We start from the raw sequence: 68,601 nt of genomic DNA, 5'->3' as shown, positions 1-68,601 counted from the left end.
CCCCCCACATTCAAAATGAACATCACGCGTTCAGAGTAATTGGCCGCTGCGATAAATTAGTAAGCCACTCCGCTGAGCTACGATTTATAGCCAGGTCGATTCTCAGGCTAAGCCGACCTAGCGGAGGCCCAGTGCCGGTTCAGATAAATGTCATTGATGTTGACCGTGAGCGGTAATCGAACTCGGTTCGCCGGGTCAGAAGTGCAGCGCGCTAACCACGACACTACCGCTGCCCCACCCCTCCCCCACACTCCCCTCCTCGCCAATGCACCGATTATCCCCATCGCACCCGTGCCCCCCCCACTCCTCCTCCGTCGCCTGCTCCCTCTGTGTCTGGGTCAGCCCCGCGTGCAGGCCACGGCAATCATCTGGCCACATTATGCATGGATCATCCCCCTGGATTGACTCGCGCGCCCACCCCCCCGCCTCGCGCACTCTGACGGCACAAAGACGAAGATCCCCACCACCCATCCACCCATCCACCCCCAACCACCACGCGCAGCTTTGCACAGACTGCTCGGGCAAGAGCTCTGTTAGCGAGCGCCTATGAAAGCCAGGCACGGCGCAATACGACTGTGGCGAGATCATCACCACCACTACGCCAGGCCGTCTTTGTCTCCCCAAACACGGCACCAAGGCATTCATTTCAAGGATGCGCCGACTTTCGGCTATAGACCACCGCTGATGTGTGTGCCCGTCGCCGGGAAGCAGCACTCCCCCCCCCCCCTCTCTCCTCCCAGCCCCCCCCTCTCTTCCTTTCTAGCTACTCTCCATCCGGCAGCACTCCACTTCCTCTACCCCCCCTCTCCTCCCTGCCCCCCCCCTCTCTCACCTACATAACCTCGTATTTCGGGAGTCCTTCTACCCACGTCAGCAGTTTGTTTCTTGCTGTGGTTGTCCCACCTGATGACGGACGATTGTGTTGCGCCCGAAACGTCGTGATTTAATTTAATTTATTTTATACCTACGTGACTTTACCGAAAGAACCAAAGAGTTGGAATCCCTGCAGTCACGAAAACTTCAAATCTAGAGGGAAGCAAGTATTGTTTCGCCGGTTTCACAGCGAAGCACGCTAACCATTGCGCCACCACTCAGTTATCACTAAAGCCACGCGGAGGGAAACACGGGAAGGCTTCCCCCTCCAACTCCCCCTCCAACTCTCCCTCCAACTCTCCCCCCTAGCCGTGACCGCCTCTCGGCTCTCAGACGTGGATTTTAGAATTCCGAGTAGGCTGGCAAGCCAGGCAATCACGTGAGCACCGGTCTGTTTGTCCCACGGCGGTGTGATATTTCCACTTTCAGAACTGGAATGTCGGCACATTGCTTTTTGTTGTTGGCGTTTTCCCTTTTTGCCGATTTTATTCCAATTGTTCTTGCTGTGTGTGTCGTGTCACGGGACGCAGTTTCCCTTTCAGATCCCTTCGCGTTATTAGTGAACGGCCCACAGAAGTGGATCTCTACAGCGCTGCATCTGAGATCCCTTCTTCAAGCGCCCTCTGGTCCACACACAGTGGAGAGAGCGGCATTTTAGAGTAATAATATTGATTTATGCTGATGAAATCTGAAGAGCTATGAAGCTCTTTTTCTCTTCTCACCCGCTCCGCCGTATGACAGCGATCGACGTTCGTCGAATGAGAAGTCAAACCGATATTTCTACTTCTCAGAGATGCAATTTGCCGACTTAAAACAATTGACATTAAAACTTTTATTTTCATTTTACCAGGTAAGGCCCCACTGAGCTGTGTAGCTATTTCTTTTAGAAGCAACCTGGCAATCGCAAACGATAGCTCAACGAAGTGGCTCATCACATGGAAATGTATATCAGCCACAAATATCTAAAATTGTGTTTCTAAATGTGGAGGGAAAAAACGGAGAAAAATCCACGCGACCTACGTGGAGAGAGACACGCAAACTCCAACTATACAGCAGGCGTCAGGGCTCGGGATCGAACCCACGCTCTCCTGTGCGTACAATCATTGTTGACCTGTCTGAGACGAACACCGCCTGATCTCAGCAATTTGCGAACCCGATTGAACCGCGGGTGCGACTGAGACCCGCATTTGAATCTCAGGATCAGCCCCACGATCCCTGAGCTAAACGGCCACGGCCAAGATCTGCCGCACATTCGCGGTCTCAATGAAAATCCCATTACGCCGACAGGAGTCCATTAATTGAAGAGGACACCACGGCTCAGCCGGGTGGCGGACCGCGCGCAGCCTCTAACACATCGTGCGCGCGGCTTTGACTCCCAAGGATAGTTCGCACTCGGTGATGGGCGCACAAGAGCCGCGGCTCCCTTCCGCGTACTTGCGAACGTGCCCTTTGAAATTCAACAAACGCCAGCGTCCCAACCGAGACCTCGTGGTGTCCGTCATTGGATATGGACACGCTACGGGCAGCGACGCGCGGTGGGGTAAAGTGTGGGTACCGTCACCTCTTCCGAGACGTCTGGCCGGCGTGGGTCTCAAGCAAAACAAATCGAAATACCCACGGGGATCTGCGCGGGCGCGTTCGCCTTCGATTGGCTGTCGTCGCTCCATGCGTGGTTGGCTACGTACGGTGCGAAAGAAGTTCAGCATACAGACCCACGGGCCATCATCGTTACCCCCCCCCCCCCCTCCTAGCCGTGACGTGCGCCCTGCCCAAGCCCCACTCACTTTAGCCAGCAGTCAAATGCGACGACGTCTCTCGTCCACGCGCTCCCCTTCCCCCTGTTCACGCCGTGTGCGAGCACGCGCGTGCTCGTGCTTGCTCGTGTGCGTGGCGATCTTGAGCAACGCGCTGGCGCTCGGCGAACGAATCATTTTGGTGGAACCTTTTGAGAATGCCACCTCGCTGCGCACATCCAGGCTCCCATCGCACCACCCCCCCCCCCACCTCGTTCAGGCCGCCGCGCGTGCGTGCGCGTGCCCAGCTTCGGTAATCGACGACGCTTCGTGGCGTGGCCGGGGTCACGTGCCTGGGAGGAGTGCGTCGATTTCGCCTCCACTACCGGCGGGGCAGCAGCAGCTGCTGCGGCTGATGATGATGATAATGATGATGATGATTTACATTTGTAAGGCTGCGGTGCAATGATGGTTAGCAGCGCGCTGGACTTAACAATGCAGAGGTCGCCAGTTTGACCGATCTCCAGGCGCGGCAGTTGAAAACAATGGGGGAAGATTTTTAATTGTCACCACCCACACACCCCCACACCCCCACAGCCTCTGCCCACGCAACAGCAGCCAGTGTATGGGGGGTGCACCGAATGTAGCCGATCGTCAGATTGCGTGTGGTGAGGAAAAGTGTGGGCATCCCCGACTCTTCCAAGACGCCTGACCAGCGTGGAAGAGTAGGCCAAAAACACGCAACATGCAGAGCGGTTCTGCAGAGCTCTCTCTGAGCTGAGGCCATTTCGCCGGCAGTGGCGCTCGCAAGCAACTGCAGGGGCTGCGCCTTTCGCCAACCAGCTGAGAGTCCTCTGCGTGAGTGTTCGCTACGACGTGGTAAGTCACCCACCCCACTCACCCAGAACCAGAATGTTTCAATATCACAGAGCAGCGGATATGGGTCTCGGGTTGAAAAGGGTTTATTTGGCATTGTTGTTGAACCAATGGCAAAACTTGTTACTATTTGTTCCGATTAAAACTGAAAAATATACACGCTAACAACACGCTGGTGAGTGGAACACAGTTTGCGTGCTAAACATTCTGAGGCCTCTGGATTCAGACAGAGAGAGAAATAGAGACGGACAGAGAGAGAGAGAGAAAGACACAGACAGACAGATGGAGAGACAATGACGAGAGACAGGGCATGTTTATAAAGAGAAGCGAACAGACAAACAGATGGATGGATTAATGTATAAAGAGACAATAACAGAGAGACAGACGTATATATCGACAGATGGGACGGACAGAACGCCAGACGGATAGCAGCACACAGAGAGAGAGAGACAGGCACAGCTGATATGACAGAGAGACAAACGGACCGATGTATTGCAGACAGACAGATTTGACAAGACGGACATACACAGGCATGCAATGAGAGAGACTAGCTGATAAACAAATGGAAGACATCAGGATAGACACGTGAAACAGAGGCAGGACACACAGAGATGAAAAAAAATCTGAATATATAAGAGACACACACACGGAAAGCAACAGAGAGACAGAGAAACACAACCAACAGAGATAGGAGGATCTAAGAGCGCAAGAGAGAGAGTATATAATCATACTGTAGATATAATATTGATTAACACATAGCTCGTTATAATCCATGGGGACATGCTGACGTCAGAGTGACATAACTGATGAAGCATTGTACCTGGAAACCCACGCGACTAACACACAGCTCGGTGATGTCATCCAATTGGTACAATAAACGCCCAAGGTTTGTTATATTTGTGACATTATTTTACAAACACCCACACACGCAAAAATAACCCAAACAACTTGTATAAGTGACGCAACAAAATTTTGTTTCCGAATGTAGACGGTGAAGTTAACGCTGTCCGCTTTTTTTCGTTTTGCAAATAATTCACATTTTGTTTAAAGTGTTATCAACGAATTTATTATTTCGAGGTGTGTGGACACACAAATTCCAGTTGGCCCGCGAGCAGCAGCAGCAGCGGTCAAGCTCGGCTATGTTTTATTTTGGGGCTCGTGTTGTTAATAATGTAGGGCGCGGACGATGATGATGATGATGCGAGTTGAACAAACCGTATACAGCAATACACGCGCTCGTAGGGGTGCCGGATACACGCATGCATGCGTGTACAAATACACACACACACGTACACACACACACACGTACACACGCGCGCGCGTGCACGTGAATGCACACTCACGCGCGCGCGTGCGCCTACAAAGAGTCGATATCGCCACAAAGCCGTGCTGACTCGCAGCGCCGTGATTTTGTTTTCACAGTCGGTTAATAAATAAATACATTAAGTACGCAGGCAATTCATAAATACTGTACACGCGTGTTTAAATCAGTACGTTCATTTTGATTGAAAACTTTCACGAAAAACTGGCCTTTCAAAGAGGGCTTCATGACGTTATGAGAGTACAAATACCTCCCCCCTCCCCCATGTTTGTCTCTCCACGTAACACACAGAGGAGTACTCCAGGAGTATTTAATATTTGTTTACACGACTCGTTCAAGCCACACGGCCTTGTGCATGGCAGTACGCGACGTCAGCAGCAGCAGCAGCGGCACTGATTCATTCCAAGCAAACTCGCACTTCAACACCGGTTCATCAGCACGATTTACTGGTGAACTGCCACGTGTTTTGTTTTTATTATCGACAAGGACCCTATTGGCTGGCTAAGGCCGTTTGGCTAATGGGATGTGTAAAAAAATATATCTCGTTATCTTTGTTGGGACGGACAAATATGGGAAGGAGGCATTATTTGTTCGGCTGCTCATTCCTCCACGTGGACGCCAAATGTGTATCTTGTATTGCTCTTAGAGACTCAGCATTGTGAGACAATGAATTTTACCAAAACGACGCACACACAGCACACGCAAACAGCATATGACGGGCAACAGACGATTCGGTTCCGAGCGCTGTTGTTAGCAGTGCCGGATTATCCTCGTGGCAAAAGTAGCTACACGTGTTGCTACGGGCCCCGCACTTTCAAGGGCCCCGCGCTAAATGCTTTCAAGCCATCAATTCCGGTTCAGTGATTCTGCACTCGCTCTATTACTACAGTACTATAACGCCTTCAACTTTTATGAACGACTGGGCGTTTTAGGCTAGCGATTTGTCATATTATCTGGCTGTAGAGCAAATGAAAAAAATACAATAACTTTACTGTGCAAGTAAAACAGATGCGTGTTTTAATATTTGTCTTTTTTTTTTAATTCAGGGCCCCTTTATAACATGTGCTACAGGCCCCGCGCTCGCTTAATCCGGCACTGGTTGTTAGCGAAAACCCATCGAGGACAAAACGGCACTCGACGCGGGGTTGGGAGGGGGGCCGCTTGGCCATCACCACGACCGACCCGCCTTTGTCTCCCCGGCGCGCGTGATCTGTTCACACGACATCGATGTGTTTCGAAGAGCGGCGACGGCAGTGGCCGAGCCACGCGACGGCTTTTGCCAGTCGGGCTATGCGTCGGGTGGAGGAGGGTTTCATGACACACGATTTGGCGCACGCGGACGTCAACTGCGAATCGGCGTCACGCGTCGCGGTGAGCGATTGAAGCCCCCCGCCCCCCCTCCCACATTCGTCATAATTAACACGGCCTTCCAACAGGAGCGGTGGGACAGCGGTTGGCGCACTACCGACATGAACCAGCCGAGCCGAAGCAGCGACCACGGCTGCTGACATCAGCGGCGAGCGGTGACATTGCGACGTCGTCATGGGCCCTCGCCAGCCCTCACCCGTGCACATCCCCAACCCCCTTCGCCGACCCGTATTAACGTTTCGAGCAATGACCCTCGTTTAAAAAACAGACGTGTCAACCTTGACCACACTTCCCATCGCACTGCAGTGAGAGTAAGAGCTCGCCCAGTTGCCCCGCCAATCTTTATGCCCGCTCTTTAAAACTCTGAAGAAGAGCCATTGCCCGAAACGTCAGCACAACAATGTGTTTTTTTTTCTGTTCAAAGATAAAGTTAACGATGGGCGTGATTTTTATTTCGATATCCCAACAGATATCTGACCGAGTGTTGTACACTTTCAGTCAAATTGATCAACTCTGACCGTGCAAGTGCTTTGTATGGCATTTTCACTTTTTCCTCTCAACGTAAGACGTCAGTACAAATTCTACTTTTAAGCAACAATTTACCCACGGGAACCTCTCTGAGTCTCGTGACTCGTTCATCAAGAGGCTCCTGCGTTAGGATGTTTGGCCAGTTCCATATTTTTTTGTTTGTCACGAATATATATTTTTTTGCAAGTGGGCAGAAGAAACATCCCCCCCCCAAACCCCCTCCCCTCACCCCGCGCCCCGCCCCCCCCCCCCCCCCCCCCGGAGAAAACCCCCACGCGCTCGAGGCGGCTTAAACATCCAAATCGTTTCGACGCGAATCTTGTCGACATTCCCACTTGCTGTACTGCCTCCTAAAAACGCCACCTCGTTGCCACGCGCCCTCGACGGCCCTTCCACCTCTGCGTGATCCATACAAATCCACATTTCCCTCCCACGACGTCGATCGTCCGGATTGCACCAAAGGCTAAGCAGGACTTTGAGCCTGGCTAGTGCTTGTTCGGGCGACCAAAGGTTGCTATGGACGGCCGTGGGTGGGGGGGGGGGGTGGGGGATGGGATACATTGTGGGCAGCAGAGAGGCAGTGCAGCAATCGTCAACTGTTGTAGCGTTGCTCTGCTCCAAACGTCTTTGCGTCCCCCAGCTTCGCCAAGCCGACACTGACTGACCCGGCGTGGTGAAGTATGGTCAAACGTTCTCCCCGGCGACCGCACGGCGTCTGCACTCGCGGGCTGGCCCTCATCCAGCAGTGGATTTTTTACAAAATGGGCTACCGCATGTACACACGTTCCCCTTCCACGTACACATGCTCCCCTCCCGTGACGTTCATGCATATATTTGCGCAACATCCAAGCAACTATTTTGACACCGAGGTTCGGACTCTACCGAAACCTGACAACGCTCAAATGATGTGGCTTCATAACGGTGGTGGCAGGCGCTTGCAATGGTTTTTAAACATGCAGCGGTGACGTTTCATCGCCGGAGCTGTCCGTCGGGTCGGGTGCTGAGCTCCGGAAAATATTATTGTCGAGGCGCCGGGGGTGGGCGAGGGGGTTGGGAAAAGACAAAGGGGGGTGGTGGTGGTGGTGGTGGTGGGGGAGGAGAACCCCGATAAATATTTGTACCCCATAATAAATTAAGCCGTGGTCACGTGGCATGGTATGGCATATCGAGAGATAATCATATTTACACAACTCCGGTGTAGGAGAGCGGAAGCACCGCGTGCATTATATGGCAATATTTGTTATGGCAGTGTTGTAAAGGTTTTCTTTTTGTTTCATATCGCGTAAATATCAGACCCGGCTAAAATTGGGGAGGGGGGGGGGGTATTGGGGGCGGGGGCTCAATCCCTGCAGAACAGTGCAAAACGTGTTGCTTCGAAATACAAAGTGAGTCGAGAATAACACAACAACATCATCATCATCATCGTAAATAACAACAACAATAACATGAACGGCAATAATAAACAGACGCGATTAACGAAACGAGAGAGAGAGAGAAAGCCTCAATAAATTTGTAAGACGCTACCTCCGCAGCAGTGGCAGCGTGGTGGGTCGCGTTCACAGCGGGAGGTGCCCGTTGACTCTTGTGTCCCAGTGAGTGGTGTGAACGCAAAGTCCTCGCTTGGCACTCCGCGGTGGTCACACAGCAACGCGTCTTCGCCGTAACGCGGTGGCTCTTACATTCGGGAACACTTTTCGCACGACGTGGAACGCGCGCCGTTATGAAGCGAAACGCGCGCCCGTAATAACGAGGAACGCGCGCACTCTTATAACGAGAAACGCGCACTGCTATAACGCGAAACGCGCACCCGCTATAACGCGACACGCGCACTGTTATAACGCGAAACGCGCACCCGTTATAACGAGAAACGCGCACCCGTTATAACGCAACACGCGCACCCGTTATAACGCGACACGCGCACTATTATAACGCGAAACGCGCACCCGTTATAACGCGAAACGCGCGCCGGTTATAACGAGAAACGCGCACCCGTAATAACGCGACACGCGCACTGTTATAACGCGAAACGCGCACCCGTTATAACGCGACACGCGCACTGTTATAACGCGAAACGCGCACCCGTTATAACGCGAAACGCGCGTCCGTTATAACTCCAAACGCGCACTGTTATTACGCGAAACGCGCGACCCTTATAACGCGAATTGCGCGCCCGTTATAACGCCAAACACGTACTGTTATAACGCGAAACGCGCGCCGTTATAACGCAGTATTTGAGCGGTCGACGACGATCTACTTTCTTGAGTAGAGGTACAGTACGCGGAGTGATATGGTAACGTGGCGGTGCACCCTCAGTTATTTGTCCCGCCGTCTCACTCTGTGTCGTGCGTAGTGATACATCGTATCTCGACAAACTTTATGGCTACATTATTGATGGGGACATTGTTTTCGCTTAACGCGTTTTTCGCTTTTAACGTGGCACTTTTCAGGAACGCATCTACTACCGTGTTAAACGAGGACTTACTGTGTACAGGTACAGGACCTGCACGTTGCAAACATGTTAAAATGAAAAGCATCTTTACCCCCTCCTCACAGCTACCTGTCGGCTACCGTATTGCTAATTAAATACTTCTGAAGACAAACGCTCATTCAAACGCGTTGCAGAATCGTGCGTGGATGATTGTTTCAACTTATGATGTCATTTTTGTGATTTAAATAATTCAAGGCGAAGGCGCAGCCCTGCAAGTGCCTGCTCACGCCACTGCTGGCGGCAGTGGCCTCCACTAGTGGAAGAGAGATAGAGAGCTCTTAGCGGAGAACACCTGTAGAGGGCATTTTGGCCTACTCTTCCACGCTGGTCAGACATCTTGGGAGAGGTGGGAGTACCCACACTTTACCCCACCATTCGCGACCTGCTGACCGACTGAACCGCGCTGTTCCCGTTTCGACTGCAGCGCCGGGGTATGGGATCGAACCGGGCATAATCTCGGGATTGCGAGTCGAGCGCGCTAAGCGTTGCACCGCAGCGCCATCCCCTGCGCGTGTGTGGGGAGCTGCGGCACAGCGATTAGCACGCTGCGCGCTCAGACGCCCCGGCCACCCGAGTTCGATTCCCGCTCAGTGACGATTTATCTGAACCGGTCCTGGGCCTCCCCTAGCTCGAATCAGCCTCAAACGAGTACTTGGTGCGACGTGTAAAAGAGAAGTCTGTTAAGGTAATGCGGCAGCGGGCGGAGGGTTCTTTGTGTCTCTGATGCACTATAAGCGAATGCGCGGCTGTCAAGTGGTGCACGGTAATGGCAATGAGAGTCGCTGGCCGTGGCTGTGTCACTCCGGTTCGGCTGAAATGTGGGCGCCCGAAGGGGTCGCTCCTAATCGCCCAGACGCACGAGTCGATTTCACTTTGGGACAATGTCGACAGAATTGGCTGCTGGGGAATCAAACCCCGTAGCGATAAGCGGGGTACGTTAATTATGTTTTAATAATTAAAAAAACAATAATTTCATAGAACAGAGATTCAATTTCAGCCGGGCTGCGCTCCGGAAAATAGGAAAAAAAACTTTAAGCTAATAATGGCAAGGTACATTTCACTCACACAAAGACAAATATCCACCGCATAGCCCTAACAGACTTTTGGGGCACGTGCTATGAAGGCCGGCACGGCACACGCCGGGATGGGTGGCCAGCACCACGGCCGGCCGCCTTTGTCTTCCCGAGTGGCGACGTTTTACGCATCTCACCGGGTACTCATTTGAGGCGGAGTCGACCTGGGGAAGGCCCAGAACGGGTTCAGATAATCGCCGCACGCAATTCGCACGCTCGGAGATTGCCATTCGGGGGGTGATTACCTACCCGCTTGAAAATGCGGTCCACGTTCCACAGGCCCTCTCGGCGTGCGGCACGGGGCTATACGCGAGCACGGCGCGTGTGTATGGGACAGCCCTTATAAGGAAACGTGTTCAAGCCGTGCATTGTTGCTCTAATTGTTCATGTTAATTAGGAAGGGGGGAGGAGACGCAGAAGGGGAGGGGGGTGTTATATCCAATCTCCCACCCACTCAGCACCCCAGCCCACTCCCCGCTTCACAATTAACACACCGCTTGACTGCACCAGAACAGTACACACCTCCTTGTGCATCTCCTTCTTCCTCACCAAGCCCACTCGGCTGGCCATTCACCCGGCCACACCACGGACTCAGCCACTCAGCCCTCCAGCCTTCAGGTCTCGCCTCTTGCCCGTCGTCATCATCATCATCAACAACGCCACCTCGCTCCGACAAAATCTCGATCTCTCTAACTCCAGGGTATCCACGCCGAGAATGGAATTCACGAGTCCGTTTGAATCCGATTTGCACAGATTGGGCTGGGCTGGATAAATTTCTCCAGTCATCTCTTCGATCTAGTTATAGATTTAGAGATCATTTGGGGGGGAGGGGGGGGGGGTGTGTATCGCGTTTGCTGCTTGGTGTGAAGACCGACGTTCCGCTGTCCACGTGTTTTTCGGGAAGCTTCCGGCACGTGCAGCGAAACGTCGGCACATCGTGGCGAGCAAGCACGTGGTGCAACTCGGAAACACCGCGGAGAGAGGCGGAACGGCAACAACCGCGAAAAGAAAACGTATCAGTAATTTGTTCTCTTCCTGAATAAGGCAGTTTAATTTGCTTTCATATAGAGCGCAGGTTGTCGACTGGATCTTAAAAAAAAAAAATCTGAATCCATTGAAATCTTGAGTCGAACGGACCATGCGCAGATCGCGTGCCGCGCCACGAGGTCACGGCACGCACTGAACGACGTCACGGACTCGCTCCGCTGTGACGTCACTGTGACCTATCTGACGGTCGATAAACCACGCAGGGATTAACCAGGGGATGCCTCTCGGATTCGAACCGCGAAATCTCGGCAACAAGCGGCCAACGCGCGACCTCTGGAGCCAGGTCACACACACGCACACTCTTACAAAATAGATTACAATTATAAGGCCATGCAAATGAGTGTGTGTGTGTGCGCGTGGCAATTATTTTGAAACCGGTCCTGAGCCTTCCTCTAAGTTCGGCTCAGCCTTAAATGAGTACCTGGCGGCGTGTGTAAGCATCAGCGTGTTGGGAGACAAAGGCGGCCGGGCGTGGTGCAAGGCACCGCACTCCGTGTGACGACTCAGCTGGCCCCTAACATCGCTTGGCCTCGAGTCTATTAAACGGCTCCACCGGGCAGGGATCTTGGCCTTTTTGCGTTACTTTGTAAACAAATAAAACAAAAAATGCGCTACCCCGTCGTGAGTTTTGTTTCTTTTGCTTGAAAGTGTCAACAAATGGTAACGCGCGTGCGTTTACCAATGGAAGCAGACGGATGGGTTCCGCACGATGCTCGCTCTGCGTCGCTTCCGCGTGTCGTGGATTAGCTACAGTCTATATTGTAGACTGCATCTGGCTAGTGGGAGGGGGGGGGGGCGATGACATCGCATAGCAAGGAGTGACAATGCAACGAGCGCACTGCCAACCTGAGTTCGAGTCCCGGGCAGAGCTCCGGTCGGTGGTGAGTGACATCTGAACTCCCAACCCCCTCCACCATCACCACTCCCCCACCACCGCCACCAACCAACATGGTGAAGTATGGTCAAACACAACCCCCCATGACGAACACCAGCAGGATGGGCAGGAGGCCTTCACCCATCAGTGGCGTGACACATGGATGTACATTATCATAACAATGCATCGTTGTTGTCATTATTATAAGGCTTATTATTTGCGTTATTACATCACCTCGGCTCGCACGTACACGCATACACACAGACGCACCCCCTGTGTCCTTACATCATGCACATTGCATCACGCCGCGTTATTTAGAAAGAGCACCGGCCATCCGTGACACTCCTGGACACGCGTGAAGAAAAAGAAGAGCTTCAACAGCTCATCGTATTCCCTCCACTGTGAATACAACAAACAACAAACACAATCGGATGCTGAACACGACTTGCGAACGCCGACGGACTTTAACGTAATACTTGGTGGGCGCTTTATTTTAACAAAAATACTTTGACGGTGTGGAAACTACAAGGGCCCTCGCCCCCTAGCCCCGCCCCTACCTCCCCTAGCCCCTTCCCCCTACCTCCCTAGCCCCGCCCCTACCTCCCCTAGCCTCACCCCCTACCTCCCCTAGCCCCTCCCCCTACCTCCCTAGCCCCGCCCCTACCTCTCCTAGCCTCACCCCCTACCTCCGCTAGCCCCGCCCCCCGCCACCCACGATGCTCGTGGGACCAATTTTGACAGACTCTGGCTCAGAGAACGGCAGAAGGCGATGGGAGGAGGCGCGGGTCGAGAGTTCGTTTGGTCGGCGCGAGTCGCAGGCGACGTCAGGGCGGTGGAGTCGCGTGAGTGGCTCAAGCAGGCCGAGTGAACAACACCAGACAACACTTGCTGGTAAGGGGCCGTCCATAAATGACGTCACGCGGTTTTGGACGATTTTTGACCCCTCCCCCCCCTTCGTCACACGGCGTCACAAAAAGTCAGACCCCCCCTCAAATATGACGTCACAAAGCTCTGCCCCCCCCAAAAAATAAAACATGCTTCAAATCGCTTTAAACTATTGTCATTGTAGTGCGTATTTAATGTGGCGCTGCACTCGGATGTAGGAGAACACGTTTATCAAAAAGTCTATTTAATTAAGTAGAACGTGTTGTCTATATTTATTTAAAATTGCGCATTTTGATGTGACGTCACATTTCTTAACCCCCCCCCACCCTCGTCACACATCGTCACAAATGTCTCACCCCCCCCCCCCCAGGTGCGTGACGTCATTTATGGACGGCCCCTAATGAGAGCTCTGAATAAGTAAATAAATACGTAGAACGCATTGATGCCCTCACCCCCACCCCGCGCCCCCCTTTCGCATGCCCGAGTGGGTGGCCACAATACTTTTAACCGCGAGGAATCGATTCGCGTGCACGTGTCCACGATACTTTATCATTACCCTTGCCCTGTGTGCGCCTTTGCCTTTGTTTTTGTGTGTTTTGCCAAGGAGCGGTGGCGCAGCGGTCAGCGCGTTGCGTTACGAACTCCGAAACGTGAGTTCAATTCCCCGCTCACGGCCAACAACAGTGGCGAACATTTGAACCGGTCCTGGGCCTCCCCTAGGTTAACTCAGCCTTAAATGAGTATTTGGTGTGTAAACATCAGCACTGGGGGAGACAAAGGCGGCCGGGCGTGGTTGTTGGCCACCCACCCCATCGTGTGCCGTGCCGGCCTTCATAGGTGCTCGCTAACAGCACTTGCCCCAACAACCTGTTAATGCTATACGGGGGATCCTTGTGTGTCTTTGTGTGCCTTTTGTGTGTCTTTTGTGTGTCTTTGTGTGTCTTTGTGTGTCTTCGTGTAAGCGTGTTTCCTTTCAACACAATACCAGTCCACGTCATCTGTCCGCATTCGACACAAACTCACAGGCTGGCGACGTCATCTTTGTTTCTGAGCACGCTGTAAATTGGCACCCCACGTTACCTATACCCCCTCCCCCATCACCTATATACCCCCATTATCTATACCCCTATTACCTATACCCCCATTACCTATACCCCCTCCCCCATTACCTATACCCCCGTTAACTATACCCCCATTACCTATAACCCCTCCCACATTACCTATACCACCTCCCCTCCGTTCCCTATACCCCATGGCAATTGTGTAGATACGCACTTGCGTGACCAAAAGCTTGGCTTTTACACAGTGGAAAATCATCGCACGGGTTCACATACAAAATAGCGATCACGCGCCACTCAACAAATTCCCATTCGTGGCCACACCGCAACAACAACAACGATGAACAAACAAAACGAAATTGATTTCAATGTCCTTGATTCTCCCTCCCGATATTTCCGAGTGGTCGAATACCTGGATGCACATTGTGGGATCTCTGCCTCTTGTGTACCGAGTAAGGATCGCCACCTCTGATGTCATTCAACAAGACCAGAACCTGGACCTATCATTGGCAGAAGACGAATAATAATAATAATCTCGCTGTGCTGGAAGAGAGAAGAGCTACGTGTAATGACATTGTCTTGAGTGCTGCTGCTGCATTATTATTATGGTGGTGGTGTTGTTATCATTATTACTAACAACGCCACTAGCGCATGCCAGGATGTTTTATAGTTCCCCGGGGCAGACTTTTAGAGATTTACAGCCAGGACAAGCGGCCCTTTGGCAACATGAAGGGGGCCCATCCTGAAGGGAGTGGGCTGGGTGGCTACGCGAGACCAGGCGGAAACGCGACATTGTCCCTGCCGTGCGCGTCGCGCGTTCAGTTTGCGTCCCAACACACGAGGGGAGGGGGTGGAGGGGAGGGAGGGAGGGAGGGGTGGAGGGGAGGGAGGGGGGGATGGGAGGGAGGGGGAGGGAGGGGGAGGGAGGGAAGGGATTATCTTTGCCTTCGGAGAATCAACACGGGCTCAGCAGCTTCCATAGCGGGCAACAAGAAAAAAAACCTTTAAGTCACAATTGCTTCCGCTATCGGTGTGTCGCGTTATATTTTGTATCAAGAGGACGAATAAGCGACTCAACTAAGGCATGATGACGCACGTCACGTTTAGCCGGCAGCTGGAAAGGAAAATATAACACTGTAACAAATAAACTATTTGTTCCTGGGTACTAAGTGCTATTTGCTAATTGCTTATGCCTCAAAAGTACAGAAAATGGCTATTATTATTCCCCACAAACTTTGCTTTTGTGACCAGAACAGTGATATTTTGAAATGTAGCTATTTTCAATGAGAAAACGTGGTGTGCATTTGTGTAATTTTTTCATGTAATGTCCTGATCACAAAAGCAAAGTTTGTGGGGAATAATAGTACCCAGGAACAAAAATCGTGTTACTAGTGATATAATCTACGTCGGTGTGGGGCTCAGCTCGCTCGTGTGTGCGGGGCTATCTAAGCGGGTGGTAGCGCAGTGGTTAGCGCGCCGCGCTACGAATCCGGAGACCCTTGTTCGAGTCTCGTTCACGGTCAACGCCAGCGACGATTATCTGAACCGGTTCCTGAGCCTCCCGTAGGTTCCACTCAGTCTCAAATGAGTACCTGGGTGCGATGTGCAAGCATCGCCACGAGGAAGACAAACGCGGCCGAGCGTTGTGCTGGCAATCCCACCACCTCGTGAGCCGTGGCGACCTTCATAGGTGCTGCTACTCGCTAACAGCAAAACTTGCCCCAACAGTCTGTTAAGGCTTCTACGGGGAATCTTTGTCTGTAAGTATTAACAACGCAAGAGAGGGGTGAAGGAAGGAGCCACCTGCACATGGGATGTGGCGAGGGAGTGAGGGCACTCAATTGGTGGCGCTTGGCGACACCATACGAAGCAAAATGACGCAGGGCCTCAAGCGGCACACAAGGGAAGCCCGATTCATGGCAACGATCTGAATGCGTCAAAATAACCATATGGCGAGACCGAATACCAGCTCGAACGCTTTATATTGAAGAAAAAAAAGAAGACTCAATAAATAACAAGCTTATTGTTGCAACAACAACCAAGACCGCTTAAAATTATTGTCATTAGAGAGTTAATTAAGTCGTCAGGCAGCCGTGGTGCAGCTGTTGAGCTGTTGAGGTTGCTCATCGTGTGGCAATGAATGAACGGAGGCATGGGTTGGGGACCATGAATGAACGGAGGCATGGGTTGGGGACCATCGCTTAGGAGACGAGTTGGGTTCTGAGACAGACAGAGAGAGAGCGAACTCTTGTCGGCTGCATTGCCTCTAGCGACGCGAAGACACGTGGGTTGGTGGTGGTGGTGGTGGCGATGTTGCCAACCATCTCTGCCTCGGAAGCGAAAACATTTTTTGGGGGGGTGGGGGGGGTGCGGGAGATCGGGAGGGCGAAGGGGGGGGTCCATATAAACCCTGTGTTAGTATCGACAAATATAGGCGCAACAGACGCTAGTTCACAGATATACAGCGCAACAAAGATACTTGTAGAATGGCATGCCCAACACAAAAACAAACGAACGAAAAACAAACCCCAAACTATATCATACCCAAACGGGTTGAACATTAACAACAAGTATATTAGCGGCATACTCTTTTTTTTCTTCTGATATGCATTTGTGAAAGGGTATTTACACATTATCATACGATAGAGCATGCTAGGAGACGGACAGCTCGTTACGTGTACGCGTTATATTAAACGGGGGAACTGTGACTTAACCACAGGCATTCGGATGAATTACAAGTGCATTTCTTTTTTTTTAATTTCATAATGAATATACCTGGTCTACACGTCAGCTGTTCTTCGGTGTTAATAAGGACCAGGCCATTCGTTTTCATCATCATCACATTGGGTCGAGACGCCTTTCGCATGCTGCTTATATTTGAACCCTTCACACTGGAGCTACCACTTCTATATCGGCATACAAAGTAAACGCCTCCCCTTTATTTGCGGGGACCGAATGCTTATTAATTGAAGTACAGCCAGCGATAATAATGATCGTAACAATAATTCATAACAACAACAACAATAATAACATAGCAATTGCTGTAAACTTTAAATGTGGCGGTTATACAACTTGTAATAAATACTGCATTCAGAGCTGGTGACTGTAAAAAGCGTGTAGGTTTCATTTTTTTCAATTATCTGATTATAATTTTTTTGTCATTTCATATTTTTTTGTTTAATTTTAGTTTTTTTTCCCCCGTAAGGTTTTTTAAGAAAGTAAACATCACAATTATTGCCCTTAAGTATGTACAAATGTTTATCTTTATTTTGTTTCTCTCTTTCATCTGTAGTTAATTCTATTTCACTGTGCGTGGGTGCACTCGATTATCGAGAATATGGTGACCAATCGATCAATGAATTAATCGTAGGAAACGGTTAAAATGTGGGGATGAATACCTGCTGATGCGTTTGGAAGAAGGGTGGTGTTTTTTTTGCCACCCAAATAATCGGAACTCTTCCCTCTCAAGGATAGTTCAAATTATAGGATTAGAATTAAAGTATCAGGCTGCCTACTTTTTGTTTGTTTTGCCAGCCAACCAACAGCCGAGGAAGACTTAACGCTCGAAATCATGAATACGCTTTGCAACAAAAACAAAACGTGGTTGCTAAATAACTCCACGAAAGATGCTTAATCACCTAAATCAAACATAGAGTCATATTCACGCATATGTATATTAAAACAAACAAACAATACGGATATTATATTAGAGGCATTCCACGCGCGACTCAAATACGTTTTGGCTTTACGAAACGTAATCGATGTTATGTTCTTGTAAATGTTAAGTAAATAAATACACGAAATAAATAAGTAGCATTCGACAAGGAAATAAACGCCGGTGCAAAATGTAACATAAAGTGCAGTCTATGGAGAGTTACCCTATTCATAGCGTCTATTGTAAAAAAACCAACAGACGCTTAACACGCACTCATTTACATAGTATCTGTATTGCTCATTAACACGGCTTGCCATTTATAAAAGAGGGTGGGGGGGAGTAGAGGGAGGAGGGGAGAGGGGGTGCTCAAATTGCCCCCTTAAAAGAGATCATTTTTGTGAGGCTTGGGGGTTAGGGGTGAAATGATTCTGTGGATAAGAGGAACACACAGAGAGAGAAAGAGAGACATTAACAGACAGACACAAATGTTGAAATACAGACAGAGGTGAGACGGTGGCAGTGACAGAGAGACTGACAACAGCATGGCTGAGAGACAGACAGGCGGACAATAGGGACAGAGAAGCTCACGTGGAGAGATTGGGGGAGGGGGGGGTTGTGGTGAGGTTGTTTGTGATGCAGGGATAGACACACGCCACGGATATTCCTGTTGTCAACACACGTACAATATACAGCGGCACGAGCAGTGATGGACGTATAGGTTACGCGATGCTGAGCATTCCCTGGATGAGACTGACTGGCGCTGGGAACGTTGGTCAGTCAGACTCTTTCACACAAGTACACGCGCAGAAGTATTGGGGGGAGAGAGGGGGGGTGTGGGAGGGGTGGTGGGGGAGAGTTCCGTTTCATAAAAAAACGTGGCCTTGAGTCAAGACCGGGGGTTTACGAGTTGAACCCGAGTATAAAATATCCGCGAATCCAGAGAAGTATACCAGTCTCCTTTGAAAACAAAACGGGCAGTGGTGGAACCTTGCTCGTTACCCAACACGGGCAGCCCGATAGGTGGAGTTGTTTGACTTCGTAAATTCATAATACTTGGACTTTTTGCAAGTTGATAAAAAAAAAACAGGAATGCGAAATTAAAACGACGAACTCTCCGTCTCGCTATCTCACTCACGCACGCACACAACCAAAAAATGTTTTGGTTCCATTGGAAGACCTGTGTCATTTGATTCGATTACTCAAAACAATAAGGAAGAACACTCTTTTGGAAGATAATGATTGAAATATAAACTGCATATCTGTTTTCCTTCTGTCACCACCGCCACCACCATCATCACCATCATGCTGCTGCTGCTGCTGCTGCTGTCAACATAACTTCCCACCGGGTGTCGCTCCTTGCTTGTCATTCACTCCCATCTCCATCATCGCTCCATCATCTCTCACAGCAGCAGCAACGGCGGCGACGATGGTAGCTGCTGCGGCTGCGGCTGCCGCTGGTGTAGCGGTGCGGTGTCGTCTCTCTCTCTCTCAGCTGTCATCCTCGCTGTTCCCCCCGGCTTTGAAGCACGCCGACTCGTAGTGCTTATTCAGGTAGGACTTGAGCGCGAACGTCTTGCTGCAGCGCTTGCACTGGAAGTGCTTGAACGCCGAGTGGGTCTGCATGTGCGCGCGCAGGTTGGAACGGTCCGCGAACGCCTTCCCGCAGTGCGCGCAGCCGAAGGGCTTCTCGCCCGTGTGCGAGCGCATGTGGCCCTGCAGCAGCCAGGGCCTGCTGAACGCCTTGCTGCACACGTTGCACTTGTGCTTGAGGTCGTGCGTGAGCACGTGCATGGCGAGCGCGGGCATCGACACGTACACCTTGTTGCACGTGGGGCACTTCTTGGCCATCTTGCTCTCGAGGCTGCGGTGCGTCTGCTTGTGCCGGCTCAGGTTGGACGAGGTGGCGTACGTCTTGCCGCACTCGCCGCACGTGTGTCTCAGCTGCGTGCCGCCGCCCGGCTCCTTGTTGGCTCCCGTCGGTGGGCCGCTGCTCCTCGCACCGCCGACTCCGGCTCCGACTCCTCCTCCTCCGACGACTCCTCTCACGCCGTCTCCACCTCTTCCGTCGCCGCCACCACCGCCACCGCCGCCGTCTCCTCCTCCTCCTCCTCCTGCTCTGCCGTCGCAGGCGGCGACGTTGCACTTGCTGCGTCTGGAGCGGCCGTCCGTGATGAAGAAGGCGTCCATGGCATAGCCGTCACTCGCCGCGGTGTCGGCGTCGAGGAGAGACGTCGCTGCGTCCGAGCGAGGACTGTCCGGCTGCTCCGCCTCGCCGCTGCTGAAGTCGTCGCTGTTGGCGGTCGAGTAGGCCGACTCGGGGGACGCGATCTTGACCCCGTCCAGCGCCTCTCCCCCGTACATGCTGGGCGCGATGAAGTCGCTGATGTAGCCTAGGTGGTGATGGCGGTGGTGGTGGTGGTGGTGATGATGGTGGTAACGGCACCGGAGGAGGAGGAGAGAGAGATTGAATGAAAGAGATGGGTCGAGACAGAGGGAGATGGAACGACAGAGAGAGAGAGATGGAATGAAAGATAGTGAGATGGAACGAGAGAGATGGGACGAGAGAGAGATGGAATGAGAGAGGGAGATGGAATGACAGATAGTGAGATGGAACGAGAGAGAGGGAGATGGAATGACAGATAGTGAGATGGAACGAGAGATAGAGAGATGGGACGAGAGAGAGATGGAACGAGAGAGAGAGATGAAATGAGAGATAGAGAGATGGGACGAGAGAGCGATGGAACGAGAGAGAGAGAAATGTAACGAGAGATAGTGAGACGGAACGAGAGAGAGGGAGATGGAATGAAAGATAGTGAGATGGAACGAGAGAGATGGGACGAGAGACAAATGGAACGAGAGAGAGAAATGGAACGAGAGAGAGATAAATGGAACGAGAGAGAGAGAAATGGAACGAGAGAGAGAGAAATGGAACGAGAGAGAGATGGAACGAGAGAGAGGGAGATGGAACGAGAGAGAGAGATAGATGGAACGAGAGAGAGGGCGATGGAACAAGAGAGATTGAATGAAAGATAGTGAGATGGAACGAGAAAGAAATGGGACGAGAGAGAGATGGGACGAGAGAGAGAGATGGAACGAGAGAGAGAGAGATGGAACGAGAGAGAGAGATGGAACGAGAGAGAGGGAGATGGAACGAGAGAGATTAAATGAAAGATAGTGAGATGGAACGAGAGAGAGATGGGACGAAAGAGAGATGGAATGAGAGAGAGAGAGAGAGATGGGACGAGAGAGAGAAGGAATGAAAGATAGTGAGATGGAACGAGAGAGAGATGAAATGAGAGAGGGAGATGGAGCGAGAGATATCAAGATGGAACGAGAGAGAGAAATGGAACGAGAGAGAGAGCGTAAAAGATGTCAAAACGTGTTCGCTGCACGTGGGTTGCTCTGCCTCCGCACATTTAATAATGCATGGCCCTTCCTCGCTGAAGCGCTGCGTGTCCATTAGAGTTGGACACGCAGAAGTACATGGCGATACATTTTTGTCTTTATGATCTTATTTATACACAGCGAGTACTTAGACTCGCGAGTGAGTAGCTTAGCCTTTGTCGACGGAATTTTGCAATAGTATTAGTATACAGATAGCAAAACCGTAGCATTCTATGCGAGGAAGACCGGCAGCAATTGTTGTAAATACCTGCATTTGGTTCATGAACGCACAAAGACAAAGCTCCCCCTTATAGCCATAAGCCTACTTTTGGGGCAAGTGCTGTTAGCGAGCACCTAGCTAAAGACCGGAACGGCACACGATGGGGAGGGTGATGGGTGACAGCGTCACGCATCCACGGCCGCCTTTGTCTCTCTAAGTGTCGGTGTTTACGCGTCAGTGCACTCGTTCCGCGCAAGGCTTCGGGACAAGGCCGATAAGAGAACTGGCCACCCAAGTTATCCTCAGCCTGAAATCAAGCCAGGATCGCCGGCTACACAGTTGGTTAATACAACCACCAATAATGTAACAACAACAGGACAACAACAACAGTACAACAACAGCACAACAACAACAAACAGCAACAAGAGTAGCTGCGTCGTAGTAAAGCAAATGTTGCTACAAAGACGTCCCGTACACGATTTGTAAACACAAACAACAACAATAATACTGCATCTTCTGGGTTCTATCGGTAAAGACCTCCAGTCCGAGCTCGTCGCTCTCCGTGGTGCTCATCCCTCACGCCAACATCATGCTGATCCCCCAGTCACATGCTAATTTATATGTAAACTCCTTTGTCAAGGCGCTCTGTTCCTCCCACACAGTTTAAAAGACGCTGTCAAGCTTGGCAGGGTTCACTCAAGCGCTGTCTTCCGGACAGTCCTGTTTCTTCACCTGAGGAAGGCTACTTGTGTTGTGGCCGAAACGTCGTGAGAATTTTATTCTGTTATTATTATTTTTATTATTTTATCTCCATTCTACGTGACTTTACCGAAAGAACCCAGAAGATGAATCCCTGCAGTCACGAAAGCTTTAACTCGAAAAATAATACTGCAGCAGCAACAATACATTTTATGATTAATAACTCACATATACAGTATACGTACATGGGACACACAGACACAGAGACGGGAGTTGAAGGTTATGTATGCACACACACAGATTAGGTATGCACACACACAGAGGAACACAATTGGAAAACACAAACAACAACGCAACGACGTTGATATGAACTTATATACGCACGGTAGATACGCAGTAGACAAAGAAACATTTCCCATTTCGCCTCTCCCAGACTTCCGAGGGAAAGGTTTGTTAGTGAGTACCTATGAAGGCACACGAGACGGTGTGAGTGGCCAGCACCGCCTTTGTCTCCCCAGTGCTGATGTTTACACACCGCACTGGGCAGGATACTCGTTTAAGGCCGAGTCGAGACAGGCGAGAGGCCCAGAACCGGTTCAGGTATTCGTGACCTATGTGACCTATGTGACCTATGTGACCTATGTGTCCTATGTGACCTATGTGACCTATGTGGCCTATGTGTCCTATGTGACCCATGTGACCTATGTGACCTATGTAGGCCTTGAGCGGGAATCGAACTCGGGTCTCTGCTGGGTTGGTAGCGCAGTGCAGCGCTGACCCGCGCGCACACACGCACGTGTACACACACACACACGTGTACACACACATATGTGTACACACACGTACACACACACGTGTACACACACACACGTGTACACACACACGTGTACACACACACACGTGCACACACACACGTGTACACACACACACGTGTACACACACACGTGTACACACACACACGTGTACACACACACACGTGTACACACATGTGTGCACACACACACACACACGTGTACACACACACACGTGTACACACACACGTGTACACACACACGTGTGCACACACACGTGTACACACACACGTGTACACACACACGTGTACACACATGTGTGCACACACACACACACGTGTACACACACACGTGTACACACACACACACGTGTACACACACACGTGTACACACACACACGTACACGCGAGCTCGTGCTCACGTGCACACAACTCGATTTGGAGATGATGCAATAATATAGACACAAGCGCACACACACACAACACAACAAAGATACTCCGTATAGCCTTATCAGACTATTGCGGCAAGTGCTGTTAGCGAGCACCTATGAAGGCCGGCACCGGCACACGAGAGGATGTTTGGAAAGCGCAACGCCCGGCCGCCTTTGTCTCCCCAGTGGCGACATTTACACACCACATTAGGCACTCATTTGAGGCTGAGTCTACCTAGACTCAAATTTAGTTAATCACTGTCACTTATGTTGGCCATGAGCGGCAATTAAACTCGGGTCGCCGGGTTCGTAGCCCAGCGCGCTAACCGCTCCCCCAACAGACACACGCACACGAGGGCACGGGCACAACGATGTTACGTAAGCGGGTGTCTACAGCCACAAACTGCCCGCGCCGTGAGCCTGGCACGTCAATGCGCATTTCATCCGCGCAAGGCCCGAGACAGCGGCCAAGTGCACAAAGAGACCCGGCGGTTCGTGGCGTTCTTTCGGCCGCGAGGGGCATGCGGGCAGATTCGCGCCGATCGGACGAGTAATTGGCCAAACAAGCCGTGTGCGATTGTACGCACAGCGCCACGCACCCGCTCACTCGCTACGCTCACTCGTACATCGACAAAGATTCTCCCCGTATGGCCCTTAACAACACGCCGTTGGCGCAAGTGGTGTGAGTGAGCGCGCTCTAAGAAGGCCGGCACGGCCAGCCCACACGAGGGGAGTGGGTGGCCCGCACCGCCTTCGTCTCCCCAATGCTGATGTATACACACCGCCCTAGGTAATCATTTGAGGCTGGGTCAACCTAGGGGAGGCCCAGGACCGGTTCAGACAATCGCCGGATAATTGTCACCGTGAACGGGAATCAAACTCGGGTGGCCGGGTTGGTTGCGCTGCACGCTAAACCACCTCGCCGCACACGCGCCGCATGCAGTACACATGTTGCACATGCAGTACACATGTTGCACATGCAGTACGCATGTTGCACATGCAGTACGCATGTTGCACATGCAGTACGCATGTTGCACATGCAGTACGCATGTGCAACATGTTGACATCGGGAACCCGGCGACTCCCAAGGGGAATGGCCAAACATTGTGGAGCAGCAGCCTCCTGTTCGAAGGGCCTTAAAGATTCTTATGGATTCACGAAAGAGGAATCGCATGATTGTGATATTGGAATACGTTAACATCGACAGCTCCTTTGTCTATCCACTGCTGCATGAAGGCTTCCCGCACACCGCGTCACAAACGGGGGGGGTGGGTGGTGGTTTGACCATACTTCACCAAGCTGGTCAGTGCGGGTTGGTTTTAAATGAAGGGGGGCGGGCGGGTTTAGGTATCACTCACCATCTAATGTTAATCCACGCACGGCCGCCTTTGTCTTCCCAGCACTCGTGTTTACACATCTCACGAGACACTCAATTTCGGCCTAAGTGACCTTCGCCAGGCTCAGTACCGGTTCAGAGAATCACCACTGATATTAGCCGCGGCTAGGAATCTAGCTCAGATTGGTGGGTGGAGTGGTTGAAGGTGGGGGGGGGGGTGGGTCGTAGCGCAGTGTGTTAACCACTGCGCCACCACTCCATCAGACTGCCGTAACAATACACGCGCGCACACGGCGAACAGCTAATAACGCTGCTGCGACCTCTACACAAAAACACAGTGGGTCTCTGACAATTACCCACATGTAGCTTGCGTTGTGTCGCGGCCCCAGCAGTAAGGGGGGGGGGGGGGTACGGCGCTTGCACTCACCATTGTGCGTAACACGGACGCTGATGCTGGTCCCTGTGTCGGAGAACGAGCGGGAGTGGATGTAGGGCGCATCGAGGCTGCTGTCGGACACTATGGCACTGGAGAAAGACGACAGGAAATCGTCCGTTTTCACCTTTTTCACGAGGAAAGAGCGCGGCATTGTGACTCGACGCCCCGTGCTGTGTCTCTTGCCGCCTGTGCTGTCTCTCCGCTGTTGCTGTCTGTCTATCTGTTGCTGTCTGTCTGCTCTCGCGTTACGTGTATGTTACCCCGTGCTGCTGTGCTGACGAGGCAAGGTTGCGTGATAGGCACAGCCACCAGGGCGTGCAGAGCGGACAGCGACACGGGCTGTGTTCAGCACCACGGACAGCGACACGGGCTGTGTTCAGCACCACGGACAGCGACACGACTGCGTTCAGCACCACGGTGAGCGTTCTTCCCCCTCCTCCTCTGGGCGACCCTGTGTGTGTGGATGGACGTGTGTGTATGTTCCGATTTCCTCTCCCGCTCTATCTCTCTTTCTCTCTCCCTCTATTTCCCTCTCCCCTCTCTCTCCCCCACTCTCTCTCTCTCCCTCTCTGCGGTCCTTCGTCTGTTACTGTGCCGGGGATGATGTCAGCGGCAGAGCCTATATACCCGCCTTGCCATCAGGTGGTAGGCTCGGAATGGAAATGCTTAACTCTAATCCATCAAATGTCCCATGGGAGCGTGCGATCTTCCAGCCGGGGAGGCTATAGAGGGAGTGTGTGCGGCGGCAGTGGTGGTGGGGGGGTGGAGGAGGAGGAGAAGGGGGGGGGAGAGAGGATGGGGAGGGTGCCTTGTGGTGGTGGTAGAGTGAGAGAGGAGGAGGGAGTGTTGGGGAGGGGGGCAGAAGGTGGTGGAGGGGGGGGGTGTAGAGTGGGGCGGGGGCGCTTTTGATGTGTGGCTGACTGGCTGGCTGGAGTGAGTGGGGAGGCATTGCTTGGTGGGTGTATGTGACGTCGCTCCAATGGCGATGATGTGGGGGGCGGTGGATGTAGCGGGGGGGGGGGGGGGAGGTGGAAGTCTCTCTGCAGAGCCATTCATTGTGCATGCTGCTGCTGCTGCGCGCTAGTGGCGGCGCTCATTGCCCTGTTTTGTAGGAGGCTCTCGTAGCGCCACGCAAGCCGCTATGCGGTGTTTACACAAATGCAGCGCTCCGCTAACCTGATCGATAGACTCACGACTACAATATAACTGAACCCGGCCTCGGGGCTATGGACGTTAAAAGCGTTGGCTTATCCCACCACCACCACCACCTTCGCTCGTTCACTCGTCTGGCGTTCCGTGCGTGGCGTGTCGCTCGCTTCATATTTTTTTTTATTTGACACCTCCACCGCCTCCGTCGTCGCGTGGCTCTGGAGAGCCGCGCGCTTCGCCTGCCGCCGCGCATCCATCGTGAACGCGCCGCGCGTGTTCCGGTGGATGCGAAGCACAACGGAACACACACACGCACACACGCACACACACACGTGCACACACGCACGCACACACGCACACACACACATGCACACGCACACACGCACACACACGCACATACACACACGCACACACACACACACACGCACACACACACGCACACACACACACACGCACACACACACACACACGCACACACACACACACACGCACACACACACACGCACACACACACACACGCACACACACACACACACGCACACACACACACGTGTTGTTGTTGTTGTTTTCTTTCACTACCCCTTTCCGCGCCGTATCCATCAGGGCAGAGAGTCTCTCGCACGGCCCTCGAAGCCTCGCGTCTCGCCGGCTACGTCATCGCTCCTGTCCGAGTCGCCGTGACACGAAGGCGTCGGCGTCGTTCCCCCCCCCCCCCCCCCCACATGGCCTTTGTTAGCCGCGGGAAAGACCTTGAATTGAGTTGGACATTAGTGGCATTTTATATACGCGGGGTTATGGACCAATAAACGGAGAGCGGAGTATCCGAGGGAGGAGGAGTGAATCTGCGTACGTAATAACCACTGCCATCATCATCCTATCCAAGGACGTACAAAAAAATTAGAATATTGAGAGGATAAGCACAATTTTGGTCATTAGCGCCGTCATTCTCTATCTGGGCAATATTGATTCACGTTATAGTCGTGGGGGGTTTTTTCTCTCTTTTTTTTTTCTCTCTCACACACACACACACACAATGTCCTTCACTTGACCACTGGGACGCTCATCCCCAGGAGGAACATTCGGGGGCTTGGTAATTACACACGCAGTCTATCTACTACTACACAGCACGCACGCACACGCGCACACACGCACACACACGCTGAGGTTTATCCATCTGTACTGCGGCAGCCACCACCACGCGCTGCTATTGGGATATATACGGGGGGGGGGGGGTGGGTGCCAGCAGCTACGCGTGAATGGCCGTGATTATTGTGTCTGTGTACTCCATTCTTCATCGCGACAGCAAAAATAGTGATGGGATGAATATGATCTGAGCCACTTAACGGAATGGGGGTTGTGCCACGCGTGGAGGGCTTCGGCGCAGCGGGGCGCGTCATGGAGCCGTCGCGCGTGCAGGTGAGGGGCGCCGCAGACGCACGTCGCCCACAGCTGTTGCCGCTGCTGATGGTGCTGCTGATGGTGCTGCTGATGGTGCTGCTGATGGTGCTGCTGATGGTGCTGCTGATGGTGCTGGTGTGATGCTGCTGATGGTGCTGCTGATGGTGCTGCTGATGGTGCTGCTGCTGGTGCTGGTGTGATGCTGATGGTGCTGCTGATGGTGCTGCTGATGGTGCTGGTGTGATGTTGCTGATGGTGCTGGTGCTGCTGATGGTGCTGCTGATGGTGCTGCTGATGGTGCTGCTGATGGTGCTGGTGTGATGCTGCTGATGGTGCTGGTGCTGCTGATGGCGCTGATGGTGCTGCTGCTGATGGTGCTGCTGCTGGTGCTGGTGTGATGCTGCTGATGGTGCTGCTGATGGCGCTGATGGTGCTGCTGATGGTGCTGCTGCTGGTGCTGGTGTGATGCTGCTGATGGTGCTGGTGCTGCTGATGGCGCTGATGGTGCTGCTGCTGCTGGTGCTGGTGTGATGCTGCTGATGGTGCTGGTGCTGCTGATGGCGCTGATGGTGCTGCTGATGGTGCTGCTGCTGGTGCTGGTGTGATGCTGCTGATGGTGCTGCTGATGGCGTTGATGGTGCTGCTGATGGTGCTGCTGCTGGTGCTGGTGTGATGCTGCTGATGGTGCTGGTGCTGCTGATGGCGCTGATGGTGCTGCTGATGGTGCTGCTGCTGATGCTGCTGATGGTGCTGGTGTGATGCTGATGGTGCTGGTGCTGCTGATGGCGCTGATGGTGCTGCTGATAGTGCTGCTGCTGCTGGTGCTGGTGTGATGCTGCTGATGGTGCTGATGGTGTTGTTGGTGCTGCTGCTGGTGCTGCTGGTGCTGCTGGTGCTGGTGCTGATGGTGTTGTTGGTGCTGCTGGTGCTGCTGCTGGTGCTTCTGGTGCTGATGATGGTGCTGATGATGGTGCTGCTGGAGCTTTAACTCGGACGGACAAAAGATAAATCGCACCAGCTAAAGAATTCATTGCGCAAGAGTTACGTCGGCCACCTCTTCCTTGCAAAGGCAAAATACCGGAAGAATCCCGCGAAGTCCTGGGGCTCCACGAGTCACGACACGTTCTCGTTTAAGTCCATAGGCCGATTGGGATATGGGGAACAAAGTCATCAAATAGGAGCACTTGCGTAATTAAGCGAACTCTGCACTGGTTTTGACTTTCTAGGTCTCGTCAGTAGAGTCAGGCTTGTTAATGAAGAAACTCCGCTCGATTATCGGATGTCATTGGCAACAGCACTCCGTATGAAGAAACTGTGAGTTTCCGGTTCAGCGCAAAACAGCAATACCGTTTGTGTACAGAGACAAAGATACCCCGTATAACCACCATATGCAGTTGGCGCAAGTGCTATTAGCGAGTGCCTATGAAAGCTGGCACGGCGCACTAGACGAAAGGATGATGTTGCTAGGACCACACGCACCCGGCCGCCTCTTGTCTCCGCGGTGCGAATGTTTCGACGCATATCGCACCGAGCACTCATTTAAGGCTGAGTCGACCTAGGAGGGGAGGACAGGGGACCAAGCAGGTTGTGACGTCGCCACGTGGCGCTGTGGTGAACGCATTCGACTTCCGATCTGAGCACGTGAGTTCTAATCCCAAGTTGAGTGGTCGACTCCGCTACTTAGAAGATCGCTCCTTGATGTTGTTCGCCAGCCTGTTGCCCTTGCAGCAACCGCACAGAGACAGAGATATAGACTTAGTAGACTGTTGCAGCAAGTGATGTTAGCCAACACCTATGAAGGCCGTTAGGGCACACGAGGGGGTGGGTGACCACCATCGCGCACGACCGCCTTTGTCTCCCGAGTGACGATGTTTACACACTTTACCAGGTGCTCATTTTAGGCCGCGTCGACCTCGGGGAGGCCCGGGACCGGTTGAGATATTCGCCACCGATGTTGACCGTGAGAGGGAATCAATCTCGGGTCACCCACCCACACACCCACGCACACACACCCAGACACACAACCACACACCCAGACACACACCCACACAACCAGACGCACACCCAAGCACACACACCCACACACCCAGACACACACCCACACACCCAGACACACACCCACGCACACACACCCAGACACACACCCAGACAAACACCCACACACCCACCCACACACCCAGACACACACCCACACACCCAGACACACAACCACACACCCACACAACCAAACGCACACCCACACACCCAGACACACACCCACACACCCAGACACACACCCACGCACACACACCCAGACACACACCCACACACCCAGACACACACCCACACACCCAGACACACACCCACACAACCAGACGCACACCTACGCACACACACCCACACGCCCAGACACACACCCACACACCCAGACACACACCCACGCACACACACCCACACACACACACACCCAGACACACACCCACACACCCAGACACACACCCACACAACCAGACGCACACCTACGCACACACACCCACACGCCCAGACACACACCCACACACACACCCACACACCCACACACCCACACACCCAGACACACACCCACACACACACCCAGACACACACCCACACACCCAGACACACACCCACACACCCACACACACACCCAGACACACACCCACACACCCACACACACACCCAGACACACACACCCAGACACACACCCACACACACACCCAGACACACACCCACACACCCAGACACACACCCACACACCCAGACACACACCCACACACCAACACACACACGCCAAGGCAGACACACACCCACACACCCAGACACACACCCACACCCCAGACACCCACACCCAGACACACACCCAGACACACACCTACACACACACCCAGACACACACCCAGACACCCACACCCAGATACACACACACACCCAGACACACACCCACACACCCAGACACAAACCCACACACCCAGACACAGACACACACCTACACACACACCCAGACACACACCCAGACACCCACACACACACCGAGACACACACCCACACACACACCCAGACACACACCTACACACACCCAGACACACACCCACACACCCAGACACACACCCACACACCCAGACACCCACACCCAGACACACACCCAGACACACACCTACACACACACCCAGACACACACCCAGACACCCACACACACACCCAGACACACACCCACACACACACCCACACACCCAGACACACACCCACACACCCAGACACACCCCCAGACACACACCCACACACCCAGAAACACACCCACACACCCACACACCCACACACCCAGACACACACCCACACACCCAGACACCCACACCCAGACACACACCCAGACACACACCTACACACACACCCAGACACATACCCAGACACCCACACACACACCCAGACACACACCCACACACACACCCAGACACACACCCACACACACACCCAGACACACACCTACACACACCCAGACACACACCCACACATCCAGACACACACCCACACACCCAGACACCCACACACAGACACACACCCAGACACACACCCAGACACACACCTACAACAACAACAACCGCCATTCGCCACTAAGTGGCGGTGACGTCACCACGACGCTTGTGCCAGGCTATGTGCACCCTGAGGCCACGTGAAGTGTCGAACGCCCGCTGGCAGGAGGTCACGGGGCAGACCCAGGTGCCACGGGTCGACTGACTGAGATGACTGGCTGATGCACCACCTGTGCCCCCTACTGTGCCAACCTGCTGTGCTTTAGCCACCCGGCGCTCCGCTCGCTGTTGTGAGCGTCGCTCCTCCGCCCTCCGTTGTTGTTGGAGGCCGACTGCCTCCAACTGCCCAGTAGCATCCTTCACGAGCCTCCTCCACAGAGGCCGATCTTGACACCGCTGGTACCAGTCATCGGCAAGTCCACTCAGCTCCACGTCCTCCTGTACCACATCACTCCATCTCTTCTCTAGCCCGTGCCGCGCCCGCTTAGCCCCCTCAATCCGGCCAAACAAAAGCTGTTTCGGCATGCGGTGGCTGGGCATGCGGGCTACATGACCCAGCCATCGCAGCCTTGCCTGCCGGAGGAGCTCACCGATGGGACCCTGCCCAGATCTTTCAAGGATTTGTGAGCTCCTCACACAATCCAGTCTGGTTAAACCCAGGATGGATCGTAGGCAGGCCAGCCTAAATGTTTCTAACCGGCGAAGATGTTCCATTAGGGGGGTCCACGTTTCGCAAGCGTAGAGAAGGGAGGGAATGACCGTGGCCGAGAAGACCTGAAGCTTAGTGCGGAGCGACAGACCAGGTAGCTTCCACACAGCGTTACGCAACCGATGAAAAGATATTGCCGCTCGACTGATTCGGAGTGAGACCTCTGCTGTTAAACTGGAGCCAGTCATAAGCACACTGCCCAGGTATGGGAAACTCTCCACTCTCTCCACAACTGCCCCATCACCGATTGGGAGTTGTGGGGGTGGAGTGTCCGATGGTACAAAATACCCAGGCAGGTGCTTAGTTTTGGTGGGGCTGATGGTAAGGCCCCACCTCTTAGTGGCACGCTCCAGTCTCAGCAGCAGCGTCTCCAACTCCTCCTCTGACTGAGCAGCTATTACCAAGTCATCAGCATACATAACGTGGTTGAGCAATAGGGAGCCATCCCTTGACCGCACCCGGGCATCGATTAGCCTCCCATTATATCTGTACCATATGGAGATTCCCCCGGTACAGCTATTGAAGGCTTCACGAACTACGTGGTCAAAATAGATGTTAAATAATGTGGGAGCCAGAGGACATCCCTGTCGCACCCCAAGGTGTACAGGGAATGGCTCTGACTCCCGGCCACGTAGTTTTACCCGGGCCCGCTCACCATCATGAAGGTCCTTAATGATCGTGAGCAGAGGGTCAGGTACTCCAAAAGCACGAAGAACGACCCAGAGCCCAGGCCTACTGATGGTATCATAGGCCTTGACCAGGTCAATAAAGCAGAGATGTAGGTCTTGTTGGAATTCCCTACACCTCTGCTGTAGCAGACGGACAGAAAATATGGCATCTGTGCAGGACCGCCCTTTCCTGAAACCTACACACACACCCAAACACACACCCAGACACCCACACACACACCCAGACACCCACACACACACCCAGACACACACCCACACACACACCCAGACACACACCTACACACACCCAGACACACACCCACACACAGACACACACCCAGACACACACCTACACACCCACACACAGACACACACCCAGACACACACACACACACTGTGTACGCGCTGCTTCCTACGGCACTGAGCATGCTTTCATCCCTGCGCACAATGCACCGCATGCACTCTGTTAAGCAGCAGCAACGGCAGCAGCAACAACAGCCGCAGCAGCAACAACAGCAGCCGCAGCAACAGCAGCAGCAACAGCAGCAGTAGCAGCAGCAACAGCAGCAGCAGTAACAGCAGCCGCAGCAGCAACAGCAGCAGCAACAGCAGCAGTAGCAGCAGCAACAGCAGCAACAGCAACAGCAGCAGTAACAGCAGCCGCAGCAGCAGCAACAGCAGCAGCAACAACAGCAGTAGCAGCAGCAGCAACAGCAGCAGGTCCGCAGTGATTCATAATCCGTGGCTCTTCACCGAGTTGTGTCATTGTGATGTAAATACGTCAGCGGCTGCGGCAACACACACACACATAGTGTGTTACACACACACACATAGTGTGTTTGTGTCACACACACAGTGTGTGTGTTACACAATGTTATGTAACCCGACCTGCGGGCCCGTTGCGTCCGGGTTACACAACGCCTTTTGTTGGATTATTCTTGGTGCGCTCTGCTAAATATATAGCGCAAGCGAACAATTTACCGGATGCGGTGGAACAGATGTACGCGTGTGTTTGTGTGTGTGCGTGCGTGCGTGTATCTGTGTGTGCTTGTGTGTGCATGCGTGTGTGTATGTGGGGAGCGATGTGTAGCGGTTAGCACGCTGCGCTATGAACCTGGCGACCCGGGTTCGATTCCCGCTCACGGCCAATACCAGTGACGATTATCTGAACCGGTCCCGGGCCTCCCCTAGGTCGACTCAGCCTCAAATGAGTACCTGGTGCGGTGTGTAAACATTGCCACTAGGGAGACAAAGGCGGTCGGGCGTGCTGCTGGCCACCCACCCCTTCGTGTACCGTTCCGGCCTTCATAGGTGCTCGCTAACAGCACTTGCCCCTACAGGCTGTTAAGGCTATATGGGGGATCTTTTTTGTGTGTATGTGCGTGCGTGTGTCTGTGTGTGCGTGTGTCTGTGTGTGCGTGTGTCTGTGTGTGCGTGTGTCTGTGTGTGCGTGTGTGTATGTGCGTGCGTGTGTCTGTGTGTGCGTGTGTGTGTCTGTGCGTGCGAGCGGTGGCCCAGTGGTTAGCGCGCTGTGCTACGAAACCCCGGCGGACCGTGAGTTCGATTTCCGCTCACGGTAATCGAACTCACACCGGTGACGATTATCTGAACCGGTACCTGGGCCTCACTTTGGTCGACTCAACCTCAAATGAGTACCTGGTGCCATGTGTAAACATCGTCATTAGGGAGACAAAGGCGGTCGGGCGTGGTGCTGGCCACCCATCCCCTCGTATACGGTGCCGGCCGTCATTTGTTCACGCTAACAGCACTTGCCCCAACAGTCTGTCAAGGCTACACGGGGGTCTTTGTCTTTCTTTGCGTGCGAGCAGAAGCTGATTGCGATTCCTGAACACCGCCACCAGCACAAGTGACGATCATCTGCACCGGCCCTAGGCCTCCCCTGGTGCAGTGTGTAAACATCGCCACGAGGAAGACAAAGGCGGTCGGGAGTGGTTCTGGCCTCTCACCCCCCCCCCCCATCTCGCGTGCCTTTGTAGCTTGGTGCTGCTGCTGTGTGAATCGTCGTGCCAGGTGGCGACGGTTCCGGGAGGGCTTTCATCCAGCAGTGGATTTGACCATGGCCGATGCTGCCTATGATGATGAAGATGATGCTGAGAATGGAACGTTTATTGGGAGTTTCAATGAACTGTAACTCACAACTCGCAATCGTGATAGTAATGCCAGTGTCCTTTAATCGGAATGCCCGTTACCAGCCAATGTTCACGACCCTCACGCTCTCTGTGAGCCGCGTCTTTTGTCCAAGACATTGAGCTATGTCCATGATATCTACTCAAGAACTGTTGCATTCGATACTGACTCACAGTTGTATCCAACCAGTGGCGTCGTCGTCGCTACGTCATCAGCTCAGGTGGTGTGGCAATCGGTCAGGTGCCGCCCCCCCCACCCCCCAATATTTGATTCCTCTCGCACGGTGGCACTTATAGGCTTATTATTATTATTTTACATTGCGTCTCTTCTTGCCTAATCGCATCGCTATACACGATTGTTGTTATTTTACACTGCTGGTGAATACATCATCGCGTCGTGGTTGTCAAGGGGGGCGCCAGCTCATAGCTTTGGCCACCAGGGAGAAGGGGGTGGGGGGGGGGGCAAGGCACCCCCTGCCTGCCCCCCACGCTCGTTACGCCACCACTGCATCCCACCGTTCAAATCGCTTCTGGGAAAACTTAAGCCGCTGCCTTCCGCAGGACACCTCCTAGAATGTCCCCGGTCACAGCCACACTCACGGCAGAGCCTCTTTGTTTTCTCATTACAAGTCCACGAAATATAATCCTACCCTCCTCCCCCAGTGATTCTTATTTATGTTACCGTACTTACACCCCCCCACCACCACCCCCGCTATATCCGTAATGCCTCTCTGTTTCTCAGCCAGCGTCTGTCTACGAACCTCTTCAACAATAACACTGCCCTCCTAACAAGGGGCGGTGGCCGCTGGTGGTGTTTGTGGTGGTGATGTGTGTGGTGGTGGTGTGTGTGGTGGTGTGTGTGGTAGCGTGTGTGTGGTGGTGTGTGGTGGTGTGTGTGGTAGTGTTTGTGTGGTGGTGTGTGGTGGTGTGTGTGTGTGTGGTTGTGTGGTAGTGTGTGTGGTGGTGTGTGTGGTAGTGTGTGTGGTAGTGTGTGTGGTGGTGATGTGTGTGGTGGTGATGTGTGTGGTGGTGTGTGTGGTGGTGTGTGTGTGGTGGTGTGTGTGTGTGTGTGTGGTGGTGTGTGTGGTGTGTATGGTGGTGTGTGGTGTGTGTGATGTTTGTGTGGTAGTGTGTGTGGTGGTGGTGTGTGTGGTGGTGTGTGGTGGTGATGTGTGTGTGTGGTGTGTGTGTGTGGTAGTGTGTGTGGTGGTGTGTGTGGTGGTGTGTGGTGGTGTGTGTGGGGGTGTTGGGGGGGGGGGTGATACAAACGTCGCAAGGCTGCAGCGGTGCGCGTATCTCCGAAGCAAAGCGGAGTATGGGTCGAGTCTGCGGGGACTGCCCTCAACGCGGGCGCATCGGTCACCCTTCCGCACTGCCTCTCAGCCTTCACCAACCCGCACTCACCAGCGTGGTGAAGTATGGTCAGTTAACTTCCACCCCCACCCTCAACCCCACCGGCATGGCCTGCAAGGCGTGGGTAAGGGCCCTCATCCAGCAGTGGATTGACGAGACACGCGGCTTGTACACGGGCTCGCTATGGGTACGCACGCCACGCGATCTGCAGTTGCTGTCCAGTAAACGAAGCTAAACAAATGTGTGAGACTGCGTTGGCACAAACAACAACAACAGCAACAACTCAACCAACACATTCCGTCAACAACACTGCCGACGTTTCGGGGTAATGGCCCTTCTGCACGGCAGTGCCACGTCTGCACTTTAACGCTGTGTCGAGAGATAATTATTGCCCTATTACTAAATACTCACCCGCCCACAGAACAGCGCAATGACAAAGACCACCCCCCCCCCGCCCCGTATGGCCTTTAACAGACTGTTTGGTGCTGTTCGCGAGCACCCTATGAAGGCCGGGAGGGCACACGACGGGGGTTTCGTGGCAGGCACCACGCCAAAGACAAAGCTTACCCGTATAGCCTTTGAACAAATTGTTGGGGGCAAGGGCTGTTAGCGAGCACCCTATGAAGGGTGCACGCGGTGGGTCGCACAAAAAAAAGACAAAGCTCACCCGCGTAGCCTTTTAACAGACGGTCGGGGCACGTGTTGTTAGCGAGCACCCTTTAACAGGGGGATCGCACACACACCCCCCCCCCCCATCCTACATACACACCCCACACTGACACACACACAGAGGGAGGACCACAATCCAATTCACTGTCGCACAATGCCCGGTGGTAGCATTAGCATAAGCCAATTATGTGGGGGCGAGCACCGCTTGCTCGTATATCTGCCACTGGCCAAACTCTTCGTCGCCCACTTCAATCGAGTGCCATTGAGAGACGCGGAGTGGGGGATCGAGTGCGGAGCGAGCAAGACAATGGACCCCCCCCCCTCTCTCAGAGGTCGATGCAATCTCGCGCATCCGTTTCAAACGGCGCAGAGCGGGGGGGGGGGCTGTGTTGGCTGTGTCGGGTGGTGGTGGGTTTAACGACACATTAATAATAATTGGGGTTTTCCCCGTTTTTCTGGCAACAAAACTGAAACCGTTTTAACAAGGAATCATGTGTGCATTAACCACAATACTTGTGGTCAAAATGCAAATAAAAAACACACTCTGATAATACACACATGATGCCTTGTAAAAAGGTTTCAGTTTTGTTGCCAGAAAAAAGGGGGAAAACCCTTTTATTATATTGTGGTACTGACAAAGGAGGTCTAATGAGACACATTAATATTTACGCGATATAACACACCGCCTCCCCAACCCCCCCCCCCCCCTTGTATTGTGGATGATATTGGTCGCGAAAAGCCTTCGTGTTGAGCTGACCCTCCTTGTTTTGCACAGGCACGTCGGGCAGCGGAACCTGCATTGGTGCGAGCGAGCGTTGGATCTGCCGCCGTGAGTCACCGAATGTCCGATCTCGTCCGTGTCCAGGGTCGAGGAGTCCCTCTGGAGCAGCTGTGGGTTCTCAACCGGGGGGTCACGCGGACCCCTGCGGTGACGTGGCAATGTCCCAGCGGGCTTGCGCTAAGCGATTTCGAAAAAGTGTGACATTATATCGTACACGAGATCCGTCAATCAGCCAACATAAGACAACGACGATGACAGCTAAATATCCACGTGGTAACCCAGCAAGATATAAAAGACCGCTCTAAACGCGTTAATAGTAAACAACGTCGCTCACCACGAATTACCGGCGAACACGAGCAAATGACGGCCCGCGTGAAGAGCGTCTGTTGTGTGTTTTCTTATTCGCTTGCGGTTACTTAGCTGGTTAGGATACCTCACAAAGTGGACAATTGGTTAAACTAGTGACGGTCATTATGCAGCACATTTATTTCTCTGGATCATGTTGGGTTAACAAGGGGGGGTGGGTGGGAGAACTATAGTAGTATCCAAACAAAGAGTTGATAACCACTGCTCTATCTTGATTTGAAGCTTTCGTGACTGCAGGAATCCATGCTCTTTGGTTCTTTCGGTAAAGTCACGTGGGTAGCAGACATCGCAACTGTCGCGATTTTCACCTGAAGACGGCCGCTTGTGTTGCGTTCGAAACGTCGTGATCTATATTATGTTTATTTCGACCTACGTAACTTTACCGAAAGAACCAAAGAGGATCCACGGCTCTAATGGAGCCGATGCTGTTCGCAACAACAAAAAAAGACGCACTTCTCGGAAGGCGTGCCCCGTGGAGAGACAAAGACGGGAAGGAGGAATGTTGGCCGATGTTGTCGTATTGTTATTTTGAGACTCTCCGTAACAACGCTCAATGATCAGGCCCAGGTGGCGGTTCAGGGGGGTTGTGGTTTTTAGTTTTGAGCTTGTAAACGCGATACAGAATTAGTGAATTAGTGAAGCCCTCCCCACTCATTGACAACAGCTTTGTCCATCCTCTCCACAGCTGGGACATCCGATTATTATTATCACCAGTAATCGATTACTCTCCAGATTATCGGTTGGATATACTCGATTGATCGGATAACACGATGTTTTAGAGGTGTGCCGCTGGACTTGAGGTGCTGGGCGGGACTCATATGGAGATGTCCTGCCTTCGTGAGACAGGATATGGAGGTAGCTGCCAAATTTTAAGAGACATTTTTTTTTATCGATCAGCGGATTGCAATTGTGAGTGAATTAATCGATGCTAATCGACTGCTCGTCCCAGCTATTAAACCGTATTTCGGCACTGCAATAGAGACATCATCGTCCTCATCGGCCACGATCAATCCACTGCTGGATGAATCCGTAAACCGTTGCCATCGCGGTCCTCCGATGCAACAATCCACGCAGCACCTCGCGTGGAATAAGTCGCAGGTCACGGTGTACCGAGACGACATTGACCAGCGAGGTGAAGTATGGTCAAATATCCCCCAGACAACCCGCACGGCGTTGGGAGGCCCTCATCCAGTTCCACGCCCGGCCGCCTTTGTCTCTCCAGTGCTGATGTTTAATACACACCGCACCAGGCACTCATTTAAGGTGCAGTCGACCTAGGGGAGGCCCAGGACCGGTTTAGATAATCGTCACTGGTGTTGGCCGTGAGCAGGAATTGAATCCGGGTCGCCGGCTTCGTAAAGCAGCGTGCTAACCACTGCGCCACCGCTCCTCCCCCCCACACACAAACACACACACGCAGAATCACACAAACACACGCAGAATCACACACACACACGCAGAAACACACAAACACACACACACGCAGAATCACACAAACACGCAGAAACACACACAAACACACACACGCAGAATCACACAAACACACACGCAGAAACACACAAACACGCAGAAACACACACAAACACACACACGCAGAATCACACAAACACACACGCGCAAAAAACACACAAACATGCAGAAACACACACACACGCAGAATCACACAAACGCACACGCAGAAGCACACAAACACACACACATGCAGAAACACACACACGTAGAAACACACACACACAAACACACACACACGGAGGCCACCACAGGCAATATAAATACACAACGCGCTGCACGCTTCAAAGCCCTAAACAGCGATAGGAATTCATAAAACGGATTTTAATGAAGCCAGACACCAAGGCCTACAATTCTTCCTTCCACGGCAGCTTTGCTGCATTACAGGTGCCAGGCTCTTTGCCGCGATAAGCTTCCGATAGGGTCAGCGGCGAGCAATTATTACAGGGGGTGCGTGTACGCGCGTGTTTCTGTTCGCGTGTGTGTCTGTCTGTGTCTGTGCGCGCGCACGCGTGTGTGTTTATCTTCATTGGCCTGGCCAGGGGTGATAGAGGAGAGATATATTCTGAGCAAAAGAGTCGCACAATGTTGATTAATGTAGCTAACAGCGGAGGGGGAAAAAATAAAATCAATCAGCGGCGTTCCACCCGCGGCATAGTCGAATGCTTCAGACGGCGCGGGCAAACTTCATGATAAAGTTGCTTGGGCGATATCGCGTCTACGCAAATGTGTCGTAAACACACCTACACCCGACACTTACAATTTTTGTGTCCGACGTTTCGCTGGTGATGTTGTGGGTGTGCTCTCCGACACACACTCGGTGGTGCTGAAGTTGTAACTAATCGGCACGTTTCGATCACGTGACCAAACCTTACACATCGTCTGTGTCGGGTGGAGGTGGGGTCACGACACATTGACGTGAAGGCAATCTAACCCACAAGAAAAAAAAACCCCGTTATCATGATTAATAATAATGATCGCCAAAACAGCGTGCATTTTCTTAGCGGTAGTCAACATATTGCAAACCGAAAGAACCAAAGAGTATGGATTCCTGCGGTCACGAAAGCTTCAAATCAAGCTACAACCTCACTTATCCGACAGTCGCATATCCGCCCCGACCACTCAACCGCCCGCACCCCGTGGTGCCTGTGGCTCCAGGATGGGAAGAAGCGGCGGGTGGGGGTGAAAGTCACCGTGGGGGGCCGTGGGGTGGCCGCGCCGGTGGGGGGGGGGGGGCTATGATTGAGTTGTGCCGTGTTAGAACTTAGTTTATACGCACGATCTACGGCTTCTTTTCGGCGACAGGAGCTATTGATCCGCTTGAGTTAAGAGTTTACCGAGGGGCTCGTCTGGATACGCGCATGTAGAAGGTGCTACCCGATCGCCTCCCCTCGCCGCCACTGTCCGCGTGGTCCAGTGGGGTCAATCGAGCGATGCTTTCGACGGACACCGCCGTTGTGGTAGGGGAATGCCTTCATCCAGCAGTGGATTGACCGAGGCTGCGTGAATTATTATTGACGTTATTTAAGCCCATCTCCTCTGCCACCAGACGTAAGATCAATGTCATATATTTGCCGTATAAATCGATTAATGTCCTTTATTTAACCAGGTGAAAGTCCGTCGAGATTCATTATTTTGCATTAGAGACCTACACGGACTATAGATTCGCATGGATTATTACCGTCATTATTTACAATGACGAAGTAATATCGAGATTTTAAGTATATTAACATCGCATGATCGTGAGAAGTGGCGGTGGCTTGCTGAGGCCTTCATCCAGCAGTGGATTGACGCTGGCTGATGCTGTGACGAGGAGGATGGTGATGGATGGACACCCAGCTGTAACAATGGACTGGGATTGAAGGCACGCGCACGTGCACGCGCACGTGTGAGTGGAGTGAGCAGTGGGGAGCGGTGGGGTCACGGTTAGCCCCACGCTGCGTTCCGGCTACTCGGGTTCGATTCCCTCTCACGGCCAACACCAGTGACGATTATATAAACCGGTCCTGGGCCTCCCCTAGGTCGACTCAGCCTCAAATGAGTACCTGGTGCGGTGTGTAACATCGCCACCGGGGAGACAAAGGCGGCCGGGCGTGGTTCTGGCCACCGACCCCCTCGTGCGACGTTCCGGCCTTCTTAGGTGCTCGCTAACAGCACTTGCCCCGACAGTTTATCAAGGCTACGCGGGGGATCTTTGTCTTTGTAGAGTGAGGAGTGGCAGTGTTAGTGGTTAGCGCGCGCTGCGCTACGAACCCAGCCCACCCGAGTTCGAGTCCCTCTCGTGCCCAATCTCAGCCCGTGGACTTTCCCTACATCGAGTCGGCGATGAACGAGCACTCGGCGCGTTGTGTGAACGTCAGCGCTGAGAAAATAAAATATAAAAAAAAGAACCCAACGAAGGCGGTCGGGCGCGGTGTTGCCCACCCACCCACCACCCATCGGCGCTCTCAGAGCCGCACTTGCTCCGACCGACGGTCCCGTTGAGGTCGCGCGGGAGGTCTTCGCCTTTGGAGTGGTGTGGCGGCTGGGCGAGCAGCTGTATGGAAATGACGGGCGGCGATCGCGCTGCGGCGCGCCGATAAAGTCGCGTGTCGGGATTCGAGGCGGCACCGGCGCCGATAATTGGGTTGCCGCGTTGCTCGCTCTCGTCCGCGATACGCGCCCATCCTCGTGCGCGCGCAAGGCAATGACAAAGATTCCCGTTCCCCCGTATAGCCTCGGCGGAACGTTGGGGCAAGTGCCGTGAGCGAGCAGCGCGTTGTGAAGGGGGGGGGAGGGGGGGGGCTGTGTGTGGCCAACGCCACGCCCGGCCGCCCTCGTCTCCGCACCTGCGATTAGTACGGTGCGAAAGAAGTTCAACATACATTATGAAAGAAGTTAAACATACATTCATGTTGACACACGGCACCAGATACTAATTTGTGAGGCTGAGTCGACCTAGGGGAGACCCAGTACCGGTTCAAATATTTGTCGTGAAAAAGAGCTTCCTAGCTCATCAGATTCTCCCCCTCCCCTCCAGTCTGAATAGAGATTCTGATTGTGGAAAGGGCGAGTGCAGTTCAGGTGTTATAGGCTGCGGCGGCGCGGCTCTGTGTTGCGTTACGTGGCAGTGCGGCCCTAATCGATCGTTGGACTGTACTGTGCTAACGCGACTATGCTCCCCGCCTCCATCAACTCGCGCTGACCATCGGTGGTGAAGTATGGTCAAATAACGCCCTTCATCCAGCGGTGGATCGATGATGATAAAATAAAAAAACAAACACCTGTCCGTGTAGGCATACGTTATGACCCTGGTAATGAAAGGACAAGTCCATCCCGTTCGTCAATCACACTGCCCGATGACGGCCTCCCCACGCCTTGCGTGACCGCGGCAGATCGACCGACCATACTTCACCACGCTGGTCAGTGCGAGACGCGGACGCTGCCGCACTGCCCTCTGCTGCCCACGGCACCCACCGCACCCTGCTGTCGCTCGGCGAAGGGAGAGACGCGACGACGTTTGAACCGGTCCCGGGGCCTCTCCCCTAGGTCGGTTCGGCCATAAAACGGGTACCCGATGCGACGTCGTGCGATCTGATCGACGGCGCGGGGAGACGAAGGCGGTCGGACGCGGCGCGTGGACCGGACCGCACTCCTCACGTTGCTTTGCCAAACCGTCTCATCGCCTCTCGCGGTGTGACGGCAGCGAGACGTTCAGGAGGTCGAGGCCAATGTCGAGGGTCTGCTGGTGGCCACGACGAGAGGGCTTTAGCGGACAGAGAGAGAGAGAGAGTTCGTGTCGTGTCCGCTCTTCCTCCTCCGTTGAAGGAGCACAGATCACCACAGTGGGTTCACTACAGGGTCCATCGTTTGGGTTGCGTGACCACAGTCGCCCAACTCTGGCTTGTCTCTAATACATCTCTACGTATCTCGACGAGGTCTCATCTCTGGATCTCTATGAGTGTGTATCTCTATGCGTCTCTATGCGGTGACTATGTGGGTCCATAGTTTGGGTTGGGTGGTCATAGTCGCCCAACTCTGGCTTGTCTCTAATATATCTCTACGTATCTCGACGAGGTCTCATCTCTAGATCTCTATGAGTGTGTATCTCTATGCGTCTCCATGCGGTGACTATGTGGGTCCATAGTTTGGGTTGGGTGGCCACAGTCGCCGTACTGCGGCTCGCGTCTTTCGTGTCCCGTTCACGCAGGGGATGTGCGCAAGCGGCCTGTTGTTGATGCTCTGATGCGGGTTCGTGGTTCCACCACCGGTGTCCTCGAGGGGGGAAACGTCCGCGCCAGGAGGCGTGCAAAGAAGACTCGGGTCTCCAATGAGTTGTCACATTCTGGACGCACGACTCGTTCCACTCCCGTTCGCCGGACTTATTGACAGACGCTATCGCAGCACTTTGCCGAAATAGTTTATACCTGGGGGGTGGGGAGAGCTGGGATCTTTGCCTTTGTTATGATACCTCTCTCTCTCTCGTTCCATCTCACTCTCTCTCGTTCCATTTCTCTCTCTCTCGTTCAATCTCTCTCTCTCGTTCCATCTCACTATCTCTCGTTCCATTTCTCTCTCTCTCGTTCTATCTCTCTCTCGTCCCATCTCTCTCGTTCCATCTCTCTCGTCCCATCTCTCTCGTTCCATCTCTCTCGTTCAATCTCACTATCGTTCATTCCATCTCCCTCTCTCTCGTTCCATCTCTCGTCCCATCTCTCTATCTCTTGTTCCAACTCTCTCTCTCTCGCTAAAGGCCTCTAGCTCAATGCATACAAATGCCGGGCGATTTGGTCACAGACGATTGCAGTAAATTAATAGCGCATTGTGGTTTTGTGTAACATGCGATAGATGATCGGCAGTGTTGCGCGCGCGCGCGTGTCTGTGTGTTATATGCACTCAGTTTCGTAGTTTGCATTGCTCCGAGTCGGAGCGAGATAAATAATTAAGGAAGGAGGACGAGAGGGGGGGGGGGGAGAAGTGTTATTCGCCCCCAGCAATAAAATACAATTCTAAACAAATTATCTTGTGCATGGTGGTGGTGGTGGTGATGATGCTGTGTTAACAGTGGTGCACAATCACAATTAACAACAACAACGACGACGACCTCAACACATTAGTCAGCTCCACCTCTGTGGCATTACAATTAATACTATATATGTGTTTATGTGCATTGTGTTTAAGGCCGGGCTATGGGCGGGCAAGGGCACAGCCGAGCCACTCTGCACCCAGGCCATGGGAGAGAGATGCACCCACGGTAAATGTGTTTGCACTTTAATCGCTCGCTCTAACGACTCCATACGTTTAAGAACGTGGAATGTAAAACAAAAGAAGACGTGAATAGCACGTATACACTCAACAGGTGAAATAACGACGTAATGTTTAAATCTATGTGCCATTAAGAAGGAACCGCTTGCCCGAAGCATAGCCTGTTAGACACATTGTTGTTGTTGTTGTTGTCTTCCTGTTAAGGCCACAGTGTTGTTGACCGTCGTGCTGAGTGTGCGTTGTGGCGTGTGTGTCCGCGGCGCGTGGAGGTGACACGTCTGGAGTGTGAGAATCATCTCCCAGCCGCCCTAGGTGTACAGATTCTGAGAACCCTAGGTATAGTCTATATACATTATAGGTATATAGATTTTCTATATAGCCTAGGTAGTGTACACATATACAGATTCCGTGTGCCCTAGGTATATACATTTTATATACCCTAGATTGTGTATACCCTACGTGTACACAGACACAGATTCTACTACCACTGGCTCGGATTTCACGGTCGTGGTGTGCAGCTCTCTGTGTTAGGTTCGTGGCACGTGCGTTCTTAGACGCGATGTCCGACGTTTCGCTCCACGTACCGGGGACCATCCTCTCAGTTCACCTCCAGTGGTTCCGTTGAATAGGGGAGGGCGAAACGTCGGACATCACGCAGAAAGATTCTTTGGGCTCCAACGTAAGCGCAGTCATCCGCTCTGCAATTGCATCTCTCCAAATTCCCCCCTCAGAAAGCAAACAATGAAACGCAATGACGTTTCAGCATTAAAGCAGGCGCGACGCGCACGTCCGTGTGGCACCGACGAAGCAGTGGACCGTCAGGGTCGACTCGAGCGCTCCAGGCGGAACGTCATGATGAGCCCATGCCCACGAGCGACAATTGAAGGCCGCATCTGCTCAAAGTCTCCGAGACGGATGATTGAGCGGCGGTCCTGATAGAGACAAATGAATCGAACGGAGCGACACCACCACCACCACCACCCCACCCTACTCCATCCCACCCCCTTCGCCAGCCTGATGCCTCTCACTCTCTTACGCAAAGACAAAGATCCCTCGCCCCCTCTCTCATTATAGCCCTTGACATGGTTGTTGTTGTTGTTGGGGAGGGGGGTTAGCGAGCACCTCGCTCAAGGCCTCCACGGCACGTGAGAAAGGTGGGTGGTCAACTCCACGCCCGGCCGCCTTTGTCTCCCCCCAGTGCTGATGTTCAGTACGCACCGCACCCAGCTGCTGTTGGAGGCTGATTCGACACGGGTGGAGGTCCTGGATCGGTTCAGATTTAATTATTCAACTGACGTTGGCCGCGAGCGGGAATCGAACTCGGGTTGGCTTGGTTCGCAGCACAGGGCGATAATGACCGCTCTCCACGACCCCTCCTCATAGCTACGCCAGTTTCACACGTAGCAGGTTGTCGCCACCATTATAATACATGATATCGTTTGTTTTGGGTTAGATCGCGTAAATATATAAATGTGTCGATAAACCCGCCACCACCCGACACAGCCAATTAGTAAGGTTTGTCACGTGAACAGAACGTGCCAATTCGTTACTGACGTGGTCAGTGGTGTTGGCGAGCACGGGCACATAGACACACGGACACACGGACACACGGACACATAGACACATAGACACACGGACACATAGACACACGGACACATAGACACACGGACACATAGACACACGGACACATACACACATAGACACACGGACACATAGACACACGGACACATAGACACATAGACACACGGACACATAGACACACGGACACATAGACACACGGACACACGGACACATAGACACACGGACACATAGAAACATAGATACACGGACACATAGACACACGGACACACGGACACATAGATACATAGACACACGGACACATAGACACACGGACACATAGACACATAGACACATAGACACACGGACACAGAAAAACATAGACACACGGATACATAGACACATAGACACACGGACACATAGACACACGGACACATAGACACACGAACACACGGACACAGAGAAACATAGAAACATAGAAGCATAGACACATAGACACACGGACACATAGACACATAGACACATAGACACACGGACACATAGACACACGGACACATAGACACATAGACACACGGACACACGGACACACGGACACATAGACACATAGATACATAGACACATAGACACACGGACACATAGACACATAGACACACGGACACATAGACACAGACACACGGACACATAGACACATAGACACATAGATACACGGACACATAGACACATAGACAAACAGACACATAGACACATAGACACATAGACACACGGACACATAGACACATAGACACACGGACACATAGACACACGGACACATAGACACATAGACACACGGACACATAGACACATAGACACATAGACACACGGACACAGAAAAACATAGACACACGGATACATAGACACATAGACACACGGACACATAGACACACGGACACATAGACACACGAACACACGGACACAGAGAAACATAGAAACATAGAAGCATAGACACATAGACACACGGACACATAGACACATAGACACATAGACTCACGGACACATAGACACACGGACACATAGACACATAGACACACGGACACATAGACACATAGATACATAGACACACGGACACATAGACTCACGGACACATAGACACATAGACACATAGACACACGGACACATAGACACATAGACACATAAACACACGGACACACGGACACATAGACACACGGACACATAGACACACGGACACATAGACACATAGACACATAGACACATAGACACATAGACACATAGACACACGGACACATAGACACACGGACACGTAGACACATAGACACACGGACACATAGACACATAGACACACGGACACATAGACACACGGACACACGGACACATAGACACATAGACACACGGACATATAGACACACGGACACATAGACACATAGACACATAGACACACGGACACACGGACACATAGACACACGGATACATAGACACACGGACACATAGACACATAAACACACGGACACATAGACACATAGACACATAGACACACGGACACATAGACACACGGACACATAGACACATAGACACATAGACACACGGACACACGGACACAGAGAAACATAGACACACGGACACATAGACACACGGGCACACGGACACATAGACACATAGACACACGGACACACGGACACATAGACACATAAACACACGGACACACGGACACATAGACACATAGATACATAGACACACGGACACATAGACACATAGACACACGGACACATAGACACATAGACACACGGACACATAGACACATAGACACATAGATACACGGACACATAGACACATAGACACACGGACACATAGACACATAGACACATATATACACGGACACATAGACACATGGACACATAGACACATAGACACACGGACACATAGACACATAGACACACGGACACATAGACACACGGACACATAGACACATAGACACACGGACACATAGACACACGGACACATAGACACATAGACACACGGACACATAGACACACGGCCACATAGACACATAGACACATAGACACACGGACACACGGACACACGGACACATAGACACATAGATACATAGACACATAGACACACGGACACATAGACACATAGACACACGGACACATAGACACAGACACACGGACACATAGACACATAGACACATAGATACACGGACACATAGACACATAGACAAACAGACACATAGACACATAGACACATAGACACACTGACACATAGACACATAGACACACGGACACATAGACACACGGACACATAGACACATAGACACACGGACACATAGACACATAGACACACGGACACACAGACACATAGACACATAGACACACGGACACATAGACACATAGACACATAGACACATAGACACACGGACACATAGACACATAGACACATAGACACATAGACACACGGACACATAGACACATAGATACATGGACACACGGACACACGGACACATACACACGGACACATAGACACATATACACATAGACACATAGACACACGGACACACGGACACACGGACACACACGGGCCTCTTGCCGGGGCAGCTTGAGTTCGGTCCCCTCTCCAGCTGCCCCATCGCTCGGAGCGGGCGTCATTTGGGGTGGGGTCTGCTTTATTAACCACGCACACAACAATCAAACGACCCTAATATTAAACACAAAAAGGCAACCGCTTTCTTGGGGACCATTTTTCAACGCCTCCCAGCCCCCCAGACTCTCCACCCCCCCCCCCCCCCCCCCGTCACCACCACCATCATCACCACTACCACCACCATCACGATCACCACCACCACCACGGCACAGCCAACCACCAAACCACCGCCGCCGCTCGCCACCCCCCTCCCTTCCCTCCCTCCAGTGGGCTGCGCGCCGTGATAATCCCATGCCCCTAATGTGTTCTCCATAGACGGGACGCAGCTGGGAACAGCGACGCGTTAGCTCGCGAGCTAATTAAAGCGGCTACGCCCAGTCACGACCCGCACATGTGGCACGCACCGCGATGGACATTTAAACTTCCTGACTCGTGATGATGAAGTAGTGCCCCTCTCCGACTCTCTCTCTCTCTCACTCTGTTGTATACATATAATAAATTATATAGTGGTGGTGGTGGTGGTGATGATGATGCTGCTGCTGTTGCGTTTCGAGTGAAACGTCTCCCGGACAACTGCGAAACTACTGGACATCTAAGATATAAGAATAGGTTTTACCCTTTTAACTGGCACAAAAACTGACACCTTTATTCAAGGCATCATGTTTGCAATAACCACAACACAAGCAGTCAAAATGCTGGACATCTGTGAAAAAGAGCTTTATAGCTCATCAGATTTCTCCAGTATAAGTAAATATTTTAATTCTGAAATTGCGCACGTGCATCACTCGATCGCCCTGTGCTCCCCCCTCCCCCTATCTCTATGCGATGTGAAGAAGGCCGATTTACCCGAAACGTCGCTTACAAAAGATGCTTTTCTTTTAAGGCCACGACGGAGCGCCAGCCTGGGACATGGACGGATCAAATCAGCTCGTGGATTACTGTCATTATAACAATCGTAATGATAATCAGCGTAATTATAACCATCGTAATTATAACCATGGTAATTCTAACCATGGTAATTCTAACCATGATAAGATCGCATGAGGTGGCTGCGGGCTCGGGGAGGCTTTCATCATCCAGCAGTGGATTGACCGTGACCGATGATCGGCGGTGGGGGATGGGGGGGTGTTTGATGCCCACCTCTGCGTTTTCTGCAGGTAGTTTGTGTGGCTTTAATGTAAAGCGCTATCGATTTATAGGAGCGTGTGGACATCCACTGTGTCTGGGCAGGCAGCCTGCCGTCTATTACTGTGCCCGTCAGCCCTGTCCGCCTGTCCGTCAAACTAGACACGGATAAAGAGACCCCGTATAGCCTTTAGAGACCGTTGGAGCAAGTGCTGTTAGCGAGCAGCACCTATCGAGGCCGGAATGGCACACGAGGGGGTGAGTGGCCAACACCGCGCCCGGTCGCCTTTGTATCCCTAGTGGAGATGTTTACACACCGGACCCAGGTACTCATTTGAGGCTGAGTCGACCTAGGTGAGACCCAGAAGCGGGTTAGATGATCGTCACTGGTGGTGTTGGCGTGAGTGTGAATCGAACCCGGATATTTTTTTACGGATTTTTTTCTCTCCAGGAGACGGGGATCTCTAAACTGTTATAGTATAGCTACATCAAATGAATACACACACACGCATGCAAAACACTAGTTCATACACTTTTCAAAATGTGGATTTGAATAAAAATGTATTGAAAGCATTTGAGTGGCGCACAGCCAACGCTTAATATTGGACATTCAGATGCTTTAACCAATGTACAATTTATTAATATATTTTTTGTAAATTGAAGAATAAAATATTTACACTCATAAACCTTAAGCGTCCGATGACTATAGAATTCTCAGAGGCGTTTTTATTTATTTACTCGCCGATGTGGTATTCTTCTTGTTCGAGATTATGTCCGACGTTTCGCTCCACGTGCAGGGAGCCCTATTCATGAACAGGATATATTCACGGTACACTATACGAAGAAGACACGGCTCCATACCCTCCCTCCCTCAGGTAGTGTCCTACGCAGACTGTTGGGGAGAGTGCTGTTAGCGAGCGCCTATTACGATCGACACGGCGCGCACGAGGACTTCGTGTGGCTCGGACGAGCTCTCTGCCCAATCAACCCACCCGATGTGCGCCAGCCTTAATAGGTGCTCGCTAACATCGCTTGCCCCCAACAGCCCGCGATGTAGGCTACATGGACGGTGTTTGCCAACACGAACACCCGGGTAGATTGTTGGCATGCACGCTGATGTCACACGTGACCATAGCCGCAACATCACCGAGCTCGCCCGGCACGAGTTCCCCAGTAACATGCCAAACGTTGAGGCCAACCAACGTTTGGCATGTGGGTTCGAATCGTTGGCCCAACGTTAGCTCCACCTTTGCTGGGTCGTCCAGTCCGGCGACCTTGGTTCGATATCCGGCCACGGCAAAACGCCACTGCGGAGTGGCGGCGTTTTCTTGAAGCTGTCCTGCTCCTTGCCACACACACACACACAAAAACACATATAGGCTCCCCTTCACCAACCCGCACTGACCAGCGTGGTGAAGTATGATCGAACAACCGTGGGGACAGGTTGGGGCAGGGGGGTGGGGGGCTTGATGGAACAGTGGATTGACAAAGAACCGAGCAATTGTGTTCATTTATTTCCCGTGAATGTGGAACAAGTGCGTGGAAGGAGGCGCTTGGGAGGCAGGTCTGGACGACCATGGGATTGTTTATTTTTTTATTCTCTTCTCCCTCTAGGAGACAGGGATCCATCAACTGTTTGTGCTATGATTACCGCTACCACTACATCTGCATTGTTTAGCGAGGCGTGAATTGAAGGCGTGTGAGAAGGGGTCTGGTTGAATGGCGTAGGGGAGACGCGCCCTTGGGAAGGCAGACACGGGGCCGGCGGGTTAACAGATGTTCCTGAGCTGATAAAATTGAACTTGCGACGGCGTCGCAACGGCGCGGACAAAAGAGCAGCGATTGTAAGCAGGGGTCGATAGAAATCCGCGGAATCGAAGCTGCGGCGCAAAAAAATAAAAATAAAAGAGCAACGCTTGCAAGCGACCAAGCAGGTGTCGAGAGAGAAATCAGCGGAAGCTCCCGATGCAAAAGGGTGACCCCAAAGGGGCCTTCTAGACATTGTTGATAGAAATCCGCGGAAGCTCAGGCGCACAAAGAGCAAACCTCCGTTCGCACTCAGCAGGTTTGATTCTAACGGCTTCAGCGGCAGGACCACCACCGCAGAGATGGAGTGATAAAATCGGCTCTTGTGCAGGTGCTAGGTGGATTGTTATATCGCAGAACAGTGAGAGATGGAAGCGGCCGGGGGAGCCTTCGTCCAGCAGTGGAATGATCTTGGCTGAGGCATCTGCTGCTGGTGATAAAGCAGGGTTGACGAAAATCTGCGGAAGCTCCGGAACAAAAGAGCCGACGTCTGTGAGCACTGAGCGGGGTCGCTAGAAATCTGCGTGAGCTCCGGCACAAAAGGGCAACGTTTGCTGGCAATATGCACAGTCAAGTACTCACCCGGACAACGTAGGCTAAACTATCTCCGCCGGAACTTCCGCGGATTTCTACCGAATTTGCTTATACACGCGTGGGTAATGTATACATACAGCCCCTGTGGCAATCCACTGCTTGATGAGAGCCTCTCCGTGTCTTGCGGATCGTGGTGGGATCGTGGTTGGGGTGGGGGTGGTTGTTTAGCCATACTTCACGACGCTGGTCAGTGCAGGTTTGTGAAGGTGGGAGAACGTAGAAGGACGACATCGGACGTTGCTGAACAGCCCGCAGCCTGCATCACGTGTTGTTTGGGCGTCGCGGTGACGAGATGTTAACTACCTCGCCTGATGTACAGGAGGTCTTGGGTTCAATCTGGACCCTGGCGCTTGCTGCTGTATATTTGGAGTGTGCGTGTTCTCCCCGTGGTCGCGTGGAATTTTTATCTGGGTCCTCCGGTTGTAACCTCCACATTGAGCAACGCGCTTGTAGACTATTTGGCTGTTAAAAATGATCCACGCGACGAGCCACTTCTTTGAGCTACGATTTGTGATAGCCGGATTGCTTCTAAAAAAAGAGTTTAATAGCTCAGTGGGCCTTACCTGGTCAAATAAAACAGTTTAGTGTACGGTGGTCACCATACTTGACCAAAGTCCAGGCTCAAGCCTGCTTAACTTTCTCAGATTGGAGGAGATGGGTGGCATTCCGGGTGACTCATTGCTCCAAGCAACGCCACCGTATGGGGGTAGGGCGTCCATGAAAGTGTATTTGACCTACTCTTCCACGTTGGCCAGATGCCTTGGAATAGGTGGGAGTGCCCACATTTTACCCCACACCGCACGTGACTTCCCAGGCATAGATGTAACTGTGGTGGCACCCGTTTGTGCTGCCTGGTGGACGGAGGCAAGGTGGGAGGGGGAGAGGAGGACTTAAGAAACGTGCACTTTGCTGCACATGCCGCGCCTGGAGATCGAATCGAACCGGTGACCTCTGCCTGACGAGTCCTGTGCGCTTAACCGTTTACACCCACGGCAGCGATGAATCAAAATTATTTGTTGGAGAGGTTGAAGGGAATTGGCTAAAAGGAAGTTGTAACTGATCTTTATTGAGCTTAATTATAAGGAACATTGAGTACGCCAGGGAATTTTATTGGTCAATTATAAACACCACCCAGCGGTGGCTTAAGTGTGTGGAGTGTGTTGAAGTGTGCGTGCTATGCGGGCGGGAATGGGACAAAGACAAAGACGTTCCGTGTAGCTCACATAGGCTGTTGGGGCAAGTGCTGTGAGCGAGCGCCTATGAAGGCCTACCGTACGACGCGCGAAGCGTTGGTGTGGCCATTAACCACGTCCGGCCGCGTTTGTCTTCCCAGTGTATATTTTACACAGAATCGCTATCGGTGCTGGCCACGGGGCGGGAATCGAACTCGAGTCGCCGGGTTCATAGCGCAGTGGGCTAACCACTGCACTAGCGCTATGCGAGAGCATAAACACACACGCACTTACACACACGTACATAAACAAAGATCCCCCGTATCATATTCTTAGCTCTTTCGGTAAAGTCACGTTGAAAGGAAACAATAAAATAATAAAATATATATAAAACAATAAAAATTTTCACGACGTTTCGACCATAACACAAACGGTCATCATCAGGTGTGAAAACCCAACGGCAATAAACATTTTGAAAGAAGTGTCGGTTCCCATTTATTTATTTATTTTAAAACGGTGTCTTTATTTATTAAAAAAACGTTAGCGCCACGCGCAGCGATTTGGCAGTTTATTTAGAAGGACGAGTCAAATCGGGTATATTTGGAGTGTGCATACTCCACACACACAGTGGGCGGGAAGTTCCAATACTCCCTCTCCCTCTGCTAGTCATTTGGGTTGTTAAAATAGCGGGCATATGGGTTCTCGCCTGCCCTTTTAAGCAATAAAGGACAAAAAACATAAAAATAAAAACACAGCCAATCGCAATCCACGAATTGATGAGAACATACAGATATAGAAGGGATTGAGGGAAGAGAGAGATACATAAATAGGACACATTGGCAATTGGAGATAAGGGCACCAAGTGTGAAAGCGCCGATATAAAGTTGCATCAGGACCGCGGACAGCTCCCTCGTGTAAGCGCATGGCAATGCATAAGCGGCGTCGTGCAATACGATATTGTCATAGTAAACACTGCCCCTAATTCATCCTTGTGTGTGGCAGCAGCAGCAGCAGCGATATGTTCAGGAGCCAGATGGCAACGTCGAGGTCTGTCGGCCACGACCAGAGGACTTAAGGTGGGAGAGGAGTTCCGTGTGGTTTTGCTGAACCCAGCAGCGACGTGACGAGCGTGTGGGCAAGTGGGTGCCTTGCCCCCAACTCGCCCTGGTGGCCAAAGCTCAGAGTTGGGCCCCCCCCCCCCACCCCTCCTTGACAAACCACCACGAGAGGATGTTTTTAACGCCAGTGAAAAAGAACAACAACAACAACACTTATGTGATGATGATGATGATTAGGCAAGAGGAGCCGCGATGTATAAGAGCCTCTAGTTGCGACCGTGCGAGACGAATCAAATGTTGGGGCCCCACCTGACCGATTACCGCACCACCTGAGCTGATGACGTAGCGACTATGTCACTGGCTGTTCCTTCTTCTCCTTTGAAGCAACGCAGACTACAGTGGTTTACTATATGGTCCGTAATATCTACTCTCTATGCCCGTATTACACTAAGCATTACGGAGTTATTCCATTCACACTCGTTTATTAACGTTTAATAACGTTTATTAACGGGCGTGTTTCGTATCGCCGTTGGTCCTTCGGGTCCTCCGGTTTTTCCTCTCCCACATTTAGAATCAACATCACGCTGATGTCCACGCGATAAGCCACGTCGTTGAGCTATCATTTGTGGCCAGGTCGCTTCTGAAAGATAAGTTACACAGCTCAGTGGGCCTTACCTGGTTGAATATAATTAAAATAGTCTAGTTTAAATAAAGAACTTGGTTCTCCAGTTAGGCGTCGATTCTTTCTCAGGTCGCCATGTCGACTGCCATCATGAAAATGGACAGCCCGTGGCCAATCCAATCTTGGATGAAAGCCTTCCCACAAGTCGTTGCCACCTTCTCACGATTCTGCGATGTAACAATCCACTAAAGACCTGCAGCCAATATATTTCATCAATCCATCTTCGCTTAGGGCGCTCTCCCCGTGGCCACCACTCGGTCGTGTATCCTCCACCGTTAGCCAGTCACCATTCCTTCCATATCCACGTGGTCCGACCCTGACGCCTGTATCTTTGGAGTTTGAATGTTCTCCCCCGTGGTCGCGTGGATTTTTTTTTATCCGGATCCTCCGGGTTTCCCCCTTCACATTTAGAAACACGCACTGAGATTATTAAAATGATTTTGGTGTTATTAAAATGTCCAAATGATGGGCCACTTTGTTGAGCTATCGTTTGTGGCTCGGTCGCTTCTGAAAATAAGTTAATACTTCAGTTGACTTTGTCTGGTAGGATGGTGATGGTTTAGTTTTATTTGTACGTGTTCGGGTGATTTGTTTATCTTTCTGCTACTTTGCACTACTATCATGTTTCGTATTGTTTGTTCCTACCCGCCTCTACCGCACATCTGTGAAAAAGAGCTTCATAGCTCATCGCATTCTTCCAAAATAAATAAACATTCTGATTCGGTAAAAAAAAAAAAAACTACTGGTGTTCTTTCATCAACTGTGTTCTATAATCGTCCTGTATGTCAATGCAATTCCAAGCATGCAACTCTCCCCCGCGTTTGTTACCAGTCACAGAATATGTATCTCTCTCTGTCTCCGTGTCATGTACTTTCTCAAAGACGTCAGCGATCGTGGCATTCCTTCCAATTATCTCTGTCAGCGACAGAACTCCAGAACTTTGCATGAAATACTTACCCTGAGTGACATCTAATTTCTCAAATTGCTCATGGAATTGAATTCGCTGTCTTCCACGGCTTCTTGTGGTCACTCGAATTTCCCCAGTCAAAATATTGATATCAGCCTCTTACTTTCTCATTACATGTCCAACAGAACATCACATTACTATACAGTATATATGTTCCTCGAGTTTTCTGGCTTGGCAATTGGATGAGCTCCTCTCGACCCAAACAAAAGCTCTGTTGCTGTTCGTGGCTGCGGGCAGTCGCCAACGACACTAGCCGAGTAACTGGCCACACGGGACTTTTGCATGCAACAAATAAATTAATTGCATTGAAACTGCGGAAGAAGAAGATCGGAAGACGTTTACGACGAATAATAACGAAGAACGACAATGCCGAGGTGGGAGTAACGGACACAGAAGACCGATACGATTAATTTAAAATTACTCTAAGCTCTACATTTGTGATCATATTAATGGAATGATTTCCCCATAATGTCATTTAAATCCGCGAGACTATACATCAGAGTAAAAAAATATATGTATGTATACAGGAGGAATCCGATGAGCTATGAAACTCTTTTTTCACAGATGTCCAGTGGGGGCACGGGGTCGGAAAGTTACAACAACAAACAATACAGCAACAGAGTACAAATAGGAGACAGATGTCGTCTATTTTTTCCGTGGCAGAGCAACGGGTTCTCGACTTGTTGATTAAAAAAAGAGACACCACCACCGCCGCCGCCGCTGCTGTGAACAACACAGACGAGAAAATCGCCTGCAGGGAAGCCGTGGAGCGGAGTGAGTGCGAGGGCCGAGATTGGAGCAACGGGCGCGGTAAAGCCGCGAGACTGAACGCGAAGGAGCCACCTCTCTCTCTGCTGTACCCCCCCCCCCCCCCCGCTGTGGATGAAGACGCCACCTTGTAAACAGAGTCGCGACACCCCGCTGCATGCGACGACTTCCGCGAGCGCGACTCTCGCCCGGAATACATTCGCGACGACGACGGTGTCGATGGCGGTGATGGTGGTGATGGTGATGGTGGTGATGGTGGTGGTGATGCTGGTGGTGGTAATGGTGGTGATGGTGGTGGTGATGGTGGTGATGGTGGTGGTGGTGGTGGTGATGGTGGTGGTGATGGTGGTGATGGTGGTGATGGTGATCGTGGTGATGGTGGTGGTGGTGGTGATGGTGGTGATGATGGTGGTGGTGGTGATGGTGGTGATGGTGGTGGTGGTGATGGTGGTGGTGATGGTGGTGATGGTGGTGGTGATGGTGGTGGTGATGGTGGTGGTGGTGATGGTGGTGATGGTGGTGGTGATGGTGGTGATGGTGGTGATGGTGATCGTGGTGATGGTGGTGGTGATGGTGGTGGTGATGGTGGTGGTGATGGTGATGGTGGTGATGGTGATGGTGATAGTGGTGGTGGTGATGGTGGTGATGGTGGTGATGGTGGTGGTGATGGTGGTGGTGGTGATGGCGGTGATGGTGGTGGTGGTGATGATGGTGGTGTCGATGGTGGTGGTAATGGTCGTGTCGATGGTTGGGGTTGATGGTGATGATAGTGGTGATGGTGGTGTTGATGTTGGTGGTGATGGTGTCGATGATGGTGGTGGTGGTGATGATGGTGGTGATAGTGGTGGTGGTGGTGATGGTGGTGGTGGTGATGGTGGTGGTGATAATGGTGATGGTGGTGGTGGTGATGGTGGTGGTGATGGTGGTGGTGATGGTGGTGGTGATGGTGGTGATCGTGGTGGTGGTAATGGTGGTGTCGATGGTGGTGGTGGTGTCGATGGTGGTTGTGATGGTGGTGGTGATGGTGGTGGTGATGGTGGTGATCGTGGTGGTGATGATGGTGGTGTCGATGGTGGTAGTGATGGTGGTGTCGATGGTGGTGGTGATGGTGATGATAGTGGTAATGGTGGTGATGGTGGTGGTGATGGTGGTGGTGTCGATGGTGGTGGTGGTGATGGTGGTGGTGATACTGGTGGTGGTGATGGTTGTGGTAATAGTAGTGGTGGTGGTGGTGATGGTGGTGATAGTGGTGATGGTGGTGGTGATGGTGGTGCCGATAGTGGTGATGGTGGTGGTGATGGTGGTGGTGATGGTGGTGGTGATGGTGGTGGTGATGATGATAGTGGTGATGGTGGTGGTGATTGTGGTGGTGGTGATGATGGTGGTGTCGATGGTGGTGGTGATGGTGGTGTCAATAGTGGTGGTGATAGTGGTGGTGATGATAGTGGTGATGGTGATAGTGGTGATGGTGGTGGTGATGATGATCCGCGAACGCAGTCTGCATAACGAACGCGAGCGAGGCTCGCCCCTAATGAGGAGTGTAACGAGTCGCTGGGGGTGAAGAGCGGTGGCACTGTGGTTAGCGCACTGCGCCCTAAATCCTCTCCTCCCCCCCCCCTAATCTCTTTCAACAAACAACCCCCATGGCCAACTCGGCATGGGCGGTGGGGGGCAGAGGGGAGCTGGGGTAGGGAGAGACTTTCACCCAGCAGTGGTGTGACAAAGGGCTATCAATCATGCAACAAAGCCGACGATGGATCCGGCAACCCTTGAGTTCGACCCCGGACTCCGGCGAGTTGATGTCTGCTCGCCGGCAACCCGCGCGCGATGATGAAGTCTGGGTCGACGTAGGGGGGGGGGGAGAGCCATCATCCTGGGGAGTGGATTGGCAAAAAAGTTGTGTAAGCGACTACCACGTTATTAAACGTATTCATTAGTGGTGTGTCTCGACTTAACCATAGCGAGCCCCCCCCCCCCCCCACCACCTCCTAATCAAATGAACACGGCCGTTAATAGGATTACAGCCAGAGCCGACGATAAGGGGGTACCGATGCTTCGCTTATCTGTACCGCAGAGAGGCGAGTGTCAAGTTTCCCGGTCTCCCACCCGCTCTCTCTCTCTCCTCCTCCCCCTGAGTGTCCCCCTCGCCCGCCCCCCTACGTCCCGCACGCTGCTAATTCATCACGGGCGCGCGCCGCGGATACCCGAATGCTGTTATTAAAACGGAGGCAGAATTAACGTCGCTATAAATTAATGCGCTCCCAAATCAGCCCTCAATCCGTCAAACGCAGTCGCCCTAATTAAATCGGAGTAGCTTTTGGCGGTTAATGCGCGTCGGGGTTTTGTTGCTGTTGTTCCTGCGTGTGGGTGGGCGGGTGAGGCCGGACTTGGCGCTCACCGTGTGAGGGTTGGGAGCTCACCCCACGACCCCACTCACCACATCCAACCCCCCCAATTATGTGTTAGCCCCCACCCCGCTAACACTCGTGTAACCTTCCTTGAGAGCTGTGTTGAGCATGATGGAAGTAAGTCCATCATCATCGTGTATGTTGACATTATTTCGCACCGTACCATCAATGTATTGACCAACAAATATTCACAATCATATTGTGTCCAATTTGTCCCCCAACTCCCGCACCTCCGATTAGCGCGGTTGGCTCCGTACGGATGCGAAAAAAGTTCAACGTACACACGTCACAATCATCATCGTCATCAGCAGTAGCAAGGGCCATGGTCGATCCACTGCAAAAAGCAAAGCCCCTGTCAAAGTTGTCGCAATCATCCATTCCAGTCGCGTGCTCAGCGAGGGGCGAGACTTAAATGTGTCCTTCCCTTCAAACCAACGCGCACCGACTGACCGGCGTGGTGAAGTATGGTCGAGCAATCATCACCCACACCCCCGGCTACCCCAAAGCCTGATGCACTGGGCCAGAGAATCAACCCCACGTTGATAATTATGCAAGCCAGAGAAGCGTTAAAGACACTGGGAACATATGGATCCCATTGGTCTAGATGTGTATAAATGTTTACATCGGTAGAATGTATAGGTGATATACGAATAGCAATACGTACTTCACAATGTCTTTGTCAATCCACTGCTGGATGAAGGACACCCCACGCCGAGTGGGTTATATGGGGATTGCTTGACCATACTTCACCACGCTGTGACCATCACTCGCCCACCGATGGTTAGCCCCGGCCGGAAATCGACCTCAGGCGTTCGGGTTCATAGCGGAGCGGCCTTCATCCAGCAGTGGATTGACGACGGCCTCTGAAGGACGCTAATTGTTGTTGTTGTTGTTTTACACACTTGCTGTGCAGCGGGTGTGCGCGTCCACGTGGTCGGGGCTGGGACGGGTAACGCGAGCGAGAGATCCAATACGCAGCTAGTTCTTTATTTATTTCCCCTTTGCGACGTCCCCCAGGGAGCTCTGGAACGGCTGCAGAGGACGCATCTGAAATTAATAGCTCAATCAAACTGCTGCTTGATGAAGCTGCGTCGTTGTGTATGGGCCCGGGCGCACGCGCGCGTGAGTTAAGGAGCGGAGTTCGAGTCCCGCAATCTTCGTCTTCTTTGTCTTCGTCGTATTCCTCCTCCCTCCTCCTCCTCCTTCTCCTTCTCCTCTTCATCATCACCTCCTCCTCCTTCTTCTTTCTTCGTACGGACTGCTGCTGTCGATGCAGAGCGACGGCTACAATATCACATCCAGGTGGTCAAGCGCAGACAGCCGCGTCCGGAGCGAGCGATCCCCGCACACGGCCACCAACACCGGTGACGGTTATCTGAACCGGTGCTGGGCCTCACCCTTAGGTCGACTCAGCCTCAAATGAGTTTCCTCGTGCGGTGAGTAGTAAACGTCGCCACTGGGCGTGGTGCTGGCCACCCACCCCCCGGCCTTTATCGGTGCTACTCGCTAACACCACTTGCCCGAACAGTCTGCTAAGGCTATAGCGGTCCCTTTGTCTTTAGTAGCGTATTGGTTAGCGCACTGCGAGTCCAGCTCCATCCCCGCTCACGGCCAATATGAAGTGGCGATTTATATGAACAGGTCATGGGCGTCTCCTGGGTCGACTCAGCCCTTCCGAATGAGCGGTGCGGCGTGAAAACATCAGACACCGGGGAGACAAAGGCGGTCGAGCGTGGTTCATAGGCCACCCAACCCCCTCGCGTGCCGCGCCGACCTTCATAGATGCTGCTCGCTAACAGCACTTGCCCCCAACAGTTCTGTTACAGGCTACACGGGGGGCGAGGGGCCTTTGTCTTTGTTGCAGGCTTTGTGTGCGTGTCTGTCCACATGCAAATGCGTGGCCCTCCCAACCGTGCAACACATTGCTCTCTCTTCCCCTCCCCCACTCAAACACCCCCCCCCCCCAACTCCAACCTCCCGGGACACTCCTCCGATTGCAACAGCAGCAGTGGCAGCAGCAGTGGCAGAAACGGCCGCAGCAGCACCCCCCCCCCCGCCCACACACCCCATGGGTGCCAGAGAACGAGAGGGAGAGAGAAACGGAGAAAAAAAAACGGGAGAGGGGAGGAGGGTTCGTAAGAAAAGAGGCGCCGAGATTGGCACCATATGGACGAGCGCTGGGAGCGATGGAGAGAGGGAGGAGATGCGGCTTCAAACGCAGACGGAGGCCACAATCAGAGCAGGCAAGAGGAGGAGGAGGAGGCGCCGCTTATCGTAGAATCAGGTTGAAATTTGGCGGCGGGATTATTTTTTAAATTATTATTTTCCGTCAACGGGTTTTTTTTTCTTCTTCCCCCGATGGGAATTGGGCGATAAGAGAGGTATTGAGGGTAGGCGAGCACCCACCCGCACAGCCAGCTGGCCGGCTATCCACACAGCCACCCGCGTACCCAGACAGCTACCCGGCTATCCACACAGCTACCCAGACAGCTACCCGGCTATCCACACAGCTACCCAGCAATCCACACAGCTACCCAGCTACCCAGACAGCTACCCGGCTATCCACACAGCTACCCGGCGATCCACACAGCTACCCGGCTATCCACACAGCTACCCGGCTACCCACACAGCTACCCAGACAGCTACCCGGCTATCCACACAGCTACCCGGCTATCCACACAGCCACCCGGCTATCCACACAGCCACCCGGCTATCCACACAACCACCCGGCTATCCACACAGCTACCTGGCTATCTACACAGCTACTCGGCTATCCACACAGCTACCCGGGTATCCACACAGCTACCCGGCTATCCACACAGCTACCTGGCTATCTACACAGCTACTCGGCTATCCACACAGCTACCCGGCTATCCACAAAGCTACCCGGCTATCCACACAGCCACCCGGCTACCCAGACAGCAAGCCAGCCGGCTACTCACACAGCATTCCGGCTATCCACACAGCCACCATTCTACTCATACAGCCACCCGGCTACTCACACAGCATTCCGGCTATCCACACAGCCACCCGGCTACTCATACAGCCACCCGGCTACTCGCACAGCATTCCGGCTATCCACACAGTCAGCCGGCTACTCATACAGCCACCCGGCTACTCACACAGCATTCCGGATGTCCACACAGCCACCTGGCTACTCATACAGCCACCCGGCTACTCACACAGCATTCCGGCTATCCACACAGTCAGCCGGCTATCCACAAATCCAGCTAGGGGGCGGGGGGGAGGGACAGGATCGGTTTAAACATCGCTCGCCACTGATGTTAGCCGTGGCCGGGGAATCGAACTCAGGTCGCATGGTTCGTGATACCAACAAGGACATCCACTGCCGCGCTGATGCAGAGTCCGCCGGGCGCTGTTCCCGGGGGCGTGGTGAGACCGCGGTCAGCATCGCGTTCCCATGCGCCGAGAGATGTTTATCGCTCCGTCTCCACGTCGGGCGCCCGTCTGCCTCGCGCGCTGCTCATCTTCGATGGGCGTCGATTGAAGGGGGCGGGGGGGGGTCGGTTGATCGCCGTCGCGGTCAATGTGTGAACAGGTCATCACGCCCGACTCTGTCGCGACCGAAGCAATAACAATGCCTATTCTTTGGGTCTTTCGGTAAAGTCACGTAGATAGGTTAAAATAAAATAACAAAAAACGACCACGTTTCGATCGCTTGTGTCGCGATCGAAATGTCGTAGTTTTTTTTTAACCTATCTACTTGACTTTACCGAAAGAACCAGAGAGCATAGATTCCTGCAGCCACGAAAGCTTCAAATCAAGAATGCGTGACGAACCTTTACTCATTGGCTTTGTCGGGTGGCGGCGGGTTTAACGACACACTATATTACGAACAATACATGATGTACGCGTATAATGCGCGTGTGTGCAAGCTGGGTTAACGAAACAAAAAACAACACTTTCGTCAATAACAGTAAGCGTGGGCAGCCTTCAAACTTAAATAAAACATGTATATAAGAGGCGACGTTTCTGGCAACTGACCTTCTTCATCGGACGTGAAAAGGTCGAATGTGTGAACACGTCCAGACAATCACAGTTTGGACGTTTCGGTGATGGTGGACAAGTGACGATTGAATATTGCGACGTTGCACTGCGCTTTTACTGTCACACGGCCCAAATAAAGCTGCCGATTCAGCTCACGATGCATGTGCTACGAGGAAGGACCATTACCCGAAACGTCGCCTATGAGATAATCTGTCGGTTTTTTTTTGTTTATTAAAGCGATAGCGTTATTGACGAATGTGTTTTGTTGTTGTTAGGTGAGTCGCTCTCTACGAGAGGGGGAATTATCGTGGCTCGGTGTCGATGCCCGAGGCTCAGAGGCGGTTGAGACGGGGCGAAGATACCCGCGGGCATCTGCCTCGGGCAGCGTTCCTCACTCAGCGTCCGTCGCTCATTCTCGAAGGCGGGGGACCACTTTCGCCGACGAGACATCATCGGCGCGAGGGCCGCAGCGCGTTTGAAGCCATCGTTGCGTTTAACAGCAGCACGGCGACGATGGGGGTGCTGTTCACTCGCGGTGCACTGCCGGGGGCCGCACTGAAGGCCACCAGGGACCGCCAGCGGCCCGCGGGCCTTGCGATCGAGAAGAATTGGCTTAGTCGCGTGGCCAGGAGACGTTATCGCCATCGTCGTGGTACGCAGGAGGCGCATGGGTTCGATCCCAGATCCTGAGCAGCTGGAGAAAAACACGCGCGGGCGAGGGGGCGACACTCCATCCCCGTACAGACGGAAACACGTGGAAATAAGTCCACTTGCTGTACCGCCCTCTGCTGGCGAACCAGGGAACGGCACCTCCTCGGCGCCCACCCGCGGGAAGGGAGTTTCCCAACATCTGAGCGGTGATCCACCAATCCTCGATGCTGTCTCAACAAGCGTTGGATCGCAGGCAGTCACGCGAGGCCTAGCCACGTGCAGCGTGGTCACGTGCGAGCATCTTTAGAAAATGATGGTCACACCATTATGCACCAATAGGTTACCGTGTGTGTGTGTGTGTATGTTGAACTTACTTCGCGCCATACGTAGCCAACCGCGCTAATCGGAGGTGCGGGGGAAGGACAACAAACTGAACACAAAAAGACGTTTTAAAGAAATGAGTTTCCAATCTAGATTTTAAAGTGCAAAGCTTCAGTGTGTTCCCAATATCGGAAGGAAGAGCGTTCCAGACGGCAGACTGCTTTCAAACACAGGGCACAGTCTTCACTGCGCGTTTGAGTGAGCAGCGGATGTGCACGAGGTATGAAGACTCCGTTTGCCGTCTGCGAAATTGGCAATGATTGTCGCCGAGAAGAGCCGGCAGCTTCGTTCGGAGCGACAGCCCAAAGACGGCTCCCGTGCAGCAGTAACGCAGTCGATGGAAACGATAATGCCACTTGATTGACTCGTAATGAGACCTCTGTCGCCAAATCAGAGCTGCTCATGACTCGTGAGAACGCTGTTCCGAAGGCAAACGATTCACCCGTATAGCCTTCATCGACTTTCGAGGCAAGTGCCGTCAGCGAGCACCTATCAAGGCCAGCAGGGCACACGGAGGGGGCGGGTAGTCAGTACCACGCCCGGCCGCCTTTGTCTCCCCAGTGGAGATGTTTAACCACCGCATTGGGTACTCATCTGAACCTTACGGCGGGACCCCGGGGTCCCATAAGCCCCCGGCTCTCGCTTAAACTGCGCTGCGGCGTCATTTCATATCTGTTGAAGGCGAACGACACGGCGATCTGTCCCTTTCGACGAGCTCTACGCAATGCTCCAATCAAAGTTTCAAAGTTTTGTTTCTTCTGCGAATTCGTCCTCGCTGCTGCGCTTGGGCGGCACGGCAACAGAGCGATCCGCGCCAGGTGGGTCGCGGCGTTGATGGGCGCGGTGGGGCGGAATCGCCAAAAAATAAATAAAATTGATTGCGATTCTGACTTCGTTTATTTGGGACCCCGGGATTGAGGATGAGTCGACCTGCAGCTCCCAGACTGTGGAACAACGCTTCGTGCCATTGGTGATAAGATAATCAGAGTCGTTAGAGCTGTTTAAATCTGTCTTGTGGATGAGTGTGTGAGTGGATTATTGAGTGGGTGAGTGGGTTAGTGAATTGGTGAGAGAGTGGGTGAGTGAGTGACTGGGTGAGTGGGTGGGTGAGTTCGTGAGTGGGTGAGTGTGAGTGGATTAGTGAGTGGGTGAGTGGGTTAGTGAATTGGTGAGAGAGTGGGTGAGTGAGTGAGTGACTGGGTGAGTGGGTGGGTGAGTACGTGAGTGGGTGAATGGGTGAGTGGATTAGTGAGTGGGTGAGTGGGTTAGTGAATTGGTGAGAGAGTGGGTGAGTTCGTGAGTGGGTGAGTGAGTGAGTGGGTGAGTACGTGAGTGGGTGAATGGGTGAGTGGATTAGTGAGTGGGTGAGTGGGTTAGTGGATTGGTGAGAGAGTGGGTGAGTTCGTGAGTGGGTGAGTGACTGAGTGAGTGAGTGAGTGACTGAGTGAGAGAGTGGGTGAGTTCGTGAGTGGGTGAATGGGTGAGTGGATTAGTGAGTGGGTGAGTGGGTTAGTGGATTGGTGAGAGAGTGGGTGAGTGAGTGAGTGACTGGGTGAGTGGGGGGTGAGTTCTTGAGTGGGTGAATGGGTGAGTGGATTAGTGAGTGGGTGAGTGGGTTAGTGGATTGGTGAGAGAGTGGGTGAGTGAGTGAGTGGGTGAGTGGGGGGTGAGTTCGTGAGTGGGTGAATGGGTGAGTGGATTAGTGAGTGGGTTAGTGGGTTAGTGAATTGGTGAGAGAGTGGGTGAGTGAGTGAGTGACTGGGTGAGTGGATGGGTGAGTTCGTGAGTGGTTGAATGGGTGAGTGATCAGGCTGTTGCCACTGTGCAGTTCCCGGATCGTTGAAAGCTTTGTGCCTTTGGTCATAAGACAATCGAGGTCGTTAAAGCTGTTTAAGTCTGTCGCCTTAATAAACTGGCCCGACCCCTCTAGTTCTAGCCGTGTACCCTGCACGTTCTCCTCATTCCTGCTTCATATACACAGGGGGCATTGGGATCTACGGATAAAATGCGCCTTACAAATGTCAATTATGATTAACTGTCGAAAGTCATTTGCTGTACGCACTATATTGAATCCTCATAGTTGTTATGGACGGCTCTTGTCTACAGCATCAGTGTTCCTAACAGCATATTGTTTAATGGGCAACACGCTGCTGATGAGACCCAGAGAAATTGAAACCGCTCTGGCGTTTGCCTGCCTACACAAATGCCACTGGAAAACTACAGTACAATGAAATTAATTAGTGGATAGACACAGTTATTACTCGTGCATATTAAACAATATATATTTTGGATGGATGTAAAATACATGTGGGATTAAGACGTAATTCTAACCGCTCAGTCAGGCCACATGGGAGGAAACGAGTCCATGAGTTCGACCACAAGGAGATGGAACGATTAAATGAGCTCGTGTGCGCATGTGCTGGGTGGATTTCAACATCGCAGGGTCGTGACATGCAGTGGCAACGGCTTGTGGTGGGGGGGTGGGGGAGGCCTTCATCCAGCAGTGGATTGACCATGGCCGATGATGACTACATATGTTGTGGGATTGAACATTCCTTTTACACGTTTAATATTACGTTTTTTTATCACCCAAGAAGGGCAATTGTTGGCTAAACGCACAAAACAGGCGCCGCAGTAGTTACATCGATTCCTCGTGAAGACACCCAAACTGAATTGTAAACACACGCAGGAAAACAAACAAATAAATAAATCCTAAATAAATAAAATAACAGCCGAGCCAACAAGTGAGGTCACGTTTTGCTTGCAAGGTTAATGGTATGAACTGCTCTGTACACGGCAGAAGATATTGCCTTGTTAGCTTTTCGCAAATACAGATAAGCCAGCGCCGTGCTGGAAGCGTTCCATCAGCGCGGTGCGCACAGGGCACGGAGCCACAATCCATCCTGACCGAGCCTCCACTCCATCCTGACCGAGCCTCCACTCCATCCTGACCAACACTCCACTCCATCCTGACCAACACTCCACTCCATCCTGAACAACACTCCACTCCATCCTGACCAACACTCCACTCCATCCTGACCAAGACTCCACTCCATCCTGACCAACACTCCACTCCATCCTGACCAACACTCCACTCCATCCTGACCAAGACTCCACTCCATCCTGACCAACACTCCACTCCATCCTGAACAACACTCCACTCCATGCTGACCAACACTCCACTCCATCCTGACCAAGCCTCCACTCTATCCTGACCAACACTCCACTCCATACTGGCCGAGCCTCCACTCCATCCTGACCAACACTCCACTCCATCCTGAACAACACTCCACTCCATGCTGACCAACACTCCACTCCATCCTGACCGAGCCTCCACTCCATCCTGACCAACACTCCACTCCATCCTCACCAACACTCCACTCCATCCTGACCGAGCCTCCACTCCATCCTGACCGAGCCTCCACTCCATCCTGGCTGAGCCTCCACTCCATCCTGACCAACACTCCACTCCATCCTGACCGACACTCCACTCCATCCTGACCAACACTCCACTCCATCCTGACCAACACTCCACTCCATCCTGAACAACACTCCACTCCTTGCTGACCAACACTCCACTCCATCCTGACCGAGCCTCCACTCCATCCTGACCAACACTCCACTCCATCCTCACCAACACTCCACTCCATCCTGACCGAGCCTCCACTCCATCCTGGCTGAGCCTCCACTCCATCCTGACCAACACTCCACTCCATCCTGACCGATACTCCACTCCATCCTGACCAACACTCCACTCCATCCTGACCAACACTCCACTCTATCCTGACCAACACTCCACTCCATCCTGACCAACACTCCACTCCATCCTGGCCGAGCCTCCACTCCATCCTGACCAACACTCCACTCCATCCTGACCAACACTCCAATCCATCCTGACCAATACTCCACTCTATCCTGACTGAGCCTCCACTCTATCCTGACCGAGCCTCCACTCCATCCTGCCCAACACTCCACTCCATCCTGACCAACACTCCACTCCATCCTGACCAACACTCCACTCCATCCTGACCAACACTCCACTCCATCCTGACCGAGCCTCCACTCCATCCCGGAGCAAGGGAGACCGTACGGCTTCAAGATTCACGCAGTGAGCTTCGTAAACTTGATCAGCCATGGTCAATACACAGCTGGATTAAGGCCTCCCCAATCCACCCAGCACTTCTCACAGAGAGCAATG

General features: G+C 52.5%; 1 protein-coding gene and 1 long non-coding RNA gene across 2 annotated transcripts; one reads left to right on the top strand and one right to left on the bottom strand.

Moving 5' to 3' along the window:
• Positions 1-15,032: 15,032 nt before the first annotated feature.
• On the bottom strand, positions 15,033-25,847 carry SCRT1 (scratch family transcriptional repressor 1). Its single transcript, XM_032974560.2, has 2 exons — positions 25,067-25,847; positions 15,033-20,169 (listed from the first exon to the last, which is right to left on the bottom strand). The coding sequence occupies exons 1-2, from the start codon at positions 25,224-25,226 to the stop codon at positions 19,268-19,270; spliced, it is 1,062 nt and encodes a 353-aa protein (XP_032830451.2). The 5' UTR covers positions 25,227-25,847; the 3' UTR covers positions 15,033-19,267.
• Positions 25,367-44,345, top strand: LOC116954138 (uncharacterized). The gene is made up of 3 exons (XR_004404694.2): positions 25,367-25,492; positions 26,828-27,640; positions 34,353-44,345. It is a non-coding gene; the product is annotated as an uncharacterized LOC116954138 (long non-coding RNA).
• Positions 44,346-68,601: the final 24,256 nt, after the last annotated feature.

This window comes from Petromyzon marinus, chromosome 54 (assembly GCF_048934315.1).
Source record: "Petromyzon marinus isolate PM22_M1 ecotype Great Lakes invasive population chromosome 54, UKy_Petmar_22M1.pri1.0, whole genome shotgun sequence".
In the NCBI taxonomy this organism is placed as follows: domain Eukaryota; kingdom Metazoa; phylum Chordata; class Hyperoartia; order Petromyzontiformes; family Petromyzontidae; genus Petromyzon; species Petromyzon marinus.
Note: the sequence above shows the minus strand (reverse complement) of the source record. Positions and strands in the feature narration are given on the sequence as shown.

Coding starts and splice junctions, on each gene's coding strand:
- SCRT1 (XM_032974560.2), bottom strand. CDS start 25,226: ATGCCGCGCTCTTTCCTCGTGAAAAAGGTGAAAACGGACGATTTCCTG. Junction 20,170..25,066: donor CGTCCGTGTTACGCACAATG/GTGAGTGCAAGC, acceptor ATCACCACCTAG/GCTACATCAGCGACTTCATC.